The following is a 55,398-nucleotide window of genomic DNA, read 5'->3' as shown; positions in this document are numbered from 1 at the left end:
AGTCAGTTAACTTTAGGGTATTAGGTGTTAAAACACCCCCTCAGGCTTAATTGCTTAAGTTAAGGAGGCTACAAAACCAAATTTATCTATATTTTTATTATCATCATTTTTTTTCTTTTTTTTCTTTTTCTTTTTGTGTTTTTTTAAATTATATACTATCATTTTTTCTTAGTTGTTACCTTTAACAAAAGAATATAAATAATGTAATAATCTAATGTGCAACCCACAATCATATGTTAAAGTGTGTGTGTATATATAAATTAAGATTTAAAAATACATGTTAAATGAGTATATGAGCAGAATTAAGTGATAACAATGCGGAAGTTTGTAAACCTAAATATTTCAAGAAGTATTATGATAGACCTTATTAAGAATGGTTACTAAGATGCGTCTTAAGAGTCATAAAAAGATCTCCTTTACTCTACCATCATAGTAACAATAATTTTGCATATGCTTTATAAAATAAAAAATACAATTAGTTAATTTTATTTTATTTTAGCTACTACCCTCTCCCCCTAACCAAAATGAGACATTGTCCTCAATGTTCTAAGGCAAAAAAATAGAGTATAGAAGATATCACCTGAAATAACAAACACTGACAAACCTGAAACACACTTAAACAAAAATAAAAAATAACAAAATACAATAATAAAATAAAAGGACACAAAAAATTTACAAATAAAAACTCAAATCTAATCTAAGCTTTTTAGAGCTTTCTTTAAATGACCAATTTATACGACTCATTGAGGGATCAATTACAAGAATGAAATATTGTAGTTGGTCAATCAATTGTTTAGCAGTAGCAGCAGAGATTATGATTTGTCGTGCAGAAGATGTTAAAAATTCTTGTTCCACAGCATGATCAAGAAAAGACAACAACTTATCATAATAACCATTAACATTTAACAGACCTATGAGTTTATGGTGAATGTGCAATTGGGCCCAAGAGAAAATATGAAAGATCTCTTCCAATATGCCTAGACCACCTGGTAAAGCAATGAAGGCATCAGCATGGTTAAACATTACATTCATTCGAGCAGACATTATGGAGACCTGAAATTCCTCTCCAATTATTTTTCTGATGATGTCCCCTTGTGCTTAGGCTTCGGGACGACCCCCAAAACTTGACAACCTCCTAAAAATGCAGCTATTGACACACCTCTCATTAACCCAAACTGCCTCCCCCATACATGAAATGAATTTTTCTCTCAACTAGCACATGACCAAGATGATTTGTTGATTCTAAAAACTCATTTTCTTTCCTAGCACTAAATCCACCGAAAACACAAATATTTCTCATGTGATGACCTGAGGAACTTGTCATTTCTACACACTTCTATATTTGTTGAATGTATAGGTTGAGTAGAAATGAAAGAAAGGAAGAGAGGATTTTATAGATGAGAAATTAAAAAGGCAATCATACCACCTATATGTAGGCTAGCTGGAGTCTCTCTCTCTCACACACACTCTCTCTCTCTTTATTTATTTATTAAAAAAATATATATGTATAGGTGATTGTGATTGTGGCTCATATCTTCCCTTGGTTTTACATTCAAGAATAGCTTAAACACCTTCTATGGGTCAGGGATAGGCTTCCCATCCAGTTTTCTTAAAACCTAACAAACAGAGTCTTTTTTAGTCAAATTCCCAAGACTATGTCAAGCATGTTCTTTATGAAAATGGGTTCATAAGTCATGAATGCACGATGCTTATCTCGACTATGATGAGACTTAAGAGTCAATAGAAGATTATCTAAAGACTCTTTGTATTTTGAAATAAATCCTACCTTTTGACAATTTTCACAGGTTTTGCGGGATGCACGTGATTCCTTGAATATGGTGAACCAGTAAAATCTGCTTTGTAAGATTTCTACAGTCCTTTTTTTTACGAGAAATGATCCCCACGTGCCTTAGAGTTATAAAATTTAATGAAATTACTTACCTCATTGTCGAGAATGCATTTTTGAAATATTTGATCAGGACAATAATTGAATAAGTAAGGGTCATCCCAATAAAAAATTTGCACGTTGCTCAAAAATTATCTTTTGTCTTCGGTACTCTAGTGAGCTGGCAAAAATCCTGAAGTAAGAAAATTGATATTTTTAGCAAAACAAGGCATTGAACTAAGAGAAAGTAGAGATTTATCAGGAAAGTAATTATTGATTGATGTGATGTCGAGTGTCGAATCTGTTGAAACTTTTGATAAAAGATCCGCATCAATATTGTTGGTGCCTTTTTCATCCTTGATTTCTTCCTGATTGGTTATGGCATGAGAAAATAGAAGTGCTAGAGGGGAATCAATCTTTTCTTTGCAATGTTCAGATTCAACCCCTTCCTTACCCTTAGAGATTGACTCATCATCTTTCTCACAAGGTTCAAGAATTGGTTTTTGAATAACCTTACCATTACAAAGAATGATGATTGATTTAACTTGATCCATATGTTGACTTCCAGGACTGCTTACATTTGCATTGTATTGCCCCTTGAGATTTTGTTATGGTTGAGATGGAAACTTACCTTTCTCTTAAAAACTAAGAGCAGATGTGAATTTTGCAAGAGTATCTTTAAAATCTGTTATATTTTGAGCAAGTTGAGTGTTAATTGTCTCTTGCTTTTCAATAAATATATATAAAGTTTCCTCAAAATTTCTTATAGGAGGTAGAGCATAAGAAGGTGCATATCCATGAGAATTTTAGAAATTATGGTGTGCTTGAAATTATGGTGGTGAAGTTTATGCATTGTCGCTCTTCAAACTAAAATTTTGGTGATTTCTCCAACCAGTGTTGTATGTTTGTGAGTATGAGTTATAATTAGGCCTTTGGAAATTGTTTAAAGCATAGGCTTGTTTATGGAGACATTCCTTAAAAGAAGGCAAGGTTGGACAATCATTGGTTGAGTGTTCATTTGTTTCACAGATTTGACACGCAATGTCTTGAATAGATTTTAATTGATCACCCTTTTTTTATTCTAGTGCCTCAACTTTTCTAGCTAAAGATACAAACTTGGCTTGAAGGTCATGATCTTCCCTAAGGTTGTGCATACCTCCACTAGATGTATGAGGTTGAGTTTTACTCGGTCCCTCATAAATACCCATGGTGTCCTAATTTTGAGTATTTTCAACTAACAAGTCTAAGTACTCCTTTGCTTCATTAGGGTCTTTATCTTTAAAAGTTCTATTGCACATCAATTCAACCATTTGCCTATCTCTAGATGTTAACCCTTCATAAAAATGTGAAACCAATCTCCATGTTTCAAAACTATGATGAAGGCAAGTATTAAACAAGTCTCAATACCTATCCCAACATTGATAAAATATTTCTCCTGGTTTTTTAGTGGAAGTAGTGATTTATCTTTTGAAAGAGTTTGTTCTATGAGATGGGAAAAACTTCTTTAAAAACTGTTGTTGCATTTCATCCAAAGCATGAATGGATCCTGGTCTTAAATTTTATAGCCATGTTTTAACTTTATCTTTTAATGAAAAAGGAAAAAACTTTAATCTAATGGTGTTCATGCTACAATTTGAATCATTATATGTGTTGCAAACCTCCTTAAATTTCCTTAAATGCAAGTATGAATGTTCTAAATCTAAGCCATGAAAAGAAGGTAAAAGTTGAATAATGTCTCGCTTAAAATTAAAATGAGATGCATCAGGAGGAAAAACTATGCATGATGGTGCACTTGTTCTTATAGGATTCATGTGGTTTCTAAGTGTTCTAACACGGTTATTTTCATTATTCTCATTATGAAGTGATTGATTATCTTCTTCGGCCATATTTTCTAAAGATGATGAGGATGCCCTACAAAGTCTACCATTTGATGTACGTGACCACACTCTCATGCACGTGTAGGAAAAGAAAAAAGAAAACGAAAGAAGAGACAAGAAACAAAGTTATATATAAGAAAAGTGAAAAGAGAAAATAAAATAAATGCTATAATTTATACAAGAATTTACCTCCCCAGCAACGACGCCAAAAACTTAACACAACTAAAAGATTGATGTCTTCTCCCAAGTTCAAGAGTGTCGAAGTAATAAATAACCCGACAAGACCGGGGTTGAACCACAAAGAGGTTAATTGTATAAATTATAAATGACAATAATATAACAATAACAATAAAAACAACAACAATAATAACAATAATAGTAGTAGTAGCAGTAGTAATAGCAGCAGCAGTAGTAATAATAATAATAATAAAGAAAGAGATGGAGAAGAAGAAGAAGAAGAAGAAGAAGATGATGAGAACTTTGAGATGGTATGTCAAGCAAGTATAGTATAAACTCTTATTATTCAATTGAAAATCACACACAAAGGAGTTTCCAATCAGATTATAGATTGTTAACATGATTACATTAGTCATCTTATTCGATTAATGCTAATACTTGTAAATCTCGTCAAGCATTCATGATTATAACTTATGTTAACAACAAATCAAGTTCTTTTCATAGCTTAGGTGTCAGTTATACCATACAGTATGAACTATAAAAGTGTCAAGCATTTGTTGTACCAAGTGTTATACAACATAAATTAACATTAGAAATTTAACAAACAAAGTATTAAAGAGTGAACAAGATAACAAATACAAAACATGTTAGTATGAAACATTAAAGTCTATATTAAGTTTACACTATACTTATTCTTACACATTAGTGTAACCTTTTCACCTTGACATAATAAACATAGCTAAAAATAATAAAAGAAAGAAAAATAAATAAATAAAATAAAAACATAAATAAGATAAGAGTTAACTAAGTAAAGGAAAGGAAGTGAAAGACATAAACTTAATATTAATGAAAGCAAAGCATAAACATTACAAAAAATACAAAGAGAGAAAGCAAGAGCATGATTTTGATTTGGAACCAAGATACCTAAATGCATGCCAAATGCCTCCTTTTAGAGGCCAAAATTGGGAATTATTGATTTGATGACTAATTGATAAGTGGGTGACCAACTCTTGACTTGGTGACAATCCTTATTTTCTCTTATCTGCCCAAAACATCATTGATAACGTCTAAATTAGAGCCACTTGAAAACATGAAAGTTGTAGAAAATTATCTCATCTTTTTTGTGTAAAACATTCAGGTCATTTGGACTTCTAAAACTCCATATATGGGTCAAACACTGAACATTGCTCGGGATAGAAGACAGATTCGGACTTCTTTGTTGTTGCTACAATTTGAACTTGAAAATGGCCTTTTTAAGTCTTGAGCTCTGTATGAAAGTTGTATGCCTATGTCTTACCTTTCCATCCATATAAAGTAAACCTAAATCTGAGATCTACAGCTCCAGTTATGACCCAATTACCGAACAGTGTTCCAGTTTGGATTGCACTCACATCTCTTTTCTAAGTTTGGTCATCTCTTTGTCCTTTCAATTTCAGTTCTTAAATTCATCAATCAATCCTTTCATTTATATGATAAACCTGTATTTAAAATGAATATTTACCATAAATTAAAGATATTTTATATTATTAGATACATTATTATAAAACATGCTTTAGTTAAGGAGTTATTGATACTTCAAGTGCAAAATGATGATATAAAACCTTTATAAAAATGCACTTTTAAGTATTAATCAACGTGCCTTTTGTTTCGGCACATAAGAAAAAATATTGATGGACTAATGATATAATGATACTTGATTGATTCAGGAGTTGTGTCTAGAGCTGGTTATCAGACAAGAGGAGTTGGGTCATCCCGAGCAGAAGGTAGGTGATTCGTCACCTTATTTTGTTATTTTTAGTTTTTCTAATAATCTATGTTGCTTAGTTAATTGATATTAAATGAATGGAGCAAATGAATAAATGGAGTTATGATTATGTGAATTACCGGTAAATTATATGGAATTATCAGGTTTTATTGGTTAACAAAGAGGTTAACCAGATATGGGGTAATTGGTATGGAATTACCGGATTGCTTGGCTAATAAAAAGGGTTAGCCGGATGCTAGGTAATTCAAATGGAATTACCGGATTGATTGGCTAATAAAAGAGGTTAGCCGGATGCGGGGTAATTTGAATGGAATTACCAAATTGATTGGCTAATAAAAAAGGTTAACCAAATGCTAGGTAATTCATCTGAATTACTGGATTGATTCTGGTAACCGAAATGGGTTAGCCGAATTTTTGGGTAATCAAGAGAATTATCAGGTTTATTGGTTAACAAAAAGGTTAACCCGATAAGGAGTAATTCATATGGAATTACCAAATTGATTGGCTAACAAAAAAAGGTTAGCCAGATGATGGGTAATTTGAATGGAAGTACTAGATCTATTGGTGACCAAGAAGGAAACCAAATTTTTGAGTAATTATATGGAAGAGTTAGATTTATTTGGTAATTAAAATGAGTTAGCTGGATTTCTAAATTTTGAAAAGATTATGTAAATTAAGGAATTAAGTTAGATTGAAAATTAAATTTCAAAGGTTAAGAGTAATTAATTAATATTAGACTACTATAGTGAGTAAGTTAATTAATATGATTATTGTTGAAATAGGTACACCGCGAGGTGATGCAGATCGTTAGATATAGGAATTCTCCTGTTTATATTTTGAAATGTAATTGTCATGTCTTTACTTTGAATGTAAATCCTTTTGTGTTGTAAAAATTAAATCGAAGATATAATATATAGTGGATGTATTATATATATGTATAATTGATAGTATGACCAAATCATTTTCAAAATGATAAGATAAGATTTATTATAAATATAATATGACTTTTAATCTTAATGTTGTATTTACATAGTTTAAAGGCTTATACATAGTTAGTTAGAATTTATTACGTTTAATGATAAATGTGATAGTACATTTATGTTGATTTACTGATGCATATTACAAGACTTGCATATATTGATAAATATAAATATTGAGTTATTGTTTGATGAATGAAATATGATCCAGGATGATTGGATCAAGATGGAAGTCGTAATGACATATAATAGAAGTGTTGTCGATAAATTGGTACCAACAATAATAGAGGAAAGACTGCCAAAATTTTCAAAAAAAAAATCCCATAATTTTAGATATATTACCCAATACTTGACATTGTTAAAGAAATGTTGGGAGTTTTCATGATATTATAATTTGAGGGTGTTACAAAAATACCTAGTTTTTTCTGAAATATTTCAAGAAAAATCTCAAAAAATATTTAAATTAATTTTCTCTTAAAAAAATTATTTTCATGCATATGGCCAAATTCTAAAATTTTTCTAAGTATATTTTTCATAAAAAAAAAAGAACAAAAATTGTATCTTTCTCACATTTTGAAAATTCAAAAAATGGATATCATAATAAGTAATGCATGATGATACTATAAGATTTTTTTTTCATAATGAGTAAATAAAGTGACTGCCAATGTTCGGTCTTTAAGAAACCAAAAAGATATGAAAATATATGCAGAGATTCCATGTAGGATTCAAGTGCAGAAATCCTGCATGGATCTTCCGCATACATCACTTTATTGAGAGATTTCCTGTTATAATTCTTCATTTCATTAACTTCATGATTTTCATAATTCCTGCATCAAATCATGAATATATATAGTAAGAATCAATGACCTGTAATGTATGAAATGCCTATTTAAAGGCATGAATAATATACACAAATACAAGTTCAGCTTTCCTATATAGTATCAGAGCCTTTTATCACTGTGGCATCCTCTTCTTCAATTCAAACAATGTTCCCTGCTTCTCTTGAGATTACACTCCTAAAATCACATCTGCCTGATATCTCCATCAAGCTCGCTTTAAACAATTATCTTTTATGGAAAGCATAGGTTATTCCTATTTTATGTGGCTATGGACTCTTTGGATATGTGAAGGATAAAGTTCCCTGCCCAGAATCAACTATCATTAGTGAGAATGGTGAATTGCAAACAAATCCTCCTGCAGTAGTATGGCTACGCACGGACCAAATGATCCTTGGATGGATCAACAGTTCACTATCTGATGGATCTTTTTTCTCAAGTCATCAATAGTGAATCTTCGCATGATGTCTAACAAGTGTTAAAGACCCTTTATGGCACTCACACTCGAGATCGCATCCAACAAATCAAAGGCGAACTACAATCTCTGATAAAAGGTACCTCTTCACTAGAAGATTATTTACACAAAGCAAAAGCTTTAGCTCAGTCTCTTTATGGTGCAGGTAAACAATGGATGATGATGAGTTCATCATTTGTATTCTTCGAGGATTAGGATTTGAATTTGATCCTATAGTAGCAACATTAAATGCTAGAGAGACCTTTCCATCTCTTGAAGGAGTTATTGGCAAACTCCGTGACTTTGAAATTCGAATTCAAGGAGCACAAGCAACTGCTCTTTCTATGGCTTTTTATACAAATCATGGCCATACAAACTTAAAGCCATGGATAAACACTAGCACTCGTGGTCACAATCTTCGCAGCTTCACTGGGAGAAATCCCAATAACAACACTCCATCACGAGCTAAAGAGACTCATTTTCCTCACCAAAATGAAAGCTTCACTAGGACTCGTCAGAAATAAATCTCACATAACAGTAATCGTGGATATGGTAGCATCACTTGTTTTGGATGTGGGGGACCTAATCATAAAGCAGATGGATGTTTCGCATCTGATGAAGAAGCTGATCAATACAAGGCCTTTGCTGTAGTTAAAATTGGTGAAATTGCAGCAGAGACATAGTATTCTGACACTAGAGCAAACTAGCATATAACGTTTGACACAAATGAAGTCCAAGGTATTATCTCTTATCCTGGAAATAACTCTGTTATGGTTGGAAATGGTCAGGGCTTGCCTATCACTGGTACTGGAAACATTACTATTCCCACTACCAATCTCAAGCTAAATGATGTTCTTATGGTTCCTGCAATTAAGAAGAAACTATTATTTGTATCTTAATTCACAAGAGATAATAACTGTTATTTTCTGTTTTATTCATGGGGTTTTATTCTTAAGGACATGAAGAAAAAATAGGTAATTCTTAAAGGTTTCATCAAGGATGGGTTATATCCGATCAATCTGCAACAATTCTCCACAATTCCAGTTAGTTTTTTAGCAAATAAAGTGTCCAACAACTTATTGCATTCACGACTGGGCCGCCCTCAAGCCAGAATTCTCACAAAGTTATGTTTAACATCTATGGATAAACAAAATGTTTTTTATGAAAGTTGTGTTTTGGGAAAATCAACAACATTACCATTTGAATCTAGAAAATCATATGCTACTGCTTTTCTGCATACACTGCATTCAGATGTCTGGGGTCCTGCATCTGTCCTCTCTTATGATGGAAACCAATTCTATTTAATTATTGTTGATGAGAATTCCTGGCATAAATGGTTATTTTCTATGAATCGAAAATCTGACGGAGCAATATATTTCCTTCCTTTCTCAAGCAAATGGAAACACAGTTTGATACTCATGTTAAAATATTTCAAAGCGATGGAGGTGGTGAGTTTGTTAATCAAAGTCTGCTGAATCTTTTCAAAACTAATGGCATCATTCATAGAATTTCATATCCAGGAACACTAGAACAAAATGGATTAGCCGAACGAGTCATCGACATATTGTAGAAACAAGATTAACCCTGTTATCACACACTTTTATTCCAATAAAATTCTGGACTGCAGCATTTCATACTACAATGTTCCTAATTAATCACTTACCAACTTCAGTCTTGGGTTACATATCACCGTATGAAGTGGTTTTTGGCTCTACTCTACTTATGACTCCTTACGAGTGTTTGGATGTTCATGCTATCCCTTGCTTACACTATTTGGTCGATCAAAGTTAGATTTTAAATCTACACGATGTGTCTTTCTTGATTACTCCAGCAATCATAAAGGCTATCTCTGCCTTAAGCCACAGACACATTGTTTTTACATATCACGCTATGTGAAATTTAATGAACTCTAGTTTCCCTAAAAGTGCATGCAGCAACCTAATACATATGCCTCTCAATTGTTTAACATTAAGGCACTTCCTCGACTACTCAAAACTGTGGCAGAAAAATCAATTGCCACAGCCCCACAAGTCAGTCATCAAGATCCAGCAACAATTGTTCAAAATGCTGAAAATATTCAAGAAGAATCAGCACCTCAACCTGCCACTTCTGTTTCACTATCTTCATCCACTGCAACAGAAATCACAAGAACAGCATCATATGATTACACGAACTCAAACAGGGAAGTTAAAACCCATGGTATTTATTTCTTCATGACAACTCATTCCTGCATGTTTTATTGCTGACCTTGTTGCCCAACCATAAGAGCCATCTCCAATTCAACAAGCTCTCCAACATCCACATTGGCTTCAAGCAATGCAAGCTGAAATGGATGCCCTTCACAGCAACAAAACCTGGACCTTGGTACCTAGACAAGCCAAAATGAATATTATCAACAGCAAATGGATGTTTAAAATCAAAACATGATCTGATGGTTCCATTAAAGATATAAAGCTCGGTTGGTGGCTTGTGGATTTTCACAGCAACCAGGACTTGATTATGATGAAACATTCAGTCCTGTTATAAAACCAAGCACCATTTGGCTTATCCTCACCATTGGCATGTCTCAAGGATGGTCTGTCAAACAACTAAATGTTAGCAATGCCTTCCTTCATGGTGATCTACAGGAGCAAGTGTATATGGCTCAACCTCCAGGTTTTAAAGATTGATCTCATCCAGATTATGTTTGTGATCTTTATAAAGCTCTATACAGATTGACGCAGGCTTGTCTTACATGATACCTCAAATTCAATAACTATATTCAGCAAATGGGATTTACACGATACCCTTATGATCAATCCTTATTTTATCGCACTCAAGGATAAGACATTCTTCTCTTACTTATCTATGTTAATGACATTCTTTTGACAGGCAGCTCATCTTCACAGATTACCAAGCTTATTGCCCATCTCTCTGCTATCTTCCATATTGAAAGATCTTGATGACATTCATTATTTCTTAGGACTTTAAATTGCTCATGATGAGTCCATATTCACAGTCACTCAAACAAGGTATCTAATGTCTCTTCTTCAAAAGTTTGGCCTTGACAGTGCCAAACCAGTAAGCACTCCACTAGCATCAGGTTCTTCCATGTCTATCATTAATGGTGTTCCCTTAGCTGATCCTTCTCGCTATCGTTGTTTGGCTGGTTCTCTACAATACCTCACCCAGACCAGACATTTCGTTTGCTATACATCATGTCTGTAGATTCATGCAAACACCTTATGATACTCATCTTATTACTGTAAAAAGAATTTTTTAGTATCTGAAGAGGACACTTAATGTTGGACTTCACTACATTCGCACTCATGTTCATGAACTTCGTGGTTTTTGTGACATAGATTGGGCTAGCTATAGGGATGAAAGATGTTCCACTACTAGGTTTGCTATTTTTTTAGTCACCAATTTGATATCCTGGGGAGCTAAGAAGTAGGCCACTGTGTCTCGATCGACAACTGAGATAGAGTATCACGCCTTACCTTCCATTGCAGCTGAGCTCATGTGGATCGTTCATTTACTCAAAAATATTAGCCATTGTGTTCCTCCTTCTAAGCTCTACTGTGATAGTATTAGTGCCATCCATATGGCTAAAAATCCAGTATTCCATCATCGTACAAAACACATTGAAATAGATGTCTATTTTGTTAGAAAACGAGTTGCAAGTGAAGCTCTTTCTTTGGCTTATATTTCAAGATCCGATCAAATTACAGATATTTTTATCAAATCACTTTGTGCTGCAATGTTTACATTAATCGTGACAAGCTTTGCCTCAGTCCAGCCCTGCCTTGAGCTTTAGAGGGGATGAAGTGTAGGATTCAAGTGCAGAAATCTTGCACGAATCTTCTACATGCTATAATTCTTTGTTTTATTTACTTCATGATTTCCATAATTCCTGCATCAAATCATGTATATATATAATAAGTATCAATGACCTGTAATGTATAAAATACCTATTTAAAGACATGAATAATATACATGAATACAAGTTCAGCTTTCCTACAGAAACGGGTAGAAATTAATGAAGAGAAACTTGAGCTTATCAAGAGACGAAATGCAAGTCAACAAAAAAATGCACCAGGTTCTGGATTGATTAATCCAAAAGCTTTACATGAAAAAAACAAAAAAAAAAAAAAGGGGGACTAGCATGTTATACCTTCATGAGGAATGATTTGAACTTGATGAAAATTAATGGATCCATGAGTTCCCGCAGCACCATTTTTTCCATCATAAATCCTACACATCTTTTCAACATGGATGAAACAGAATTCAGTACATCAGGAGCTCTGTTATCTATGCATACGAGTCAGCAGCATTCCCTAGTATCCCCCCCTATAAAGTTGGAAGTTCAGAAGTTTCACAAAGTAAGACATCAATGCAAGAAAGACTTCACATGTTATGGAGCAGAAAGTTATGGAGCAGAAAACAGTGGATAGCGCATGTGGGAGGTGCAGTCATTCAATGGTGCTGATTTATTCATTTGTTGTTTCGTTCCTCAATATTTGTGCTACCTTTCCTCAACCATAAGTCTAGAACCACCAAAATTTCCCATTATTCGATGCTGTTGAAGAGGTCCAATACCAGAAATAAAATTTGACTTCAATAGATAAACCGAGATTGTTGTCAAGTGTTGTCATATCAGAAAGCACAAATCAACAAGAGTTTCCTCAAACGCCCTTCTCCTTAAAGAATCTCTTTCCTTTTTCTATATATATCAAATTTAATTCTAAATTCAGAGAATCTAAAATAAAATTAAAAAAAAAAAAACAGCATAAGAGGGGGGAAAGCTTGCATTTACTTTAATATGCCTATCCACTGGGCTTATATGCACATTCTCCAGCCTCAACGCTGTATCCGAAAGTCCATGGCTGTGCAAGTAGTTCACCTTAAGTAAGCGAAACAAACACCTTACACTGTAGTTGTGCACAGCAAATGGCAACTATTTGAGCACAGATAATACAATTAAGATATACATGCTCCAATCAAGAGATCCCTCATCAATTTGTGTGTTATCTGCAACTGCCGAGAGACAGCAGGTCCTCCGACCGTGTCATCTCCCACCCTCCTGACAGATTCCTCATCCAATGCCAGAGTGGTTTCCAATGTAGGTAGCAATCTAAAAAATAATAATTTCACGTGAATCGAAAAATAAAATATTTTATTTTTTATTTATTTATTTATTTATTTATTTTTATATTAAATTAGTATTTTATAAATTCCATTTCGTAAATTTACAAGATTATTTTTTTATTTTTTTTATTTTTTAATTTTTCTTTAAAATTTTTTTATATTTTTCCCTTACTTTTCTCTCGTCTTTTTTTTTTCATTATGTTTCTGCCTAATTGGTAACGTATATAAAAAAAAAACTTATTTATTTTATTTTTTTAATAGTAAATAACTATTTTATTCTTAATGAATTTTTTTGTTTTTATTTAACTTTTTTTTGTTAGAACTACTAACTCTATTTATTTTAAAAATTTTAACAAGATTTTATTCTATATATTTTAAAATTTCTCGTAAAATTTCAGTTCAATTTGATGGTCGGATTGAAAATTACACTCAATAATATAAAACTAATCAAATTATAATTTTTTATCAAATTTTTGAATTTTTTAAAAAATTATTAAATTTTAATTTAAATTAAAATATCATATTAAAAAGGTTTACACGAATTTTTAGAATTTTTTACTATATCAGATAAAAATTAAAACTTTTCTTTACATAAAAAGATATTGATCTGGGTAGAGTCCACTCCAGTCCATGCATGCCTACGCTCTTGGCCAGGCCTTTCATTCTTTTGTCCTATCCATCTACCGCGCCAGGGATCGCACGATTTACTTGCACCATCGCGCGATGGAAAAAAGCTATCGCGCGATGGAAAAATCAAGCTTGTTTTTTACGTAGCAGGTCCTGGTATAAATAGAAGCATATGGAAAGCTCCCACGAGCAAGAAGAAACCCATTTCAGTTGCTCTGCTTTTGCTTGTCCTAGAAAATGGCACAGGTCTCCAAGATCCTCAAAAAGACTGATACTAAGAAGAGGCTGTCAGTTCCTACCAGGTTTCTCAGGTCCCTTCCACCTTTCAAACTAGGCAGCCATGCCGTCAAGTTTGAAGCTACAGACGAGAAAGGCGAAGCTTGGCCCTTTCAATGCTCCATCCGCAAGAGAGGACAGTACCCGAAGCCAGTCCTCACAAGAGGTTGGGTTGCATTCGTTAAGAGCAAGAAGCTGCGAGTTGGTGACAAGGTCAGGTTTATCAAACGTGAGAACCGAGCTACTGCAACAATCTCTTACAAAGTTCGTGCTGAAAAGGCAATCAAGATCTTTGGTGCTACATTTGGCTACGCACGGATCTAGTCCATTTCCCTAATTAATAGTTCTGCAAGTCAAGCTAGCAAATAATAGTGTCGGTTTCATGCACTGGCTTGCATCGAGTCCCTTTCTGTACTTATGCATTTTACTTCTCCTCAGTCGTAACTCTACGCTGCAAAGTTTCCCCAGTCGTAATTCTACACTGCTAAGTTTCCTCAGTCGTAACTCTACGCTGCAAAGTTTCCCCAGTCGTAATTCTACACTGCTAAGTTTCCTCAGTCGTAATTCTACTCCACTAAACTACACGTTGGTTGTTATTAATGGTTGGCTTGTTCTTTATCCAGTAGTGAATGAAATGGAGCCATGTTTCCCGCTTAGGATGACATGTTAGATTTCTAAGTTGGGTGACTTTCAAGTTTCTTGAATTCTCATATATTTGTGCTGCTTCTGCAATTAGTATGTTTAACTTTCAAAAGCCATCCCATCTGCTAAGGTCTCTCAAGATGTTCCTTTTGCACCTTTCTTTCAAGAATATGGAATTACTGATCCCTGAATAACGCAATATATAGGGAGCTCGCGAGGCCACTTCTCATGCAAGGGTACGTAGTAGTAGTTATGTGGTATATGTGATTGCGCTCTTGCATATGAAATGAGAATTATTTTGCATATTTGGCATCTTGACGAAAGAAAGTAACGATGTTGGCTTAAATCCGTTGCGTGATTGCCTCTTTAAGAGGTATTATTTCATGTTTAAAATTATGATATCAAAGTGGGTTTGATCTTGAAATTACACCTCTTGAAATAGAGAGATAATATATAGCTAGGGTTTATAAATTACCTGAATCCTCCTCGACTTCCTATTGACGTAGAATATTGATATAATCATAGAGCATTAATGTTGGTTCGATCAGGGAATCCTCTTCACAAAACCATAAAAAACGGCGCTCGTGCGGTTCATTTCTTTTAGTGGCTTCCAATGACGCTACAGTCAAGGTGATGGTGAGAATGGTGTGCGCCTGCAAAACAAATCCACCCTCGGGCCCCACCACATGCATAATTACATCTCGGCCCTAGACTCTTAAAAGATATATTTCCATCAGATGTAATGACATCAATGTTTTTACACAAATAGTCTTATGATTCTCGTTGCGATGAATTGAATCATTTGATACTTCACATCTGGGTGTTGAGATGCTGTTGGTTTTTCATCCAAAATTGGGTCTTCATAAAATCTCGGAGGGATGGCATTTTTTTGGAGGCGAATCTCGACAATTATGATGATCTTAATTGTTAAACAAAATCCGGAGGCTTTCCAATATATGGGTCAGCGGGTCACCCTCGAGTCACATTTTTTATCCGATTAGTTCCAAACGGATCACTAAAATTCCGACCATATTGAAATGATTTGTCCGTAACAATATGTTATCAAATTCAATTAAAAAAAGAAAACCCAGCCCTAATCTGTCTTGAATTTTCCGAATCAATCAACAAAGCAAGGTACGTAGAGTTTGACAGCTATAATCATAACTAAGAAAGCCATCATCACAAGTGAAATAAAGACTACATGACATTGAGGTTATAATTGGATTGACATGAGCAATAATAAATCTTAGTGGTGTGTGTTCGACTGGTAATAGCCATAGCATCATTTTAGGTCGGTCAGAATCTAGAGAATGGTTCGTGGCAGCAAAAACGATGGAGCATGAACGTACCAGACAGAAGCTGATGGTTTTATAGTCTGTTTGGTATCATCTTGAGTACCGCTGGCTGTCTTCTTATTAAGGTTTAGAATCATTTTTCAAATAAAGCTTTATAAAAATGCAACATTTGACAAGCCACTCGGATATCAGGCCGCACTGCATTTGGAAAAGGGTGATCTTCTTCAATTAATCGATTGTACAAATTACACGAGCAAGAACACAACTGCTACTTACATTCCCAACAGCAATTTCTATCTACATTACTTGCACGGAATGGCCATCTACTGGTTTCATCAACACATAGATCTTGTAAATAAGAGAGCTGATCCATTGACCCCGCGCAGGACTAGCAGTCTGGAGTCCACGTATGTTCCACAGACGAGCTTAGACAAATCAAACATCTCAGGCGGAACTTGCACGCGAAGTTGTTGAACTATACTGCTTGGTGGAACATCATTTTGATTAAGGTTGTCCCCGAGACTCATTGTCACCTCAATGTCAGCTGAAACAAGTTTGGCCGCTGGAAGGCTCGATGGAAACTCCTTATACGGGACAAGTTTCCCCCATTTTTTAGCTGATAATTTCTGGGCTAAAGAATCTTGATTGTTTGGTTGCCCAAAGGATAACTTCTCTGATGTCTTTTCCTCCTTAAGATACAACCGTCTCCCGGATGTCAACCGGAATAACGAGTTTACTTCCAATTTCCCAGTTATACCACTTTTTTCATTAGGCCAGTCTCGACCATTGATGACCGTGAAGCCAATGTCCGATGTGAAGGAAATACTAGTATTTATTTTTGATGCTCTATTTATAGTTAGATAAACGTCACCAATCAGGACACGAGCTGACTTCAATAGGTAAACTGAAATTGTTGTGCATCGTGTTGTCATATCAGAAAGCATAAATCAACCAGAGTTTTCCTCAAACGCCCTTTTCCTTCAAGAATTTCTTTCCTTATTCTATATATATCAAATTTAATTCTACATTCAGAGAATCTAAAATTAAAAAAACAGCATAAGAGGGGGGAAAGCTTGCATTTACTTTAATATGCCTATCCACTGGGCTTATCTGCACATTCTCCAGCCTCAACTCTATATCAGAAAGTCCATGACTCTGCAAGTAGGTCACCTTAAGTAAGCAAAACAAACACCTCACACTGTAGTTGTGCACAACAAATGGCAACTATTTGTGCACAGATAATACAATAATACAATTAAGATATACATACTCCAATCAAGAGATCCCTCATCAATGTGTGTTATTTGCAACTGCCGAGAGACAGCAGGCAGCAGGTCGTCCAATGGTGTCATCTCCCACGCTCCTGACAGATTCCTCATCCAATGTAAGGTTGGCTTCCAAGGTAGGAAGCCAATCTGATTGTTGAAGCCAATGTTTCAAAGAAAAACTGTGTTATTTGCAACTGCCAAGAGACAGCAGGTTCTCCAACCGTGTCATCTCCCACCCTCCTGACAGATTCCTCATCCAATGCAAGATTGGCTTCCAAGGTAGGAAGCCAATCTGATTGTTGAAGCCAATGTCTCAAAGAAAAACTACCATGATACTGCCATAAAATAAAAAGGAAGAGATAAACTTTCACATCCCTAAACTCACAAATGGAAAAATTGAAACATGGGAAGAACTGCTTCCAAACGCAACATGCAGAGAAATGAAGGTTTGTCCAATAAAAACAGAAAATCTCCAACATGGGTGTCCTAGAAAGACTAACCTACCTAGCATAAATAACTAAATGGCTTCACACAACGAAACATTTAATGCATACGCAATATCAAAACCTTACACAGAAACAGAACATACCCCATGTGCCAGAGTAAACGAACCACGGCCACTAGAAGGTGAAGAAATATAACCATGAAATTGCATCGAATAAGAATGGTACATAAGTTTACGGCGAACCAGCTTCTTCAACACCTAAAAACACTTTAACAACACCAAAGTTACAGCATTATTCAAAACCTCAAATACCAAATAAAGAAAACTCCAAACAAAGCCCCAAACCTCTATTGCTCGCATTCCTCTACGTTTTGCTTGAGTACGGACAAGTTTCCTAAGCACAACTTCAATGTTATACCAAGGGCTGCAATTCCACATGATACTCATCACCTCCAATAATCACACAATATCCAAAAATCGAATAAGAAAAGAAAGCTAACCTATTAGAATCCTTCACTATTGCTTCAAAAACCACCTCATCCGCCTAAAAAACCCCCAATTCAGTTATCCATGCCATAATCAGCAGTGCTAAGAACAATCACTTTTGGACATTAAGCACTATCCTCAGTGTTAATAACCGAAAATCACAACGAAATTAACAATATTTAACAGATAAAGATTAAAAAAAACAATTGAAGTAGAGTTTTCTGGCTTACCCGGCCACCAAGGCCAATACTGACACGATCAAGCACCTTAAAATCAGACATCTTGAACCTCATAACATCTCATCCTCCTCCTCCTCAATCACACATCTCCTTGCGATTCCAACGGAGCCACGGCCTTAGTCGGCGACGAACACCCCAGCACCGTCCCTACTTCTCTCCTAGAACAACTGCTTCTCGCACAGATGATAATACCATTACTACGTCGTTTAATCAGTTTCATCGTCGACAAATTATCAGAAAGAGAACAGAACCCGACTCCATATATTGCCGCCGTCGCCGCCGTCAATCGATCAATCCGTTACAATTCTAAGAATATTTTTTGATTCAGAGAGGAGTTAGTTAGCAGAAGGAAGGAGAGGAAAGCGTGAAGAAATAGAGAAGAGAGTGAGAGATGCGTGAAGGAATCCGGAACCCTGGGCTTGGCTCGTGTCAGCTTCTGTTTTTACGAATATCTCCTATATTTCACCTCCTGTTATTTTTTCAGTGTTTTGCGTACGGTGCACGCTCCTTTCTCCGCCAAGTCACTTTTCGTTGTTTCCCACGTTTTTGTTTTGGAGCTAAGTACTAAGAAGGTAATTATTAAGTAATATTTTAAAATGCGGGGGGAAAGCACTGTAGCTTCCCCACGCCTTTTAATTATACTTATATATAATTATAATTATTATTATTATTATTATTATTATTATTATTATATAATAATTATTATATTATTATTATTATTATTTTCTGTTTTTATTTATTTATTTTTTATGTTTTTAATGCCTTTATAGGTTTTTTTTTGTTTTTTTTTGTGTTTTTTTCTTTTAATGAATTTTTTTGTTTAATTTAGTTTGTTAATGGTAAAAAAAAATTTATTTGGTTATCAAATTTTCATGACACGAATCTCGAGTTTCACAAGTTAACTTGGTTTAACGAGTTAACCCAAAATTTTATTTTTTTTGCTTTTTTTCTTTTTAATTATTTTTTTCGTTTAGTTTAGTTTGTTAATGTTAAATTTCTTTCTATTTAATTATCAAACTTTTATGACACGTATTCCGAGATTGACAAGTTAACCCAGTTAGTTATGAGTTAACCCGTTAATTTTTTTTCTATTTAGTTATTAAATTTTTATGACTCGAATCTAAGGTTTGATGAGTTAACCTGGTTTGAACGGTTAACTCAGTTAATTTAGATTTTTTTTCTTCATTAGTTTTTTTTTCTTGTTGGTTTTTTTATTAATCTCTTTAATTATCACATTTTTATGACACGACCTTACAATCAGATCCACATCCAAGGCTCTTGGGTCCAGTATTGCAATCAAACTCACTTAAACTTGAGTCGTGTAAATTTAATATTATTAAAAATATTATCCTTGAGTCAAGCGTTGTAGCTAGACCAAAGGATCTTGGATATATCTTTGCAGAAAGACATAACACTTTTAAATCTTAACCTTTTTTTATATTTTTTATGCAAGAAAAAAAATTAACCCATAGTATATACAGTGCAGTCCATAGTGAAAAACCTGATGCTTTTAGTTTTTTTTATCTTTTTTTCTTTTTTTTGTAATTATTCTTTTAATTTAGTTTCTTAATATTAAATTTTTTTTGTTTAATTATTGATTTTCATGACACGGATCCCATGTTTGACGGGTTAACCTGGTTGATTCAGATTTTTTTTCTTTTTTCTTATTAGTTTTGTTCTTCCGATTTCATCTTTTAATATTATATGTTGTTCATGGTAAAAAGGCTGATGCCTTTAATTTTTGTTTTTGCTTTTTATTTTTTAGGTCTTTCACTGTGAATTACACAGTATAGTCTATGGTGAAAAGGTTGATGTTTTCTTTTTAATTAACTTTCTTTTATTTAGTTTGTTGATATTAAATTTTTTTCTATTTAGTTATCAGACTTTCATGACATGGATCTTAGGTTTGACAATTTAACCCAATTAATTTAGATTTTTTTTTTCATTAGTTTTTTGCTTCATATTGGTTTTTTCCCTTTGTTTTTTTTTTAATTAATCTATTTAAATATCATATTTTTATTATACAACCTTGTAGCCAGATCCATATCCAAGACTATTGGGTTTGGTATTGTAGCTAGACCTACTTAAACTTGGGTTTTTCAAGTTTAATGTTATTATAAATATTACTCTTAAGTCAGACGTTGCAGTCAAATCTAAGATTTTTAGATATAGCTTTGTAAAAAAACCTAATACTTTTAAATTTTAGCTTTTTTAATATTTTTTATGCAAAAAAATTGATCTGTGGCATCGCGCGAGTCATGTAACTAGTAACATACTCTAAAAGGCGTGGGGAAAGCATTGTAGCTTCTCCACGTCTTTTAATAATACTTTTATATAATAATAATAATAATAATAATAATAATAATAATAATAATAATATATTATAATATTATTTTTTTCATTTTCATTTTTTTGGTTTGTTATGCCTTTATGGGTTTTTTTTTTGTTTTTCTCCTTTTCATAAATATTTTTTTAATTTTAGTTTGTTAATGAGTCTCGAGTTTAACGAGTTAACCCGAAATTTTATTTTATTTTGCTTTTTTTCTTTTTAATTAATTTTTTTCATTTAATTTAGTTTGTTAATATTAAATTTCTTTCTATTTAATTATTAGACTTTCGTGACATGTATCCCAAGCTTGATAGGTTAACCTAATTAATTATAGGTTAACCTGTCAAATTTTTTTTCTATTTAGTTATCATGACGTGAATCTAAGTTTTGACGGGTTAACCTGGTTAATTCAGATTTTTTTTTTCTTCATTAGTTTTTTTCTTTTTGTTGATTTTTTTTATTTTTTCAATTAATCTATTTAATTATCACACTTTTATGACACGACCTTGCAGCCAGACCTACATCTAAGACTCTTGGGTTCAATGTTGCAACCAGATTCACTTAAATTTAAGTCATGTAAGTTTAATATTATTATAAATATTATAAATATTACTTTTGGGTTAAGCATTGCAGTTAGACCAAAGGCTCTTGGATATATCTTTGCAAAAATACATAACACTCTTAGATCTTAGCATTTTTTTATATTTTTTTATGCAAGAAAAAAAATAACTCGTGGTGTGTGCCTTTGTTTTGTTCTTTTTCTTTTTCTTTTTAAGCCTTTCATCGTGGATTGCGCAATGTAATCAGTGAAAAAGATGATGGTTTTAGTTTCTTTTTTTGTCTTTTTATCTTTTTTATTTATTTTGTAATTATTCTTTTAATTTAGTTTCTTAATATTAAAATTTTTCTGTTTAATTATTAGATTTTCATGACACGGATCCTAGGTTTGACTGGTTAACCCAATTGATTAAGATTGTTTTTCTTTTTCCTCATTACTTTTGTTCTTCCGATTTTATCTTTTAATATTGTATGTAGTCCATAGTGAAAAGATTAATGCCTTTAGTTTTTTTCTTTTTCTTTTTATGTCTTTCACTGTGGACTACACAATACAATCCACGGTGAAAAAGTTGATGTTTTTTTTTAATTAATTTTTTTATTTAGTTTGTTGATATTAAATTTTTTTCTATTTAGTTATCAGACTTCCATGACACGGATCTCAGGTTTGACGGGTTAACCCAGTTAATTTAGATTTTTTTTCTTTTTCTTCATTATTTTTTTTCTGCACGTTGGTTTTTTTTCTTTGTTTTGTTTTTTTTAATTAATCTATTTAATTATCACACTTTTATGACACAACTTTGCAGTCAGACCTATATCCAAGATTATTAGGTTTGGTATTGCAGTTAGACCCACTTAAACTTGGGTTTTTCAAGTTTAATGTTATTATAAATATTACTCTTAGGTCCAGCGTTGCAGTCAAACTTAAGACTCTTGAATATAACTTTGTAAAAAAATCTAATACTTTTAGATCTTAGTTTTTTTTTTAGTTTTTTTTACACAAAAAAATTGACTCGCAGCATCGTGCGAGTCATTTATCTAGTTATATTATTATAGAGCGTTATCCTCAAGGTTGTTAAACCTGGAATGTCTAATGAATTCAATTGAGAAATTCGTAATTTGTAGTTTTAAATTTAAATGAAAATAAAATTTTTTCTCATATATATAAACACCACAATTCTCTCTACAAACTTAATTTCTTTCTCCTAAGAAAACCCTAAATTGAAAATTTTATGGTTAAGCGGAAGCAAACAACCCAAAAGCTTTGTGCTAGTTATTTAGATTTTCTTATCTCTTTGATCTTAAATCCATCCATGTGTACGGTTAAGAATTGGTTCATGGTTAGCCTTGGGATTGAAATAAACTATGGCAATGATCAGAAAAGAGTTATGTTTTGATCACCCTAATCAAAATGATTTTTTGATAAGCTTTTGATAAGGATGGTAGTTACTCCTTTCGAAGAGTTATTAGAGTTTTGACATAACAAATATATCAACTATAGAAAGGCCTATCATATCTCCTACTAGAGGGGTGTTTTAGTTTTTTTTTTTTAATGGTAATTAGAGAATTAATAAACTAGTTTTTGAAGAATAGTGAATGGTTTTTTTATCCTTTTTCATCATCAGCGTCAATTAACAAGAATAATTTAGAAATAAAGTTTATGTGTTGAATAATCAGTTAATCTTTTAATTTTATTGCTTTGATTATTTCTTAGTCAAGATGACTAATAGCTGATACCTAGTATGTGGTAAGTTAAAATGATTGGTGATTGATACTTATAATAGATCTCCTTTTGTAAATTTAGTGAGTTTATGATGCTTAAATATTTTTTTTTGAGAAAATGTTAATATCTATTAAAGAGATAGAATCTGAAAATATATATGCTAAAAATTCTATCAACTTTAAAAGATTTATTCTTTTCTTCTAAAAATTCAATAGGTCTTTATATAGTTCATGATTCTTTTTTTTTTTTATCGAGGGGAGAACCCTAAAGTTCTCCTTTTCTTATAATATTAAAATATCTTTTATGTATTCAAGAGGGGAAAAAAATCTTTAACTCATCACAGAAAAAAGGTCTTTGACTTATTATAGGGAAAAAGATCTCTGACTCATCAAATCGTGTTGTTCAATATAGAACATTATAAGATTATTAGAGCCACATGTATTTAGGTTCAACGCTTGACTAGTTTCAATGATGTTAAATCTTATAGTTTGTTAGATCCATGTATGTTTGGGCTCAACACTTGGCTAAATTTAATGATGTTGAGTCTGATAATTCTCTAAATCGATTTATACAAATTTGGGCTTAGCGTTTGGCTTAGCCTAAAGATGCGGAGTTAAGTAGCTAACCAAACTCATTTATATTTAAGCTCAAAAGGATATTAGGTTTGGTAACTCGCTAAACTAATATATGTTTGGGTTCAGTACTTGGCTGAATCCAAAAATGCTACATATGGTAGCTCACCACACCAATCTATATATTTGGGTTTAGTGTTTGGTTGAGTCGAAAAATGCTAGGTCAATTAGCTCATTAGATCCATCTATACAAGAGCTTAAAAAGATGCTGGTTGATAACTCACTGGACTTATACATGCTTGAACTCAATACTTGATTAAATTTAAAAATAATAAATCTAATTATTTATCAAATTAATATATACTTAAGCTCAGTCTTTAACTATTTTTAACGAGATTAGGATATCACCTTACCTTTATTTCCTTAATTTGAACATGGATTTTAAGTAAATAATATGCTTAATCGAATAACTTCATAAAATCAAAATATTTTATGTAACTTGATTACATAAACAACAATATTTTACTTGCTTTGTTATATAAAAAGCTAAAATTAGCTCGATCCGCTTACTAAGAAATGACAATTCATCTAAATTTTTATCATTAAACTATGCACTAGTTAGACGTATAAACATTGTGTGTTGAAAGACCACTAATGATATAGGTTATGATTTAAAAAAAAATAGCTGTGATAATAAAAGAAACGGTGTGTGTATGTATATATATATAAACATAATTATACATGGGCAATAGTATAAAAAAACCTATTAACCTAATCTAATAATCTTTTCTTTATAATTAAAAAAAGAGCTATCACAACATATCTTCAATACTCTAGACACCATCAGAAGAAACCTCATTAAGTAAATTGTGTAATTGATTTTTTATTATAATTCCATGTTTTATTAATTTTTTTATTTAATGGTCACATCAATTCAGACATCAGAGTCTTGACACCGCATGGATTGCCTTTCCTAGAGCCAGCACTAAACATGGATGTTTTTTTTCTTGTTCTTTTTTACCTTACAATATATATGTATATCATTCTTCTTTTGATCTTTTTTTATCTGAATATATATGACACTCTTGACCTAAGGGCAGCATTCTTGACTTAAGGGCAGCACTTAAGGGCACGATTAGTCTTATATGTATAACATTATCACGCGATATCGCGCGGTGGATAAATCATGCTAACTTGCGACGTAGCTACTTTACTTTAATTGACGTGGAGGTAGGTCCTGGTGGTCCCTTATAAATAAGGAGATGGAAAGCTCCCACGAGCACGAAGAAATTTCATTTGCTTTGCTTTTGCTTTTGCTTGTCCTCGAAATGACAAACTTCTGGAAGATCCTTAGAAAGACTGATACTGAGAAGAGGCTGTCAGTTCCTATCAGATTTCTCAGGTCTCTTCCACCTTTCAAACTAGGCAGCCATGCCGTCACGTTTGAAGCTACAGACGAGAAAGGCAAAGCTTGGCCCTTTCAATGCTCCATCCGCAAGAGAGGACAGTACCCGAAGCCAGTCCTCACAAGAGGTTGGGTTGCATTCGTTAAGAGCAAGAAGCTGCGAGTTGGTGACAAGGTCAGGTTTATCAAACGTGAGAACCGAGCTACGGCAACAATCTCTTACAAAGTTCGTGCTGAAAAGGCAATCAAGATCTTTGGTGCTACATTTGGCTACGCACGGATCTAGTCCATTTCCCTAATTAATAAGCTAGCAAATAATAGTGACGCTATGTTCAAGGTGATGGTGAGAATGGTGGGCGCCTACAAAACAAAGAAGAAGACCAAATCCACCCTGCGGCCGTACCACATGCATATATTTATGGCATTAATGTTTTTACAAAAATAGTCTTATGATTCTCGTTGCGATAATCTGATACTTCGCATCTGGGTGATGAGATGTTGTTAGTTTTTCATCCAAAATTGGAACACCGGGTCAATTTTTTCATTAAAATAATGTTGCTTTTTTTTATTTATTATTGATCCGATTAGTTCCAACATGTCACTAAAATTCCGGTCACATTGAAATGATTTGTTCGTAATAATATTCAATTAAAAAAAAAAACCAGCCCTAATCTACGTCCTGAATTTTCCGAATCAATCAACAAAGCCAAGTAAAGTTTAACAGCTATAATCATTCATGACTAAGAAAGCCATTATCACAAGTGAAATAAAGACTACATGACATTTAGGTTATAATTGGATTGACATGAGCAATAAATCTTAGAGGTGTGTGCTCGACTGGTAATAGCCATAGCATCATGTTAGGTCGGAATGGTTCGTGCCTGCAAAAATGATTGAGTATGACCGTACCAAAGCCGAATTCAGCTGTTCCCCAGCTGATGGTTTTATAGTCTGTCTGGTATCATCTTCACTACCTCTGGCTGTCTTCTTATTAAGGTTTAGCCAAACTAAGGGTAGAATCATTTTTCAAATAAAGCTTTATAACATTGCAACATTTGACAAGCCACTTAGATATCAAGCAGCACTGCATTTGGAAAAGGTTGATCTTCTTCGATTAATCGACTGTACAAATTACACGAGCAAGATCACAACTGCTAATTACACTCCCAACAACAATTTCTATCTACAGTACTTGCGCGAAATGGCTATCTAGAGGTTTCATCAACACATAGATCTTGTAAATAAGAGAGCTGATCCATTGACCCCGCGCAGGACTAGCAGTCTGGAGTCCACATATGTTCCACAGACGAGCCTAGACAAATCAAACATCTCAGGCGGAACTTGCACACGAATTTCGTGAACTATACTGCTTGGTGTAACATCATTTTGATCCAGGTTGTCCCCGAGACTCATTGTCACCTCAATGTCAGCTGAAACAAGTTTAGCCACAGGAAGGCTCGATGGAAACTCCTTATACGGGACTAGTTTCCTCCATTTTTTAGCTGACAATTTCTGGGCTAAAGAATCTTGATTGTTTGGTTGCCCAAAGGATAACTTCTCTGATGTCTTTTCCTCCTTAAGATACAACCGTCTCCCGGATGTCAACCTGAATACAGAGTTTACTTCCAATTTCCCAGTTATACCACTTTTGTCATGAGGCCAGTCTCGACCATTCATCACTGTGAAGCCAATGTCCGATGTGAAGGAAATACTAGTATTTAATTTTGATGCTCTATTTATAGTTAGATAAACATCACCAATCAGGACACGAGCAGAAGGCTGACGAAGGGTCAATCCTATTTGTCTCCCAGTACAGTATAATAGACGCCATTTTCCTGGAAGCAACTCCAACCAGTTCTGCACATTGAAATAGAGCAGAAATTTCAATATTAAGTAACCTTTGAGAATAACAAAGCCTCGATCCCAAGCTCATTGGAGATAGATGGTAAAAGCATAATCAATCAATAAAATGTTTCATGTTCTACCAGAAGGAAGAATCCAAAGAATATTAGCTGAAGAAGGACACCAGCTAAAGAACCAAATAAGTTTCTAGCTTCCTTTTCTTTCTATTGTATCAATGCATTTAGCAGTTAGACCATTTCAACTAAAGTGTTCCCTTAACAAAACGAGAGAGTAAATGGCAAAGAACAAGTGACCATAAATTAGAAGAAGCCTTTGAAAGAAAAGGGGATGGATGATACAAGTAATAATATCTTTGAGGCAACTAGACATAGACCCTTATGACTCTTTGGAGAGCAAAAGAATTAATGAATCTACAAAAGCTACGAACAAAGTAGATAATTGCTAACCTTTGGCCTTGAATGAGCATTCAGCATCTCCATCAATTCGATAAAATAGGAAAGCCTATTACGCTATCACATCAAAATTCACCAGTCAGTTTACATTGTCAATGAAATGTCATTGCGAGCTATAAACCAACACCAGATATATAATGAGTTTACATGCAAACGTTTAGTAGTTCAACTAGAAATAGAAGCACGCTAAGATATCTTTCAAGTAACAGGAAATTAATTAGTAACGCTAATTGTTCCATCTCATTCTTATGCTTCCCTAGAATAACAGGGCACTTTCTAGGTTCACAAAGCCTCTGATAAATGATCAAGATGCATGGTTGCGCTTCTCTATGCTCAGAACATGAAACTTTCAAAATTTCCAGCTAATCACTCAAGGCACTGGCTTGAAAGAGTCACAACCAATGAATCCATCTGAATGACAATAGAGAACTTAGAAATGCTAGCTGTAGACACCTGGGGCTGCTTATAAATGTATTCCTCCGTAATTCGAACTGCAGTGGAGCCAAGACCCCATCTGATGATATCCATGGATGGCGCCACCCGCCATCTTGGTCCACACAGAAATGGATGTCTGAGGGCATCCAAACAACTGCAAAGCAAATCAAAATAGTCATCATAGATGCCTCATCTCTCTCAAATTAATTCAGATTCCATTCAATATGGTTAACCTCGTGTTGTCTTTACTATTGTCTAATAAGAGATGAACTGATGAATACCTTATTCTTTTGGAAGGTTTGGTTGCCAATAACAAGGATAAAAGGTTCCAACCGGCACCCCAGTTCCGATCGAGTATCTAGAAGAAAAAAAATGAACTTAAACATCCTAATAATTCATGTGGCTTTCACTTATAAAAAACAATCTTTATAGATATTGTGAAAGGAGTAGCTTAAAGTTTGGTAATTTGCATTCGTACTACTTACTTGAAGTCCAACATTTCCAGATGGAGAATTCCTACTGAGGATTTGCAATAAAAATTCACGCAAGCATGAAGGATCATTCCCCTGCACTCAACCATATGCCAGTACAACTTCTTAGGATCAGTACCAACACATGATGAGTAGTGCATGATGATAATATAGGATCAAGAAACAGGTAGAAATTAATGAAGAGAAAACTTGATCTTATCCAGAGATGTAATGCAAGTCAAAAAAAATTCCACCAGGTTCTGGATTGATTAATCCAAAAGCTTGACAGGAAAAAAAAAGTTGTGCATGTGTGTTGGGGGGGGGGGGGGGGCGCTAGCATGTTGTACCTTCATGAGTAATGATTTGAACTTCAAGAAAATTAATGGATCCATGAGTTCCCGCAGCACCATTTTTGCCATCATAAATCCTACACATCTTTTCAACATGGATGAAAGAGAATTCAGTACATCAGCAGCTCTGCTAGCAGCACTAACTGGATACACTTTTAGGTCTATCTATCTATTCATACCTCATGTCAAATGCAATCATCATCTGCCGTCTGTCCATGTTGTTGTCCAGCGTGCTACTATTTGGACCATCCTCGTAAAAGTCAGCAGCATTCCCTAGTATCCCTACCTGAAAATTTGGAATTTCAGAAGTTTCACTAAGTAAGACATCAATGCAAGAAAGAAACCACATGTTACACAGCTTAATCAATGACGTGGTGCTTTATAGCAGAAGTTATGGAGCAGAAAACAGTGGATGGTTGTACTCATGTGTGGGAGGTGCACTAATTCAATGGTGCTGGTTCATTCATGTCTTGTTTCGTTCCCCGATATTTGTGCTAATAAACCTCTCCTCAACCATAAGTCTAGAACCACCAAACTTTCAAAGCAGAATACCAGAAATAAAATTTGACTTCACTAGATCAATGGAAATTGTTGTGCATGACAACACAAATCAACAAGAGTTTTCCTCAAACACCCTTCTCCTAACAGAATTGCTTTCCCTTATCTATATATATCGAATTTAATTCTAAATTCAGAGAATATAAAATTCAAAAACAGCATGAAAAGGGGGAAAGCTTGCATTTACTTTAATATGCCTATCCACTGGGCTTATATGCACATTCTCCAGCCTCAACTCTGTATGCGCAAGTCCATGACTGTGCAAGTAGTTCACCTTAAGTAAGCAAAGCAAACACCTTACACTTTAGTTGTGCACAACAAATGGCAACTATTTGTGCACAGATAATACATCATGAATACAATTAAGATATACATACTCCAATCAAGAGATCCCTCATCAATATGCGTGTTATTCGCAACTGCCGAGAGACAGCAGGTCCTCCAACCGTGTCATCTCCCACCCTCCTGACAGATTCCTCATCCAATGCCAGAGTGGCTTCCAAGTGGCTTCCAAGGTAGGAAGCCTCATCCAATGCCAGAGTGGCTTCCAAGGTAGGAAGCCAATCTGATTGTTGAAGCCAATGTCTCAAAGAAAAACTACCATGATACTGCCATAAAATAAAAGGGAAGAAATGAACTTTCAAATCCCTAAACTCACAAATGGAAAAATTGAAATATGAGAAGAACTGCTTCCACACGCAACATGCAGAGAAATGAAGGCTCGTCCAATAAACAGAAAATGTCCAATAGGGGTCTTGTAGAAAGACTAACCTGCCTAGCATAAACAACTAAATGGCTTCACACAACGAAACATTTAATGCATTCGCAATATAAAAACCTTACTCAGAAACAGAACATACCCCATGTACCAGAGTAAACGAACCACGGCCACTAGTAGGTGAAGAAATATAACCATAAACTTGCATTGAGTAAGAATGGTACATAAGTTTACGGCGAACCAGCTTCTTCAATACCTAAAAACACTTTAACAACGCCAAGGTTACACCAATATTCAAAACCTCAAATACAAAATAAACAAAACTCCAAAACAAAGCCCCAAACCTCTATTGCTCGCATTCCTCTACGTTTTGCTTGAGTACTGACAAGTTTCCTAAGCACAACTTTAATGTTATGCAAAGGGCTGCAATTCCACATTATACTCGTTACCTCCAATAATCACACAATATCACAAAATCAATAAGAAAAGAAAGCCAACCTATTAGAATCCTTCACTAGTGCTTCGAAAACCACCTCATCCGCCTAAAACAAACCCCAATTCAGTTATCCATGCCATAATTATCAGTGCTAAGAACAATCAATTTTGGACATTAAACACTATACTTAGTGTTAATAACCGAAAATCACAACGAAATTAACAATATTTAACAAATAAAGATGAAAAAAAAATTGAAGTAGAGTTTTCTGGCTTACCCGGCCACCAAGGCCAATACTGACACGATCAAGCACCTTAAAATCAGACATCTTGAACCTCATAACATCTCCTCCTCCTCCTCCCTCCTCCTCAATCACACATGTCCTTCCATCTCCTTCCGATTCCAACGGAGCCACGGCCTTACTCGACGACGAACACCTCACCACCGTCCCCACTTCTCTCCTAGAACAAATACTTCTCACACCGATGATACTACCATTAACACGTCGTTTAATCAGTTTCTTCGTCGACAAAATATCAGAAACAGAACAGAACCCGACTCCATATATTGCCGCCGTCGCCGCCATCAATCGATCAATCCGTTACAACTCTCAGAATTTGTTTGATCCAGAGAGGAGTTAGTTAGCAGAAGGAAGGAGAGGAAAGTGTGAAGAAATAGGGAAGAGAGTGTGAGAATTGCGTGAAGGAATACAGAGCCCTGGGCTTGGCTCGTGTCAATGTCTGTTTTTCGAAATATCTCCGGCATTTACCTCCTGTTATTTTCTGTGTTTTGCGTTCCGTGCACACTCCTATCTCCGCCACGTCACTTTTCGTTGGTGTCCACGTTTTTGTTTTGGAGCTCAAAAATAATTATATTATAGCAGTGCTATTACTGTGTCGTGCATGGTGGTTAAGCACGGTTTTTTTAACATGTTTATTTAAAAAATTTATAACTAATTTGGATTGTGTTTTAAGTTGAATTGAAAAAAAAAAGAATTAATAAAATTAATTGATTGAGTTGGATTGATACATGACTTAAATAATATTTTTTTATTTAATATGAAAGTTTTCCAAATCTTGACTAGATATAATCAGTTAATGATATAAAATTTAATTTATAAAATCTTTTAATTATTAAAAAAATTTAATTAATATGATTTAAATAAATTATTTGTGAATAAAATATAATTTTAATGAATTTTTTATTTTTTTAAATTTAATTCTTGATTTATAGTGGAATAATGATAATAATTAATTTTTCAACCTTTTAGCTTTTAAAATTCATTATAAAAAAAATGAATGATTTTTTTAACATGAATTTTTCATGTTTTTAAATACTCTTTCTAACCTTATATTTTAATATTTTATTCTCATTTTAAGTTTTAGTTTTCTTTTCAAATCTAAAAGTTATATTCTTATTGTTATTGTTATTGTTAAGAGGTATTTGAGTTTTATATTTTTTTTGGTTCAAAAATCTTATTTAGAAGTGTATCTAAAGCTAGGTAGTGTTATTGGAATCTTAAAAGATATATTATAAATATCCTAATTATATAATTGAGAAGCAATAGACATTTAAGAATAATAAATTCTTCATTGATAACAACAAAAATTTTATTATTTTAAAATACTTCAACAAATAAGTAATTTTTTTTTGTTTTAAGTGAAGCATATATATTTTTATTATTAACATCCTGCTAGGAAATTAAATTAATAACAATTGTAAATTTAGATACATATTTAATATGTTAGTATGTATGTTAGTGTTTTATTATTATATTTATGTTGAAAGCAAGTTTACCATGATTTATTATTTTGTATTTAAACTTATATAAACTCTAAACTTTTTTTTAAAACATTTTTATATTTAGCATGTTTTATTATGATAAATTAAATATTATTATTTATTACTTTAATATATTTACAAACTTTGAATCTACACTAACCAAATTTAAATGCTTTTCAGGTGATTCAATTATGACAAATCCATAACTAAATAGTCATTTAGCATGGTCAAGCCTCCTTTTAGGCGTAGTTTTGTCCTAATAGTTCATAAACAAGACTACTAGGTTTTTTACATGATTCAAATGTGGCAGATTTGCAACTAACCTTTCAAAACCACCTAAACCTTCAAACCCTCCAATATTAAAATGTCAATAATTCTGAAAAATAACATATAAAATTATTTAAAATAGCATCTAATCCGAACTAACTAATAAAATCTTAAATTAAATAAAACTCTTAAATTAATAAGGAAATGAATTTGAAATTAATAATGAAAATTTTAAAAAAATATGAACACCAACTTTTGAACCTAAATGCATGAAAATGACCTCAACTAGTTACAAAATGATCTACTAGATGCTTAGATTTATAAAATATGCTAGTAAAGTTTTAACATGATTTAACAATTAGCTTAAAAGTTAAAAATTTTGTATTTTTTTTTTGTAGGAAACTTTTTAACCCATTTAAACCATTTTTAGATTTGAACTTGTTGATTCAGTCCATGAATGATTTGTTAGGCGTTCTAAGTGTCTAAACAAGTTCAAGAAGAAGTCTTTCTAGTATTGAACGTGGTAACAAAGAATACGCAAACTAACAAAATTCATGCAATATTAAAGATTATTCCATTTCAACTTTACAAGAACAAAAGAAATTAGTGGATAATTTGGCAGACCATTTTGGCATCTTATTGAGGATTTAAATGATGGCATTACGATGTGTAATGATAAGCATCAATTTACTATGGCTATCTCCATTACAACGATCAAAATCGCATCTATCAAAGGAGAAAGGGCATGGCGTTGCAACTTGTACAAGAAGATCAAGAACAAGCTTTTGTAGCTTTGAACTTGGCAACAAAAGACACAATTGGACAACTTATTGGTATTCATAATGTTCAGAAAGTACTTTTCTCTTTTATGAACAAGAGAATGAGAAATACTTTGTTTGCAAAGGGTTACAAACAAGTTTTAGCTATTGATATTAATGAGGGATTGCATTTAATATCGTTTTATTACGTTTCTATTATATTTATATAATGAGGGATTGCAATGAATATCCAATTATCATGTTTGTAATATATTTATATTCTATCAAATATTTATGATGTAAGAAGTTTAAAAAATTATACCTTATTTATTAAATTTTAAATATTCATACTATAATATAAAAAATCTATATCGATGAGGGTTGATGATGTAAACTAATTTGAATTAAAAAAATAAAAGAGAAAAACTAAGATGATCTAATAACAAACATAGATTAACTTGTTATCTTATCTGTATAAAATTATGATAAAATATTTATTGATTTTTTATAAAAAAATTAGTTAAAATGATATTATTTTAATTTTTTTTTTAAAAGATTAAACTGAATTAATTATCCAGCCTATGTTCAGAGCCTTGGTCAGGTTTTCAACTATGATTCCCGCGTGTATTTATTATCCAAGTCCTATCTATTATTCAACTTCGTCGATGGTGGCTTGATGTCATGGATTTCTTCAGTCGTGGTTGTTGGCTACTTGGGGAGGAGAAGATGGGTGGCTAGGGTTTGGGGTAAAATATGTTAAGGGCATGTTCAGATAGGAAAATCAATATTAGATTTCATGGTGTCTATGCATCACACCTAATTTTTTTGGGTTTTTGGATCCCAATAACAAAAACCAGGACTCTTATCACAGTTTTGTTAGGCATATATTGAGGGAAATCAAATAGGCTTAGGTTTACATAGAGGTAAGAAATAGGATTGTTATGTTATTGCTCTATTTGTTTTTAAAAAAATAAAAAAATTATTTTTTTTTGTTTTAAAATAATATTTTTTGATTTTTTATATTATTTTAATATATCGATATTAAAAATAATTATTAAAAAATAAAAAAAATATATTTTTAAATAAAAGTATTTTGAAAAACAATTATTTACTACATATAATTGATATAGAGATAATCTCAAACTCAGGCTTAATTATACTAATATGAGACTGGTTTAGCAAGGTTTCATGTGGATATGCTGGCCATATATATAAAACCATTACGAGAGCATACAGCAAAATGATCCTTGAGATATTCTCAACTTGTCTTTGACTTTTTTTATCTAAACATTGCACATAGAAAATGTTAATTATGAGTATATTTGTTATTATGATAGCTTTTATAATTAAGATTTAAAAAAATTAAGTTTTGAAAAATTATTTTTCATTATAGTTGGTGTGGTTGAAATATATATTTGATTTAAAGTATGGTTTAATTTCATGTTCATGAAAAAATATGTCAAAAATATTTGATTAAAAATTGTACTTCAATTTAATATTTATAATAAAATTAACTAAAAAGACATGAATCATAATCTTAATTTTTAATTATATAAAAATTAATTTCACAATCAATATTATATTGTAAAGAAACCTAAACATAATAAAACTTTTTATTTTGGAGTTATTGATTGTAATAACGAGGGCTATTCTGTTTTTTTTCCTGCAGTTATGGAGAAATTATTGACATATGAATGAAAAGAAAAGAATGTTGCAATGATCATTCTTGTGGGTTGTGCGATGATAATGGTAAAATGAATGAGAAGTGAATGCGAAATTGTTGTTGCAATTATGTAAAATGAATGAGAAATTAATGTGAAACGAAAAAGAGGGGAAAAAAAAAAGAGGATACAAAGGTAATTATAAATGTTTTTAGGCAGTCCCAAAAGATGAAGTTGTGGTCCAACATGCAAAAAGCAAGAAAAATTGCTTTTTCAAAACAGAGGTCCGAGCTCAAGCAAGTGGAGTCTATTATGTTTATATACTTTTAAAACTTGTAATCAAACACTTAATAAATTGTGTTTAAAAAAAATACAAACACTACCTCAAATACAAATACTCTCTAGTAACCTCATGGTTATGCATATCAAGTAACTAAGACGCTGAGAGCGGGAGGTGAAGCTAAAATATACTTGTTCACCCAGGAAAATAAAATTAACTTATAAGGAGGGGGAATTCATGGTTGGGGTTTTATGCAGAATCTCTATGTTGTTTTTTTTCTTCAGCTATGCAATATTGCAATAGCTAGTCTTGTTTTTGTTTTAGACATCTACTTTGGATGCTATGTTCCTGGAATGTATCAGTAATTTTCACGGGCTGGTTCATTAATGGATGGTGGAATTTTGGAGAACTAGACTAGTTTGCTTTGAGATGATGGCAAGATGTGGCTCAAATGTTTGGTGAAAGTTCCAAGATCCACCATTACTATTATTAATATACTGGCTTCAAAAAATTTAAGGCATGTAGCTTTACTAGTTAGAATTTTTATTTGTTTTTTGAAAGTTATCAATTTGAATATTACAAATTTCAGAATTATTGAAAGCTTATTTATTTATTAATTTTAAAACCTTAAAAAATTAATCTTGTAAATTGGATACTTGTAAACTGCATTGGATACCTATGATTACTAAAAAAATAATTAGTTCCAAGAGAACTCAAAAAGGTCGCATGGATAGTGCATGAGCTCACAAGCTTTCGAGAAAACGACAGAAACTCTTGCAAGTATATGTAATGAGAGGGCTAAAATATGATATGGTTAATGTAATGTGATGGTTTGATGGATGCTCATAATGCTAGAAAGGAATTTGTGTTTATGAAATGAGTTTTGAAGAACTATGGATAGTATTATTATAATTATGAAGATGATTTTGTTATTTTAAAGCTCATTATTAAAATGAATATAATAACAAACCTTTAAAAGCAATTTTATAACTTATAAAAATATAATTTGATTAAATTTTTTTCAACTTGATATTTTTTTAATATTAAAATAACAATTTATTATATTGATTTAGATTAATCTATATTAATATATCAAATCCATAACCCGAGTTATGAAACTATGATAACATTATAGAAAATAAATAAAAATAAATTATGAAATCTAATTTTCAATCAACTCAATGCTAAAAGATGAAATAATTTAAAAAAATCAATTTAAAAAGGACTTAAAAAAAGACCTAATTAACACGTCAAACTCATGACGTGAATCATAAGGATCGAGATAACTCTATAGAAAGTAAATAAAAATAAATTATAAATTTTAATTCTCAATCAGCTCATTATTAAAGCATGAAATTAAAAAAAATTAATTTAAAAAAGGACATAAAAAATAACTTCAATTAGTTAAACCCTTGATCGGGTTATCAAACCAAGATAACCTTATAGAATGAAAATTTTTAAACATAACCTGATTTAAACATGGCTAACCTTTTAAATTTATGACTTTGATCATAAAACTAAAATAACCTAATAGAAAATAAATCAAAATAAATTATGAAGCTCTATTAACAATCATCTATGTTGAATTTAATATTAAATGATAAAATTTATAAAATAATTAATTGAAATATTGACAAAAAATGAGTCAAGTAAATTCAGGTTAATCCATTAAGCACTATCTCTAGACTCATGATTATGAAACTGGGATAACCTAGTAAAAAGTAAATCAAGACAAATCATGAAACCTAATTTTTAATTAAATATAACATTAAATGAAAAATTTGGGAAAAAAATCAAATAAGAAAAGAAAATAAATTAATTGGGTTAACCCGTCAGAACCACAACCTGGGTCATAAGATAGTGATAACTCAAACAAAAGCAAATCCATTGTTGAAGAACAAATGATCTAGATTATAAAATTAAGATAACTCGTAGAAAAAAATAACTCAATTTAACTGAGATTAAAATATCAAAACCCAACCGATCCAATATTAAATAATAAAATTAGAAAAAAAATCACTTTGAAAGGACACAAAAAATAACTTAAATCAATTCTAGTTAACCCGATAAGTACTATTCTCGGATTATGATGCCAAAATAACATAATAGAAAGTAAACAAAACAAATTACAAAATCTCAATCTCAATCAATTTAATATTAAAAAAAAACTAATTAAAAAACTTTAGTCAATTGGGTGAACTCATGGTTCATCTATATAATGAGAGTGTGATAAGTCTTCAGGAGAAAAATCTAATATTAGAAGATAAAATTTTAAAAATTTTGATTGAAGAAAAATAAAAAAAAAAGAATATAAAAGGAAAAATAAAGAAGCAAACTACTATTTTATTCCAATAAATAGTGATTTATGATTAAAACACCATCTTTTTTTATTTTATTGTTAATGTGTGTGAGTCTGAGTGTGTTTATGTGAAATAAATCTCACATTTATAAAGAATGAAAATGGGAAGCATATTACGTCTATAAGGATTAACCCGATAGCTTAGCTTTTTTTGTTTCATTGAATGTGATGCTTTTTTTTTTAATTATTTATTGGAGAGTATATAATGATATTTCATGGATTTTATGTTTTAATTAAAATTCAATAGTATTTTTAAAAGATTAAAAGTATAAACTGAGATAAATTAAAAAGAATAATTCATGGTTTAATATCAGAAAAGCACGTTTCTCACTCTCCTCTTGCTTGTAGCTAGCATACTTGCACGAGCATTTTTATATAACTATAATTTTTGTGTTGCTCATTTTTTTTTACACAAGGGTCAAGGTGTGCATATATTTTCATTAAATCAACTTCAACCATGAATTATATTTAATAAATAGCATTATATGCATTTTTCTGCTTAAATTTTAAGAATAACCATTTAAACTTCAAGATTTTATTTCATATATATATATATAATTTGTGGACTTTTCTCTTTATTTTTCAGGTTTTTTTTTCGAATTTAGATCAGTTTAGTTAATATTTAAACAAACTTGTATTTTATTTTTAGACTAGATTACTGTTAATGATATTAAGAAATGATCACATCATAGTTTTTCTATAATTTATTTGTAATTTTACATCTTTATAAACTTTTTTTTTTAACAATTTAGAGTCTGAATGAGAAAATTAATTTTATATCATAGTTAATGGAATAAACATAATTTGCCATCTCTTTATTACTCCACTCCTAGGAACACGGATGTCAGATCGATCGCGCGATGAGCTTTGTTTTTTTGTACCTTCCATGGCCCATCGGCGGGTGGGATCGCGCGACTCGCTAGCTCGTACGATAAATCATGTTAGCTTTATAAGTAGCTTCCAAAAAGATAAGACAACGTAAGAAAAGCCAATATTCCCTTTAGGGATAATATTATTCAAACCCTATAAATAAGTAAAAGGAAAGCTCCCGCAAGCAAGAAGAAACCTGGCCATTTCTTTTGCTTTGCTTTTGCTTTTGCTTTTGCTTTTGCTTGTCCTGGAAAATGGCAGTGTTCTCGAAGATCCTCAGAGAGACTGATACTAAAAAGAGGCTGTCAGTTCCTATCAGGTTTCTCAGGTCTCTTCCACCTTTCAAACTAGGCAGCCATGCCGTCACGTTTGATGCTACAGACGAGAAAGGCAAAGCTTGGACCTTTCAATGCTCCACCCGCAAGAGAGGGCAGTACCCGAAGCCAGTCCTCACAAGAGGTTGGGTTGCATTCGTTAAGAGCAAGAAGCTACAAGTTGGTGACAAGGTCATGTTTATCAAACGTGAGAACTGTGCTACTGCAACAATCTCCTACAAAGTTCGTGCAGAAAAGGCAATCAAGATCTTTGGTGCTACATTTGGCTATGCACGGATCTAGTCCATTTCCCTAATTAATAAGCTAGCAAATAATAGTGGCGCTATGGTCAAGGTGATGGTGAGAATGGTGGGCGCCTACAAAACAAAGAAGAAGACCAAATCCACCCTCGGTCTCTACCACATGCATATATTTATGGCATTAATGTTTTAACAAAAATAGCTTTATGATTCTCCTTGCGATCATCTGATACTTTATATCTGGGTGTTGAGATAACTGTTAGTTTTTCATCAAAAAATGGATCTTTATTACATCTCGGAGGGATGACATTTTTTAGGAGGCGAATCTCGACAATTATAATGATCTTAATTGTTAAACAAAATCCAGAGAATATCTAATATATGGGTAACCGGGTCACCCCTGGAGTCAATTTTATTATTAAAATAATATTGCTTTTCTTTTTTAATTGATCCCATTAGTTCGAGCAGGTCAATAAAATTCCGACCACATTGAAATGATTTGTCCATAACAATCACTTATAAAATAAACCAGCCCTAATCTATGTCTTGAATTTTCCGAATCAATCAACAAAGCTAGGTGGAGTTTAACAGCTATAATCATTCATGACTGAAGCCATTATCACAAGTGAAATAAAGACTACATGACATTTAGGTTATAATTTTAGAGGTGTGTTCTCGACTGGTAATATATAGCCATAGCATCATTTTAGATCAGTCGGAATCTAGAGGATGGTTCATGGCTGCAAAATCGATTGAGCATGAACGTACCAAAGCAGAAGCTGTTCCCCTGCTGATGGTTTTATCTTGACCACCTCTGGCTGTCTTCTTATTATATTACGGTTTAGCCAAGTTCATATTAACCTAACATGAGCCCAATTCTTCTTTTGTTGCAAAATATGTATACTTGTCAATATTTCAGAGGGTGCGGTAAATGAAATTATTTTCATAGCGCATTTAACTCAGAAATCTTTACAGAGACCAAAAGAATTAATGAATCTACAAAAGCTAAGAGGATGGTTCATGGCTGCAAAATCGATTGAGCATGAACGTACCAAAGCAGAAGCTGTTCCCCTGCTGATGGTTTTATCTTGACCACCTCTGGCTGTCTTCTTATTACGGTTTAGCCAAGTTCATATTAACCTAACATGAGCCCAATTCTTCTTTTGTTGCAAAATATGTATACTTGTCAATATTTCAGAGGGTGCGGTAAATGAAATTATTTTCATAGCGCATTTAACTCAGAAATCTTTACAGAGACCAAAAGAATTAATGAATCTACAAAAGCTACGAGCAGGTTGTTCGGATAATTACTAACATTTGGCCTTGAATGAACATTCAACATCTCCATCAACTCGATAAAATTGGAAAGCCTATTACGATATCAGTTTACCTTGTCAACCTAATGCCATTGTTAGCTATAAACCAACACCAGATATATAATGAGTCTACATGCAAAGATTTAGTTGCAAGAATAGAAATTGAAGCACACTAAGATATCTTTCAAGTAACGGGAAATTAATTAGTAACACTAGTTGTTCCATCTCATACTTGTGCTTCCCTAGAAAAACAGGGTACTTTCTAGGTTCACAAAGCCTTTGATAAACGATCAAGATGCATACTTGTGCTACTCTGCCCAGAAAAGGAAACTTTCAAAATTTCCAGCTAATCACTCAAGGCACTGGCTTGAAAGAGTCACAACCGATTAATCCATCTGCTTATAAATGTATTCCTCCGTCATTCGAACTGCAGTTGAGCCAAGGCCACAGCTGAAGATATCCATGGATGGCGCCACCCACCATCTTGGTCCACACAGAAATGGATGCCTGAGGGCATCCAAACAACTGCAAAGCAAATCAAAATAGTCATCATAGATGCCAAATCTATCTCAAATTAATTCAGATTCCATTCAATATGGTCTCCCTCGTGCTATCTTTACTATTGTCTAATAAGAGATGAACTGATGAATACCTTATTCTTTTGGAACGTTCGGTTGCCAACCAAACAAGGATAAAAGGTCCCAACCGGCACCACAGTTAGTATCTAGAAGAAACAAAAAACAATCTTTATAGATATTGTGAAAGGTGTAGCTTAAAGTATGGTAATTTGCTTTCGTACTACTTACTTGGAGTCCAACATTTCCAGATGGAGAATTCCTACTGAGGATTTGCAACAAAAATTCATGCAAGCATGAAGGATCCTTTCCCTGCTCTCGTCTGTAAAAGAGAAATTTCGTAACACAATTAACACTCAATATGCCAGCACAACTTCCTAATTAGGATCAGTACCAACACATGATGAGTAGTGCATGATGATACTATAAGATTTCTTTTTTCATAATGAGTAAATAAAGTGACTGCCAATGTCCGCTCTTCAAGAAACTGGTAGAAATTAATGAAGAGAAACTTGAGCTTATCAAGAGACAAAATGCAAGTCAACAAAAAATGCACCAGGTTCTGGATTGATTAATCCCAAACCTTTACAGGAAAAAAAGAAGGGGGACTAGCATGTTATACCTTCATGAGGAATGATTTGAACTTGATGAAAATTAATGGATCCATGAGTTCCCGCAGCACCATTTTTGCCATCATAAATCCTACACATCTTTTCAACAGGGATGAAACAGAATTCAGGACACCAGGATCTCTGCTAGCAGCGCTAATTGGATACACTTTTAGGTCTATCTATCTATGCATATCTCATGTCAAATGTAATCATCATCTGCCGTCTGTCCATGTTGGTGTCCAATGTGCAACTATTTGGACCATCCTCGTAAAAGTCAGCAGCATTCCCTAGTATCCCCCCCTGAAAAGTTGGAATTTCAGAAGTTTCACAAAGTAAGACATCAATGCAAGAAAGAAACAACATGTTACACAACGTAATCAATGAAGCAGTGCTTTATAGCAGAAGTTATGGAGCAGAAAACAGTGGATAGTTGTACCCATGTGTGGGAGGTGCACTCATTCAATGGTGCTGCTTTATTCATGTCTTGTTTCGTTCCTCAATATTTGTGCTAACAGACCTTTCCTCAACCATAAGTCTAGAACCACCAAAATTTCCCATTATTCAATGCAGTTGAAGAGGTACCAAACTTTCGAGGCAGAATAGGAGAAATAAAATTTGACTTCAATAGATAAACTGAGATTGTTGTGCATCAAGTGTTGTCATATCAGAAAGCACAAATCCCAAAGAAAAACTACCATGATACTGCCATAAAATAAAAGGGACGAGATAAACTTTCAAATCCCTAAACTCGCAAACGGAAAAATTGAAATATGGGAAGAACTGCTTCCACACGCAACATGCAGAGAAATGAAGGCTTGTCCAATAAAAACAGAAAATCTCCAACATGGGTGTCCTAGAAAGACTAACCTACCTAGCATAAATAACTAAATGGCTTCACACAACGAAACATTTAATGCATACGCAATATCAAAACCTTACACAGAAACAGAACATACCCCATGTACCAGAGTAAACGAACCACGGCCGCTAGAAGGTGAAGAAATATAACCATAAACTTGCATCGAATAAGAATGGTACATAAGTTTACGGCGAACCAGCTTCTTCAACACCTAAAAACACTTCAACAACACCAAAGTTACAGCAATATTCAAAACCTCAAATACCAAATAAAGAAAACTCCAAAACAAAGCCCCAAACCTCTATTGCTCGCATTCCTCTACGTTTTGCTTGAGTACTGACAAGTTTCCGAAGCACACCTTTAATGTTATGCAAAGGGCTGCAATTCCACATTATACTCATCACCTCCAATAATCACACAATATCACAAAATCGAATAAGAAAAGAAAGCTAGCCTATTAGAATCCTTCACTATTGCTTGAAAAACCACCTCATCCACCTAAAAAAAACCCCAATTCAGTTATCCATGCCAGAATTAGCAGTGCTAAGAACAATCACTTTTGGACATTAAGCACTATTCTTAGTGTTAATAACCGAAAATCACAACGAAATTAACAATATTTAACAGATAAAGATTTTTTAAAAAAATTGATGTAGAGTTTTCTGGCTTACCCGGCCACCAAGGCCAATACTGACACGATCAAGCACCTTAAAATCAGACATCTTGAACCTCATAACATCTCATCCTCCTCCTCCTCAATCACACGTCTCCTTGCGATTCCAACGGAGCCACGGCCTTACTCGGCGACGAACACCCCAGCACCGTCCCCACTTCTCTCCTAGAACAACTGCTTCTCGTACAGATGATAATACCATTACTACGTTGTTCAATCAGTTTCATCGTCGACAAATTATCAGAAAGAGAACAGAATCCGACTCCATATATTGCCGCCGTCGCCGCCGTCAATCGATCAATCCGTTACAGCTCTAAGAATATTTTTTGATTCAGAGAGGAGATGGTTAGCAGAAGGAAGGACAGGAAAGTGTGAAGAAATAGAGAAGAGAGTGAGATGCGTGAAGGAATCCGGAGCCCTGGGCTTGGCTCGTGTCAACTTCTGGTTTTCCGAATATCTCCTACATTTCACCTTCTGTTATTTTTTTTGCCTTTTGCGTACGGTGCACGCTCCTTTCTCCGCCACGTCACTTTTCGTTGTTTCCCACGTTTTTGTTTTGGAGCTAAGTACTAAGAAGATAATTATATTATTAGACTGTTATCCTCAAGGTTGTTAAACCCAGAATGTCTAATGAATTCAGTTGAGAAATTCGTAATTCGTAGTTTTAAATTTAAATGAAAATATAAATCTTTCCTCATATACAAACTTAATTTCTTTCTCCTAAGAAAACCCTAAACTGAAAATTCTATGGGCAAGTGGAAGCAAACAACCCAAAGGCTTTGTGCTAGTTATTTAGATTTTCTTAACTCTTTGATCTTAAATCCAGCTATGTGTATGGTTAAGAATTAGTTTATAGTTATTTTTTAGATTGAAATAAAATATAGCAAAAATTATAAAAGAATTGTTTTGATCACCCTAATCAAAATGATTTTTTGATAAGGGTGACTGTTATTCTCTTTAAAAAGTTATTGGAGTTTTGACATAACAGATATATAAATAACTATAGAGAGATTTATTATATGTCCTACTAGAAGAGTGTTTTTGAAGAATAGTCAATGATTTTTTTAATTTGTTTTCATTAGCAGTGTCAATTAAAATTTAAAAAGAGTAACTTAAAAATAAAATTTATGTAACTTAGAAATAAAATTTATATATTAAATAATCAGATAAACTTTTAATTTTATCGTGTTGATTATTTCTTAGTCAAGATGACTAATAGCAGATACTTTACTTTTGGACATTAAGCACTATTCTTAGTGTTAATAACCGAAAATCACAACGAAATTAACAATATTTAACAGATAAAGATTTTTTAAAAAAATTGATGTAGAGTTTTCTGGCTTACCCGGCCACCAAGGCCAATACTGACACGATCAAGCACCTTAAAATCAGACATCTTGAACCTCATAACATCTCATCCTCCTCCTCCTCAATCACACGTCTCCTTGCGATTCCAACGGAGCCACGGCCTTACTCGGCGACGAACACCCCAGCACCGTCCCCACTTCTCTCCTAGAACAACTGCTTCTCGTACAGATGATAATACCATTACTACGTTGTTCAATCAGTTTCATCGTCGACAAATTATCAGAAAGAGAACAGAACCCGACTCCATATATTGCCGCCGTCGCCGCCGTCAATCGATCAATCCGTTACAATTCTAAGAATATTTTTTGATTCAGAGAGGAGTTAGTTAGCAGAAGGAAGGAGAGGAAAGCGTGAAGAAATAGAGAAGAGAGTGAGAGATGCGTGAAGGAATCCGGAGCCCTGGGCTTGGCTCGTGTCAACTTCTGGTTTTCCGAATATCTCCTACATTTCACCTTCTGTTATTTTTTTTGCCTTTTGCGTACGGTGCACGCTCCTTTCTCCGCCACGTCACTTTTCGTTGTTTCCCACGTTTTTGTTTTGGAGCTAAGTACTAAGAAGATAATTATTAAGTAATATTTTAAAATGCGTGGGGAAAGCACTGTAGCTTCCCCACGCCTTTTAATTATACTTATATATAATAATAATAATTATTATTATTATATGTAATAATATTTATTATATTATTATATTATTATTATTATTTTCGTTTTCATTTTTTTCTGTTTTTATTTATTTATTTTTTATGTTTTTTATGCCTTTATAGGTTTTTTTTTGTTTTTTTTTGTGTTTTTTTCTTTTAATAAATTTTTTTGTTTAATTTAGTTTGTTAATGGTAAAAAAAAAAATTTATTTAGTTGTCATATTTTCATGACACGGATCTCGAGTTTCACAAGTTAACTTGGTTTAACGAGTTAACCAGAAATTTTTTTTTTTTGCTTTTTTTTCTTTTTAATTATTTTTTTTTGCTTAGTTTAGTTTGTTAATGTTAAATTTCTTTCTATTTAATTATCAAACTTTCATGACACGTATTCCGAGATTAACAAGTTAACCCAGTTAGTTATGGGTTAACCCGTTAATTTTTTTTCTATTTAGTTATTAATTTTTTATGACTCGAATCTAAGGTTTGACGAGATAACATGGTTTGAACGGTTAACCCAGTTAATTCAGATATTTTTTCTTCATTAGTTTTTTTCTTCTTGTTGGTTTTCTTATTAATCTCTTTAATTATCACACTTTTATGACACGACTTTACAATCAGATTCACATCTAAGGCTCTTGGGTTCGGTATTGCAATCAGACTCACTTAAACTTGAGTCGTGTAAATTTAATATTATTATAAATATTATAAATATTATTCTTGAGTCAAGCGTTGTAACTAGACCAAAGGATCTTGGATATATCTTTGCAGAAAGACATAACATTCTTAGATCTTAGCTCTTTTTTATATTTTTTATGCAAGAAAAAAAATTAACTCGTGGTGTATATAGTGCAGTCCATAGTGAAAAAGCTGATGCTTTTAGTTTTTTTTTTATCTTTTTATTTTTTTTGTAATTATTCTTTTAATTTAGTTTCTTAATATTAAATTTTTTCTGTTTAATTATTGACTTTCATGACACGGATCCCATGTTTGACAGGTTAACCTGGTTGATTCAAATTTTTTTTTTCTTATTAATTTTGTTCTTCCGATTTCATCTTTTAATATTGTATATTGTCCATAATGAAAAGGCTGATGCCTTTAATTTTTGTTTTTGCTTTTGCTTTTTTCTTTTCTTTTTATGTCTTTCACTATGTATTACATAGTACAGTCCATGGTCAAAAGATTGATGTCTTCTTTTTAATTAACTTTTTTTTATTTAGTTTGTTGATATTAAATTTTTTTCTATTTAGTTATCAGACTTTCATGACATAGATCTTAGGTTTGACAATTTAACCCAATTAATTCAGATTTTTTTCAATGGTTTTTTGCTTCATATTGGTCTTTTTCCTTTGTTTTTTTTTTAAATAATCTATTTAAATATCACATTTTTATTAAACAACCTTGTAGCCAGATCCATATCCAAGACTATTGGGTTTGGTATTGCAGTTAGACCCACTTAAACTTGGATTTTTCAAGTTTAATGTTATTATAAATATTACTCTTAGGTCAGACGTTGCAGTAAAATCTAAGACTTTTAGATATAGCTTTGTAAAAAAACCTAATACTTTTAGATTTTAGCTTTTTTAATATTTTTATGCAAAACAATTGACCCGCGGCATCGCGCAGGTCATGTAACTAGTAGCATACTCTAAAAGGCGTGGGGAAAGCACTGTAGCTTCTCCACGTCTTTTAATAATAATAATAATAATAATATATTATAATATTTTTTTTCGTTTTCATTTTTTTTGTTTGTTATGCCTTTATAGGTTTTTTTTTCTTCTTTTTATAAATTTAGTTTGTTAATGAATCTCGAGTTTAAAGGGTTAACTTGATTTGACGAGTTAACCCGGAATTTTATTTTATTTTGCTTTTTTTCTGTTTAATTAATTTTTTTCATTTAATTTAGTTTGTTAATATTAAATTTTTTTCTATTTAATTATTAGACTTTGATGACATGTATCCCAAGCTTGATAGGTTAACCCAGTTAATTATGGGTTAACCTGTCAAATTTTTTTCCTATTTAGTTATCATGACGCAAATCTAAGGTTTAACGGGTTAACCTAGTTAATTCAGATTTTTTTTTCTTTTTCTTCATTAGTTTTTTTCTTTCTGTTGGTTTTTTTCTAATTAATCTATTTAATTATCACATTTTTATGACACGACCTTGCAACTAGACCTACATCCAAGACTCTTAGGTCCAATGTTGCATCCAGATTCACTTAAATTTGAGTCATGTAAGTTTAATATTATTATAAATATTACTCTTGGGTCAAGCGTTGCAGCTAGACCAAAGGCTCTTGGATATATCTTTGCAAAAATACATAACACTCTTAGATCTTAGCATTTTTTTATATTTTTTTATGCAAGAAAAAAAATAACTCGTGGTGTGTGCCTTTGTTTTGTTCTTTTTCTTTTTCTTTTTAAGCCTTTTATTGTGGATTGCACAGTGTAATCAGTGAAAAAGCTTATGCTTTTAGTGTTTTTTTTTTTATCTTTTTATCTTCTTCTTTTTTGTAATTATTCTTTTAATTTAGTTTCTTAATATTAAAATTTTTCTGTTTAATTATTAGATTTTCATGACACGGATCCTAGGTTTGACTGGTTAACCCAATTGATTAAGATTGTTTTTCTTTTTCCTCATTACTTTTGTTCTTCCGATTTTATCTTTTAATATTGTATGTAGTCCATAGTGAAAAGATTAATGCCTTTAGTTTTTTTCTTTTTCTTTTTATGTCTTTCACTGTGGACTACACAATACAATCCACGGTGAAAAAGTTGATGTTTTTTTTTAATTAATTTTTTTATTTAGTTTGTTGATATTAAATTTTTTTCTATTTAGTTATCAGACTTCTATAACACGAATCTCAGGTTTGACGGGTTAACCCAGTTAATTCAGATTTTTTTTCTTTTTCTTCATTAGTTTTTTTCTTCATGTTGGTTTTTTTTCTTTGTTTTGTTCTTTTAATTAATCTATTTAACTATCACACTTTTATGACACAACTTTGCAGTCAGACTCATATCCAAAATTATTAGGTTTGGTATTGTAGCTAGATCCACTTAAACTTGGATTTTTCAAGTTTAATGTTATTATAAATATTACTCTTAGGTCCAGCGTTGCAGTCAAACTTAAGACTCTTGGATATAACTTTTTAAAAAAATATAATACTTTTAGATCTTAGTTTTTTTTTAATTTTTTTTACACCAAAAAATTGACCCGCAGCATCGCGCGGGTCATTTATCTAGTTATATTATTATAGACCGTTATCCTCAAGGTTGTTAAACCCGGAATGTCTAATGAATTCAATTGAGAAATTCATAATTTGTAGTTTTAAATTTAAATGAAAATATAATTCTTTCCTCGTATATATATAAACACCACAATTCTCTCTACAAACTTAATTTCTTTCTCCTAAGAAAACCCTAAATTGAAAATTTTATGGTTAAGCGGAAGCAAACAACCCAAAAGCTTTGTGCTAGTTATTTAGATTTTCTTATCTCTTTGATCTTAAGTCCATCCATGTGTACGGTTAAGAATTGGTTCATGGTTAGCCTTGGGATTGAAATAAACTATGGCGATAATAAAAAAAGAGTTATGTTTTGATCACCCTAATCAAAATGATTTTTTGATAAGCTTTTGATAAAGGGTGGTAGTTACTCCTTTCGAAGAGTTATTAGAGTTCTGACATAACAGATATATCAACAACTATAGAAAGGCCTATCATATGTCTTACTAGAGGGGTGTTTTAGTTTTTTTTTTTAATGGTAATTAGAGAATTAATAAACTAGTTTTTAAAGAATAGTGAATGGTTTTTTATCCCTTTTCATCAGCAGTGTCAATTAACAAGAGTAATTTAGAAATAAGGTTTATGTGTTTAATAATCAGTTAATCTTTTAATTTTATTGCTTTAATTATTTCTTAGTCAAGATGGCTAATAGCCGATACCTAGTGTGTGGTAAGTTAAAATGACTGGTGATTGATACTTATAATAGATCTCCTTTTGTAAATTTAGTGAGTTTATGATGCTTAAATATTTTTTTTTGAGAAAATGCTAATATCTATTAGAGAGATAGAATCTGAAAATATATATGCTAAAAATTCTATCAACTTTAAAAGATTGATTCTTTTCTTCTAAAAATTCAATAAGTCTTTATATAGTTCATGATTCTTTTTTTTTTTCGAGGGGAGGACCCTAAAGTTCTCCTTTTCTTATAGTATTAAAATATCTTTTATGTATTCAAGAGGGAAAAAAAATCTTTAACTCATCATAGAAAAAAGGTCTTTGACTTATCATAGGGAAAAAGATCTCTGACTCATCAAATCTTGTTGTTCAATATGGAACATGATAAGATTATTAGAGCCACATGTATTTAGGTTCAACGCTTGATTGGTTTCAATGATGTTAAATTTTGTAGTTCGTCAGATCCATGTATGTTTGAGCTCAACACTTGGCTAAACTTAATGATGTTGAGTTTGATAGTTCTCTAAACCGATTTATACAAATTTGGGCTTAGCGTTTGGCTTAGCCTAAAGATGCGGAGTTAAATAGCTAGCCAAACTCATCTATATTTAAGCTCAAAAGGATGTTAGGTTTGGTAACTCGCTACACTAATATATGTTTAAGTTCAGTACTTGGCTGAATCCAAAAATGCTATGTATGGTAGCTCACCACACCAATCTATATATTTGGGTTTAGTACTTGGTTGAGTCGAAGGATGCTAGGTCAATTAGCTCATTAGACTCATCTATACATGAGCTTAAAAAGATGCTGGTTGATAACTCACCAGATTTATATATGCTTAAACTCAATGCTTGATTAAATTTAAAAATAATGAATCTAATTATTTATCAAATTAATATATACTTAAGCTCAGTTTTTAGCTATTCTTAATGAGATTAGGATATCACCTTACCTTTATTTTCTTAATTTGAACATGGGTTTTAAGTAAATAATATGCTCAATCGAATAACTTCATAAAATCAAAATATGATTACATAAACAATAATATTTTACTTACTTTGTTATATATTGTTATATGAAAAGCTAAAATTAACTCGATCCGCTTAGCATCTATTAGTGTAAGAAATGACAATCCATCTAAATTTTTATCATTAAACTATGCACTAGTTAGACGTATGAACATTGTGTGTTGAAAGACCAATAAAGATATAGGTTATGATTTAACAAAAAAATAGCTGTGATCATAAAAGAAACGGTGTGTGTGTGTATAAACATAATTATACATGGTCAATAGTATAAAAAAACCTATTAGCCTAATCTAATAATCTTTTCTTTATAATTAAAAAAGAGCTATCACAACATATCTTCAATACTCCAGACACCATCGAGAGAAACCTCATTAACTAAATTGCGTAATTGATTTTTGATTAAAATCCCATGTTTTATTAACTTTTTTTATTTAATGGTCACATCAATTCAGATTTCAGAGTCTTGACAACGTAGGGATTTCCTCTCTTGGAGCTAGCACTAGACATGGATCTTTTTTTTCTTTTTTTCTTACCTTACAATATATATGTATATCATTCTTCTTTTGATCTTTTTTTATCAGAATATATATGACACTCTTGACGGGCACCATTCTTGACTGGCTACTAGCATTGTTTTTTGTCCTTGCCATCTATCGAGATCGCACGATTAATCTTATATGTATACCATTATCACGCGATATCGCGCGGTGGATAAATCATGCTAAATTGCGACGTAGCTACTTCACTTCAATTGACGTGGAGGTAGGTCCTGGTGGTCCCTTATAAATAAGGAGATGGAAAGCTCCCACGAGCACGAAGAAATTTCATTTGCTTTGCTTTTGCTTTTGCTTGTCCTCGAAATGACAAACTTCTGGAAGATCCTTAGAAAGACTGATACTGAGAAGAGGCTGTCAGTTCCTATCAGATTTCTCAGGTCTCTTCCACCTTTCAAACTAGGCAGCCATGCCGTCACGTTTGAAGCTACAGACGAGAAAGGCAAAGCTTGGCCCTTTCAATGCTCCATCCGCAAGAGAGGACAGTACCCGAAGCCATTCCTCACAAGAGGTTGGGTTGCATTCGTTAAGAGCAAGAAGCTGCGAGTTGGTGACAAGGTCAGGTTTATCAAACGTGAGAACCGAGCTACGGCAACAATCTCTTACAAAGTTCGTGCTGAAAAGGCAATCAAGATCTTTGGTGCTACATTTGGCTACGCACGGATCTAGTCCATTTCCCTAATTAATAAGCTAGCAAATAATAGTGACGCTATGTTCAAGGTGATGGTGAGAATGGTGGGCGCCTACAAAACAAAGAAGAAGACCAAATCCACCCTGCGGCCGTACCACTTGCATATATTTATGGCATTAATGTTTTTACAAAAATACTCTTATGATTCTCGTTGCGATAATCTGATACTTCGCATCTGGGTGAAGAGATGTTGTTAGTTTTTCATCCAAGATTGGAACACCGGGTCAATTTTTTCATTAAAATAATGTTGCTTTTTTTTATTTATTATTGATCCGATTAGTTCCAACATGTCACTAAAATTCCGGTCACATTGAAATGATTTGTTCGTAATAATATTCAATTAAAAAAAAAAACCCAGCCCTAATCTATGCCCTGAATTTTCCGAATCAATCAACAAAGCCAAGTAAAGTTTAACAGCTATAATCATTCATGACTAAGAAAGCCATTATCACAAGTGAAATAAAGACTACATGACATTTAGGTTATAATTGGATTGACATGAGCAATAAATCTTAGAGTTGTGTGCTCGACTGGTAATAGCCATAGCATCATTTTAGGTCGGAATGGTTCGTGCCTGCAAAAATGATTGAGCATGACCGTACCAAAGCAGAATTCAGCTGTTCCCCCGCTGATGGTTTTATAGTCTGTCTGGTATCATCTTCACTACCTCTGGCTGTCTTCTTATTAAGGTTTAGCCAAACTAAGGGTAGAATCATTTTTCAAATAAAGCTTTATAACATTGCAACATTTGACAATCCACTAAGATATCAAGCAGCACTGCATTTGGAAAAGGTTGATCTTCTTCGATTAATCGACTGTACAAATTACACGAGCAAGATCACAACTGCTAATTACACTCCCAACAACAATTTCTATCTACAGTACTTGCGCGAAATGGCTATCTAGAGGTTTCATCAACACATAGATCTTGTAAATAAGAGAGCTGATCCATTGACCCCGCGCAGGACTAGCAGTCTGGAGTCCACATATGTTCCACAGACGAGCCTAGACAAATCAAACATCTCAGGCGGAACTTGCACACGAATTTCGTGAACTATACTGCTTGGTGTAACATCATTTTGATCAAGGTTGTCCCCGAGACTCATTGTCACCTCAATGTCAGCTGAAACAAGTTTAGCCACAGGAAGGCTCGATGGAAACTCCTTATACGGGACAAGTTTCCCCCATTTTTTAGCTGATAATTTCTGGGCTAAAGAATCTTGATTGTTTGGTTGCCCAAAGGATAACTTCTCTGATGTCTTTTCCTCCTTAAGATACAACCGTCTCCCGGATGTCAACCTGAATACAGAGTTTACTTCCAATTTCCCAGTTATACCACTTTTGTCATGAGGCCAGTCTCGACCATTCATCACTGTGAAGCCAATGTCCGATGTGAAGGAAATACTAGTATTTAATTTTGATGCTCTATTTATAGTTAGATAAACATCACCAATCAGGACACGAGCAGAAGGCTGACGAAGGGTCAATCCTATTTGTCTCCCAGTACAGTATAATAGACGCCATTTTCCTGGAAGCAACTCCAACCAGTTCTGCACATTGAAATAGAGAAGAAATTTCAATATTGAGTAACCTTTGAGAATAACAAGGCCTCAATCCCCAGCTCATTGGAGATAGATGGTAAAAGCATAATCAATCAATAAAATGTTTCATGTTCTACCAGAAGGAAGAATCCAAAGAGTATTAGCTGCTGAAGAAGGACAACAGCTAAAGAACCAAATAAGTTTCTAGCTTCCTTTTCTTTCTATTGTATCAATGCATTTAGCAGTTAGACCATTTCACATAAAGTGTTCACTTAACAAAACGAGTGACCATAAATTAGAAGAAGAATTTTGAAAGAAAAGGGGATGGATGATACAAGTTATAATATCTTTGAGGCAACTAGACATAGACCCATATGACTCTTTGGAGAGAGCAACAGAATTAATGAATCTACAAAAGCTACCAACAAAGTAGATAATTGCTAACCTTTGGCCTTGAATGAGCATTCAGCATCTCCATCAATTCGATAAAATAGGAAAGCCTATTACGCTATCACATCAAAATTCATCAGTCAGTTTACATTGTCAATGTAATGTCATTGCGAGCTCTAAACCAACACCAGATATATAATGAATTTACATGCAAACATTTAGTAGTTCAAACAGAAATAGAAGCACACTAAGATATCTTTCAAGTAACAGGAAATTAATTAGTAACACTAATTGTTCCATCTCATTCTTGTGCTTCCCTAGAAAAACAGGACACTTTCTAGGTTCACAAAGCCTCTGATAAATGATCAAGATGCATGGTTGCACTTCTCTATGCTCAGAACATGAAACTTTCAAAATTTCCAGCTAATCACTCAAGGCACTGGCTTGAAAGAGTCACAACCGATGAATCCATCTGAATGACAATAGAGAACTTAGAAATGCTAGCTGTAGACACACCTGAGGCTGCTTATAAATGTATTCCTCTGTAATTCGAACTGCAGTGGAGCCAAGACCCCATCTGATGATGTCCATGGATGGCGCCACCCGCCATCTTGGTCCACACAGAAATGGATGCCTGAGGGCATCCAAACAACTGCAAAGCAAATCAAAATAGTCATCATAGATGCCTCATCTCTCTCAAATTAATTCAGATTCCATTCAATATGGTTAACCTCATGTTGTCTTTACTATTGTCTAATAAGAGATGAACTGATGAATACCTTATTCTTTTGGAAGGTTTGGTTGCCAATAACAAGGATAAAAGGTTCCAACCAGCACCCCAGTTCCGATCAAGTATCTAGAAGAAAAAAATCGAACTTAAACATCCTAATAATTCATGTGGCTTTTACTTATAAAAAACAATCTTTATAGATATTGTGAAAAGAGTAGCTTAAAGTATGGTAATTTGCATTCGTACTACTTACTTGAAGTCCAACATTTCCAGATGGAGAATTCCTACTGAGGATTTGCAATAAAAATTCACGCAAGCATGAAGGATCATTCCCCTGCACTCATCCATAAAAGAGAAATTTGGTTACACAGTTAACACTCAATATGCCAGTACAACTTCTTAGGATCAGTACCAACACATGATGAGTAGTGCATGATGATAATATAGGATTTTTTTTCTTATTGAGCAAATAAAGTGACCGCCAATGTATTCCAGTCTTCAAGAAACTGGTAGAAATTAATGAAGAGAAAACTTGATCTTATCCAGAGATGTAATGCAAGTCAAAAAAAATTCCACCAGGTTCTGGATTGATTAATCCAAAAGCTTTACAGGAAAAAAAAGGTGTGTGTTGGGGGGGGGGGGAGGCATTTTGAACCTTAATGGGGGTGTGTGTTGGGGGGGGGGGTAGCATGTTGTACCTTCATGAGGAATGATTTGAACTTCAAGAAAATTAATGGATCCATGAGTTCCCGCAGCACCATTTTTGCCATCATAAATCCTACACATCTTTTCAACATGGATGAAACAGAATTCAGTACATCAGCAGCTCTGCTAGCAGCACTAACTGGATACACTTTTAGGTCTATCTATCTATTCATACCTCATGTCAAATGCAATCATCATCTGCCGTCTGTCCATGTTGTTGTCCAGCGTGCTACTATTTGGACCATCCTCATAAAAGTCAGCAGCATTCCCTAGTATCCCTACCTGAAAATTTGGAATTTCAGAAGTTTCACTAAGTAAGACATCAATGCAAGAAAGAAACCACATGTTACACAGCTTAATCAATGATGTGGTGCTTTATAGCAGAAGTTATGGAGCAGAAAACAGTGGATAGTTGTACCCATGTGTGGGAGGTGCACTAATTCAATGGTGCTGGTTCATTCATGTCTTGTTTCGTTCCCCAATATTTGTGCTAATAAACCTTTCCTCAACCATAAGTCTAGAACCACCAAACTTTCAAAGCAGAATAACAGAAATAAAATTTGACTTCACTAGATCAATGGAAATTGTTGTGCATGACAACACAAAGCAAAAGGTGTTTTCCTCAAACACCCTTCTCCTTACAGAATTGCTTTCCTTAATCTATATATATTGAATTTAATTATAAATTCAGAGAATATAAAATTCCAAAACATCATAAAAAGGGGGAAGCTTGCATTTACTTTAATATGCCTATCCACTGGGCTTATATGCACATTCTCCAGCCTCAACTCTGTATGCGCAAGTCCATGACTGTGCAAGTAGTTCACCTTAAGTAAGCAAAATAAACACCTTACACTTTAGTTGTACACAACAAATGGCAACTATTTGTGCACAGATAATACATGAATACAATTAAGATATACATACTCCAATCAAGAGATCCCTCATCAATATGCGTGTTATTCGCC

The 55,398-nt window shown here is 33.0% G+C and overlaps 6 protein-coding genes, 2 long non-coding RNA genes and 1 pseudogene across 8 annotated transcripts in view; 4 read left to right on the top strand and 5 right to left on the bottom strand.

Annotated features, from left to right (window-relative positions):
* Window positions 1-12,480: 12,480 nt before the first annotated feature.
* Window positions 12,481-12,980, bottom strand: LOC105110513 (uncharacterized). The gene is made up of 3 exons (XR_839493.1): window positions 12,942-12,980; window positions 12,767-12,836; window positions 12,481-12,497 (listed from the first exon to the last, which is right to left on the bottom strand). It is a non-coding gene; the product is annotated as an uncharacterized LOC105110513 (long non-coding RNA).
* Window positions 12,981-13,962: 982 nt separating this feature from the next.
* Window positions 13,963-14,325, top strand: LOC105110527 (B3 domain-containing transcription factor NGA4-like). Its single transcript, XM_011005595.1, has one exon. The coding sequence runs from the start codon at window positions 13,963-13,965 to the stop codon at window positions 14,323-14,325; it is 363 nt and encodes a 120-aa protein (XP_011003897.1).
* A 1,881-nt stretch (window positions 14,326-16,206) lies between these two features.
* Window positions 16,207-30,665, bottom strand: LOC105110526 (probable plastid-lipid-associated protein 14, chloroplastic; annotated as a pseudogene).
* LOC105110525 (B3 domain-containing transcription factor NGA4-like) lies at window positions 24,818-25,246 on the top strand. Its single transcript, XM_011005593.1, has one exon. The coding sequence runs from the start codon at window positions 24,818-24,820 to the stop codon at window positions 25,244-25,246; it is 429 nt and encodes a 142-aa protein (XP_011003895.1).
* LOC105110514 (probable plastid-lipid-associated protein 14, chloroplastic) lies at window positions 25,983-31,080 on the bottom strand. The gene is made up of 14 exons (XM_011005587.1): window positions 30,520-31,080; window positions 30,305-30,348; window positions 30,151-30,229; window positions 29,949-30,062; window positions 29,613-29,696; window positions 29,466-29,564; window positions 29,276-29,362; window positions 28,710-28,816; window positions 28,528-28,615; window positions 28,196-28,276; window positions 27,992-28,068; window positions 27,729-27,864; window positions 27,270-27,332; window positions 25,983-26,817 (listed from the first exon to the last, which is right to left on the bottom strand). Exons 1-14 carry the CDS (start codon window positions 30,826-30,828, stop codon window positions 26,182-26,184), a joined length of 2,004 nt encoding a protein of 667 aa, XP_011003889.1. The 5' UTR covers window positions 30,829-31,080; the 3' UTR covers window positions 25,983-26,181.
* A 7,393-nt stretch (window positions 31,081-38,473) lies between these two features.
* Window positions 38,474-38,836, top strand: LOC105110524 (B3 domain-containing transcription factor NGA4-like). Its single transcript, XM_011005592.1, has one exon. The coding sequence runs from the start codon at window positions 38,474-38,476 to the stop codon at window positions 38,834-38,836; it is 363 nt and encodes a 120-aa protein (XP_011003894.1).
* Window positions 38,837-40,116: 1,280 nt separating this feature from the next.
* On the bottom strand, window positions 40,117-41,969 carry LOC105110515 (uncharacterized). Its single transcript, XR_839494.1, has 5 exons — window positions 41,732-41,969; window positions 41,307-41,595; window positions 40,916-41,006; window positions 40,762-40,833; window positions 40,117-40,634 (listed from the first exon to the last, which is right to left on the bottom strand). It is a non-coding gene; the product is annotated as an uncharacterized LOC105110515 (long non-coding RNA).
* An 8,644-nt stretch (window positions 41,970-50,613) lies between these two features.
* On the top strand, window positions 50,614-51,042 carry LOC105110523 (B3 domain-containing transcription factor NGA4-like). The gene has a single exon (XM_011005591.1). The coding sequence runs from the start codon at window positions 50,614-50,616 to the stop codon at window positions 51,040-51,042; it is 429 nt and encodes a 142-aa protein (XP_011003893.1).
* Window positions 51,043-51,844: 802 nt separating this feature from the next.
* The window catches only part of LOC105110522 (probable plastid-lipid-associated protein 14, chloroplastic), a 5,185-nt gene continuing 1,631 nt past the window's right edge, over window positions 51,845-55,398 (bottom strand). The window contains exons 6-14 of the mRNA XM_011005590.1: window positions 55,358-55,393; window positions 55,171-55,257; window positions 54,606-54,712; window positions 54,424-54,511; window positions 53,979-54,059; window positions 53,775-53,851; window positions 53,512-53,647; window positions 53,051-53,113; window positions 51,845-52,614 (exon numbers count right to left, since the gene is read on the bottom strand). Coding sequence (XP_011003892.1) covers window positions 51,979-52,614; window positions 53,051-53,113; window positions 53,512-53,647; window positions 53,775-53,851; window positions 53,979-54,059; window positions 54,424-54,511; window positions 54,606-54,712; window positions 55,171-55,257; window positions 55,358-55,393 — 1,311 coding nt within the window. The 3' untranslated portion in view covers window positions 51,845-51,978. The remainder of the gene's footprint in view (window positions 52,615-53,050; window positions 53,114-53,511; window positions 53,648-53,774; window positions 53,852-53,978; window positions 54,060-54,423; window positions 54,512-54,605; window positions 54,713-55,170; window positions 55,258-55,357; window positions 55,394-55,398) is intronic.

This window comes from Populus euphratica, unplaced genomic scaffold, assembly GCF_000495115.2.
Source record: "Populus euphratica unplaced genomic scaffold, PopEup_1.0 scaffold288.1, whole genome shotgun sequence".
NCBI lineage: Eukaryota > Viridiplantae > Streptophyta > Magnoliopsida > Malpighiales > Salicaceae > Populus > Populus euphratica.
Note: the sequence above shows the minus strand (reverse complement) of the source record. Positions and strands in the feature narration are given on the sequence as shown.

What these genes read in the sequence shown, in the direction of transcription:
- LOC105110514 (XM_011005587.1), bottom strand. Translation starts at nt 30,828, where the DNA reads ATGGCGGCGACGGCGGCAATATATGGAGTCGGGTTCTGTTCTGTTTCT. An exon ending in GAGGAATGCGAGCAATAGAG is followed by an intron (nt 30,063 to 30,150) that starts GTTTGGGGCTTT and finishes AAGTGTTTTTAG; the next exon opens with GTATTGAAGAAGCTGGTTCG. An exon ending in ATGATTGCATTTGACATGAG is followed by an intron (nt 28,616 to 28,709) that starts GTATGAATAGAT and finishes CATGTTGAAAAG; the next exon opens with ATGTGTAGGATTTATGATGG.
- LOC105110525 (XM_011005593.1), top strand. Translation starts at nt 24,818, where the DNA reads ATGGAAAGCTCCCACGAGCACGAAGAAATTTCATTTGCTTTGCTTTTG.
- LOC105110524 (XM_011005592.1), top strand. Translation starts at nt 38,474, where the DNA reads ATGGCAGTGTTCTCGAAGATCCTCAGAGAGACTGATACTAAAAAGAGG.
- LOC105110523 (XM_011005591.1), top strand. Translation starts at nt 50,614, where the DNA reads ATGGAAAGCTCCCACGAGCACGAAGAAATTTCATTTGCTTTGCTTTTG.
- LOC105110527 (XM_011005595.1), top strand. Translation starts at nt 13,963, where the DNA reads ATGGCACAGGTCTCCAAGATCCTCAAAAAGACTGATACTAAGAAGAGG.